The sequence below is a fragment of the Ochlerotatus camptorhynchus genome, unplaced genomic scaffold (assembly GCF_037179485.1).
Source record: "Ochlerotatus camptorhynchus isolate MF236.1 unplaced genomic scaffold, CSIRO-AGI_Acam_v1.1 ptg000428l, whole genome shotgun sequence".
NCBI classification, from domain to species: Eukaryota; Metazoa; Arthropoda; class Insecta; order Diptera; family Culicidae; genus Ochlerotatus; species Ochlerotatus camptorhynchus.
Genome location: NW_027040914.1, coordinates 104,837 through 176,925, shown reverse-complemented (window position 1 = coordinate 176,925; position 72,089 = coordinate 104,837). Strand labels below are relative to the sequence as shown.

The following is a 72,089-nucleotide window of genomic DNA, read 5'->3' as shown; positions in this document are numbered from 1 at the left end:
CCACTATTGATTTGGTCTTAACTGATTCATGTCAACTTTGTAGCCAATTGGTTACTCATGCTGACTTCGGTTCTGATCACCTTCCAGTAACTTTTGAAATATCCCAAGAAATAATTTGTAATCCCAACAGCTCTACTTTCAATTACCATAGAGCTGATTGGGAGCAATATCGAACATTTATGGAATATAACTTCGATCCAAACATTCCTTTGCAAACCAAAGATGAAATTAATTATGCTCTTGAATCTCTGACTACTTCTATAGTTGAAGCAAGAGCTGCCTCAGTACCAAAATGCGAGGTTAAATTCGATTCAATTATAATAGACGATGATCTTCAGCTCTTGATCCGTCTTAAAAATGTCCGTAGGAGACAATATCAAAGAACACGCGATCCTGCCATGAAAGTTATCTGGCGGGATTTGCAAAAACAAATTAAAAAGCGATTCTCTACCCTGAGGAACAAAACTTTTGAAAATAATATTTCTAAATTAGACCCGAGTTCCAAACAGTTTTGGAAACTCACAAAAATTTTGAAAAAACCTCAAAAGCCTATTCCAGCGCTTAAAGAAGGTGGTAAAATTTTGATCACAAATTTGGAAAAAGCTCAGAAACTTGCTAAGCAATTCGAGAGTTCCCATAATTTCAGTTTGGGTCTTACTAGTCCTATTGAGAATCAGGTTGCTCGGGATTTTCTGAATATTTTCTCTCGGGAAAATATTTTTGATGATTCCTGGGGGACTGATTTAGACGAAGTAAGGTCTATAACTAAAAATTTTCAAAATATGAAAGCTCCAGGTGATGATGGAATTTTCTATATCCTCATCAAAAAACTCCCAGAGAGTACCTTGTCTTTCTTGGTAAAAATATTTAACAGATGTTTCCATTTGGCATACTTTCCTGATAAATGGAAAAATGCAAAAGTTGTTCCAATTTTGAAGCCGGATAAAAATCCAGCTGAAGCTTCTAGCTACCGTCCAATAAGTTTGCTTTCTTCAATAAGTAAACTTTTTGAAAAGATAATTTTGAATAGAATGATGCTTCACATCAATACGAACTCAATTTTTGCAGATGAGCAGTTTGGATTTCGCCATGGGCATTCAACTACTCATCAACTCTTAAGAGTTACCAATTTAATTCGTTCAAACAAATCTGAAGGCCACTCAACTGGAGTTGCTCTTCTAGACATAGAAAAAGCATTCGACAGTGTTTGGCATGAAGGTTTGATTGCTAAATTGAAAAAGTTTAATTTTCCACTTTATATTATGAAATTAGTTCAAAATTATTTAACTGACAGAACTCTTCAAGTAAATTATCAAAATTCCAAATCTAATCGACTACCTGTTAGGGCAGGAGTTCCTCAGGGTAGCATTCTTGGGCCTATATTGTATAACATTTTCACTTCGGACCTCCCTGATTTGCCTCAGGGTTGCCACAAATCTTTGTTCGCTGATGACACAGGCATTTCCGCTAAAGGAAGAAGTCTTCGTGTTATTTGCAGCAGACTTCAGAAAAGTTTAGATATTTTCTCTTCTTATTTACAAAAATGGAAGATTTCTCCCAACGCTTCCAAAACTCAACTTATAATATTTCCACATAAGCCTAGAGCTTCGTTTTTGAAACCTAGTAGTAGTCACATAGTCACTATGAACGGAGTTCCAATTTCCTGGTCAAACCAAGTGAAATATCTTGGATTAATACTTGACCAAAAATTAACTTTTAAAGATCACATTGAGGGCATTCAAGCTAAATGTAACAAATATATTAAATGTTTGTATCCTCTTATAAACAGGAAATCCAAACTTTGCCTGACGAATAAACTTCTAATATTTAAACAAGTTTTTAGACCGGCCATGCTTTACGCTGTACCAATATGGTCTAGTTGCTGCACTACCAGGAAAAAAGCACTTCAAAGGATTCAGAACAAAATTCTGAAAATGATTTTGAAGTTGCCTCCCTGGTACAGTACAACCGAAGTACATAGAATTTCGAATGTTGAGACTTTAGCACAAATGTCCAACAAAATAATTAATAATTTCAGGCAAAAATCGTTGCAATCCTCAATTGCAACGATTAATTCCCTTTATACTTAGATAAGATTTAGTTTTAGTTTTTAGTTTTAAGATATCAATTGTTATACTGACATGCAGGTTAAAAAACCTGTTTAAAATACTGAATTGCCAAGACATGAACAATGTAAAAACACTTAGATATATATCCTAACAATTAAGGCTGGTACGTTACTGCAGTAACTGGAGCACCTAGGTTAAAATGAAATGTAATTTATTTTGAATTTGGAACAAATAAAGAGTTAAAAAAAAAAAAAAAAAAAAAAAAAAAAAAAAAAAAAAAAAAAAAAAAGTGTATGGATTTGGGATTTATTTCACGACAATGTGATTTGCTCGATTACGTTTACGGGAACTAAGTCATGAATTCATATGAACTAGCAGTTCAGCTAATCGACGGCACGAAGCTAGATCTGGCCAGAAGATCTTAGGTCCCTCGTGCTGCTTCAACAGGGGTAGCAGACGCTTCTGTTGACACTGCCTTGAGGTAGATCTCCCCGTTTACAGTCCCGGTAGTCACGAACGGCGCACTCCGTTTGATCGCTTGCCAAATCATGTATTTTTTGGTAAACTTTGAAAGTTTTTGCTTTCTTACTTCCTCCGAAACATCAAACTTGTACTGGGCGGTGAAGAACAGTAGCCCCGGAAGCTGCCGGAAGTCTGCCTTGTCGTAAGTCTCATCATCCATGATGAGACAATGAGGCTTCGTCAGAATCTGGGTGTACAGTTTCCGGGCCCGCGACCTTCCCACCGTATTTTGCCGTTCGTCACGATTTGGAGCCTTCGTATGCAGTCCCTCCCGGTCGTTGGCTATCTGAACGGAAGACTTGGACAGATTCAACATTTTGGCCACATCTCTGACCGAAGCATTGGGATTCCGCTTAAACGCTTTCACGACACGCTTGTAATCCTGATCACTAATAGAACATTCATTCTTACCGTATTTCTCCTTCCGTTCGATGCTCAGAGTTTCGTAGTAACGTTTAATCACACGACTCACCGTTGACTGCACGACTTGTTTTCCGATGTCCCGATGAGAGTTGAGGATTTTCCAGATGCTTGCGCAAAATCAATTCGTCTAGAGTTCCAAGTCCAGATTCCGGTGCAGGGTAATAATTTGGTGGTGTTGCTTATAACTAAGTTCGATATACTAGATTCGATTATTCGCAGCAAAATCAAATTAATAAATTCATGCAACAAAAAGCATAAACAATATTTAACCCGGCTTCAAGATAAAGCTGTGAAAGAATTATTGGAAAATCGGGAAAAGGTTGAATAAGCACCTTTGAAATTCACACACAACTTAACAACAGGATAACAGCTGTATTGAAGCGTAAATGTATACACGAAACGAAAATCAATTATTTTATCCATGTGTTTCAATTATACATTTTTGCCAAAACATCAGCCTTATACATTCCATAAGACAAATCACATAGGTCCTATAAGAATGCATAAAAGGTATGTGTAACCGCTTATACATTTCATTTGACACATGATCTTCATTAACTTTTTGCAAGGCGTCTGCTTATTAGTTGACTTATACATTTTATGAATAATCAGCAATAGAAATTTGCCAAAAGGTATAAGGAGATTTCTATCCGTGTATGCAACAAGAGCTTGTCCCAACCGTTCCAACAGCCATAAGGAGCTGTTCAGTAACTACGTAGACAGTGTTTTGGGATTCTTGACCCCCCTCCCCCTGCGTAGACAATTGTCCATACAAAAATTTTAAAATTTGTATGGGCCGTGAATAATTGTCACCCCCCCCCCCCCCTTAAGTAGCTGAGTAAGTTTGCCAGATTTGCTTGTATAGTGGATGAGTAAAGGTTGCCTCATATCGTATAACATTTGAATACAGCATAAGGCTGTATAAATGAAAAGAGCAAAGCGTTTCTCAACCACAATTCTTCCCCGGTTGAAAATCACTGGTCTATCTGGTGGGCATCACTAAACATTTCAATGATCATCAACACGATGTAGGTATCACGACCCTGGTACGGTAGCATACTGAATTATAAAAGTACTCAGAAAAATGAAGTAAGAAGAAGAAAAAACGAACGGAATTTTCGGCAACTGACCCAACGGCAACGAAATAAGGACAATGAATGGAAACTCGGTTCTTGGAATATCAGAACGCTAAATGAACCTGGACGAGTGGGCCTTCTGGCCCGTGAACTGCAAAAGGTGAATGTGAGTGTGGCTGCTATTCAAGAAGTACGGAGGCTTAGATCTGGAGAACGTAAATTCAGGGCGGTAGATCCTATCGCCAACACATCGTTCAAATACCATATCTACTACAGCGGTGGCGATAGAGCAGAACACGGAATCGGTTTCGTAGTGATTGGGAAACAGATGAAGCGGGTTATGCGGTGGAAACCGGTTAGCGAGCGCATCTGCGTTTTGAGGATTCATGGCAAATTCTTCAATTACAGCCTGATTAACATCTACGTACGGACTAACGGTTAAACCGATGACGTGAAGGACGCGTTTTATGAAAGCCTGGACAAAACCAATGATGAGTGTCCTAAACACGACGTGAAGATTGTCATCGGAGATGCAAACGCGCAGATCGGAAGAGAGGAATTCTTTCGCTCAATCATTGGAACAGAGAGCCTTCACTCTGCAATGAATGATAATGGCCTGAAGTTGATAAACTTAGCTGCTGCTCGTGATATGGCCATCTGTAGCACACACTTTGCACGCAAGGATATCCGAAAGCACACCTGGAGACACCCTAATGGCGAAACTTGCTCCCAGATTGACCACGTGTTGGTGGATGATCGGCATTTCTCGGATGTCGTAGATGTCAAGACCTTCAGGGGTCCTAATATCGACTCAGATCACTACCCAACAAACAATTCACAGTCACAAATAAGCATACACATTGAATAAATGCTGTATAACAGTGTACAATGCTGAATAAAACAGGATGTCGAATTATGTGCTGAAAAAAAGTTCATTTAGATCGATAGATGCGCCTTTATTCCGCCGTTTGCTCTGATATGATTAATTTACTTATTAAAAGCTTTATAAACGTTGACTGTCTTCGTGATTCAGAACCAGAAGTTTGATCTAATAACAAACTGAATAAGTGTAACTTGCACATACATTGTCGCTTTAATTTGACTGTTTTCAATTGCTTTAATAAAATGCTTTATTAGACGTCTTATAAATGTTTTCTAGCTCCATTATTAGATTTCATTGCGTTGCTTTACAATATTGCTGTATAAAGGTGAATACAGTCAGCAAAATAGCTCTTATACCACTATGCGTCCATGTTTTAATTTCATGCTTTGTAAATGCTTTACAAACGGCGTATTCATTCATTATTCCACAACACTGCTTCAGGCTAACAACAAAACGAAATTGGTAGCATAGTGGTTACCGTTTCCGCTTTCCAAGTAGACAGTCGCGAGTTCAATCCCAGCCTCAACCCTTTTTTTAATTTATTTTCTACGCCTAATTAATTTAAATCGTAATCATAAATTGTATGTTTGTTGGGTACCTCGTTGTCGCGAAAATTCGAGCGCGTCTATCGACCGCTCCGAGTTCGAGAAACCGGAGATCGATGCGTTTCAACACCCAGCGTTTGACAGTAGATGGTGTTGCTGCAGAGTACCACCAGAAGCTGAATAAGCGGATAGCGTAAATCAACGTGAACGAGAATCTCAACAATCTGTGGGAAGCTGTCCACGGAGCGGTGAGCACAACAGCACGAGAACGGGTGGTTTGACGAAGAGTGCCAGCGAGTGACAGAGGAGAAGAACGTCGCCAGAAGCCGGATGTTGGTGTCTGGTACCCGTCAGAACAGAGAGCGGTACAGAGTAGCAAGGTCAGCCGAGAAACGAACCCATCGCAGGAAAAAAAAAAGACAGTACGAGGAACGCGTTATTGCTGAGGCGCAAGAAAGTATGGAGCAGAATGATATGCGAAGGTTTAACGCAACTGTCAATGACGTGAGGAGTAAGACAGCGCCGTCTTCCGCCATGTGCTATGACCGTGAAGGTAATCTGCTGACAGATAAAACGATGGTGGCTGCCAGGTGGAAGGAGTACTTCGAGACGTTGCTGAACGGAGAGAACGAGAGAGCATCTACAAACAGAACACACATCGACGACGATGGTCAAGCTGTGGAACCTGTGAAGTATCCTGCTATCTGTCAATTGTGTTTCTCATTAAATTATTCAACTTCACTTGTTGATGGTTTATGTTAGATTGATTTTATTGTTCATGTTTAACTTAGCCTAAACTGGAGGTAATTGAAGTCGTTATGTATTTGCTAGCCAATCAGCGATCGATACATAGATCGACCAAGAGAGGGAGAGAAATGATCAAGAGAGAAACCGCGCTGCGGCTTTCCCACGTTTACATGTCGCATGGTTTTTTTTTTTTTTTGTTACTTTATTATAGAGATTTTTAGCCATAGGCTAGTTCATCTCTTAAAAATGTCGCATGGTGACAACGCCGCTTGGAAACAGACGTAGTGCATTGGCTTAGTAATTAGATCCTTTCCTCGGAAATTGATTATGCAGTACCTCGACACTTACTTTAGGGTCGATGACTGGCGACAGCTAGGGAATTTCGACTCAGCAGTGGCGCAACAAATGCGATCTGCTGGAAATGAACAGAATTCGATGGCGTCTGTTATGCAGATGCCACAAACCACCAACGCTAGAAGAGGTGAAAAAGGCGATACGAGAGCTGAAAAACAGTAAGGCTGCGGGGAAGGACGAGCTCCCGGCCGAACTTCTCAAACACGGAAGTGAGCAGCTGCATCAGATGATCCACCGTATACTCGTTTGTCCCCTCTACAAAAAGGGACACAAACTGGAGTGCGCCAATTACAGAGGAATCACGCTTATCAATTCGGCGTTCAAAATATTATCACGCGTTCTGTTCAACAGATTGAGACCGCTTGAGGAATCCTTCGTCGGCGAATACCAGGCTGATTTTCGTGAGGGTCGATCAACGACGGATCAAATGTTTACCCTGCGTCAAACCCTTGAGAAGCTCCGGGAATACAACTTGCAGACTCATCATCTGTTCATAGATTTCAAGGCAGCGTACGATTCAGTAAAGAGATACGAGCTATGGCAGATAATGCAAGAAAACGGTTTTCCGACGAAACTAATTAGGCTGATTCGTGCAACGCTGGATGGTTCGAAATCATGTGTACGGGTTGCAGCAGACGAGATTTCGGCCTCGTTCGTGACCTTAGATGGGTTGAAGCAGGGAGATGCTCTTTCGAACTTGCTATTCAACATCGCCCTCGAAGGAGCGATTAGGAGAGCTGGCGTGCAGAGGAACGGTACCATCATCACAAAGTTGCACATGCTCCTTGGTTTTGCGGACGACATCGACATCATCGGAATCGACCGTAGAGCAGTGGAAGAGGCGTTCGCGCCTTTTAAGAGGGAGACAGCGAGGATTGGTCGCACGATAAATTCTACCAAAATGAAGTACATGGTCGCCGGTAGAAAGCGTGGGAGCAATAGTGGTGTTGGTAGTGAAGTGGTGCTAGATCGCGAAAAATTTGTAGTTGTGGATGAATTTGTTTATCTTGGTACTTTAGTGACGTGCGATAATGAAGTTACCCGCGAGGTGAAAAGGCGTATTGCAGCCACGAACAGGGCTTTCTACGGGTTGCGTAGTCAGCTGAAGTCCAGCAGCTTGCGTACGAAAACGAAATTCGCGCTGTAACAGGACGTTGATTCTGCCGGTAGCCCTTCATGGCCACGAATCGTGGGCATTGAAAGAGGCCGATCGGAGAGCTTTTGGTGTCTTCGAACGTAAAGTGCTGCGAACAATACTCGGCGGTAAACTGGAAAATGGCATCTAACGGCGTCGCATGAATCACGAGTTGTACCAAGTATATAACGGCATGGATATTGTGAAGTTTATAAAACACGGCAGGCTACAGCGGGCTGGGCATGTGGCACGAATGCCGGAAGAGCGTCAAGCGAAGTCAATATTCAGCAGGGAACCCGGAAAAGGACGTCGGCTTCGGGGTAGGCCACGCACACGTTGGCTTTGTGCAGTTGAGGAGGACATTAGGTCCTTGAACGTCCAAGGCGACTGGAAGCAATTGGCTCAGGACCGAGACCAATGGAGACGGTTACTTCGTTCGGCGCATATTTGAATTCAACGAGTCTTCGCCCATCAGGTACTCAGGTAGGAAATGGCAAGGCAAAGATCAGCACGTCAGCTTACCTTTCCGCAAAAATAAAGCTTTCGAGGCAAAACAGTCTATTTACTGTTCATATATCTAGATACAGCTGGAATTGGGGCCTAACAGCTTTTGTAAACAATGAATTTTCCCGATGTTTTCAAGGAATTCAAGGCACGCCAACGCAAACCAACATAACCATCGGCTAGGGGAAGACTTCCTCTGCCTGATAGTGATGTTGATTTGCTTGGGCGAGCCTTGAGTGTCTAGAAATCATCGAGAGAAGTCATTGTTTACAAAAGCTGTTACGCCCTAATTCCAGCTCTATCTAGATATGAACAATATGTCTGAAAAGTATCAAATGAAAATTAAATTATCTGCTTACAATGCAGCGATGAGCTCAAATTGAAGTATCATGAGGCAACCAAAAATAGATAAAACGTTGAGTTTACTGTGTACTGTTTACTGTATACAAACAGTTACCGTTTTTCCCATTTTAAACTGAATCAAGTAGAAGATAGTCTAATACCAGTTTTACTTTCATTTGAACTAGAAATGATCTCTGTGGAACGTGCTTTCCGGAATTCCGAATAATGATTCAAAATGAGCAAAAGCTAAACTCACCGAACGATAAGTCACGCGCGATTGAGGCCATCTGGCCGGGAACAAACGGAAATCCAGAACAATGATGAAGAGTTCACAAAAATGTATTTTAAAACTAATCAGAATGAATGACTAAATTATGCCACATCATCTGGAAAAACCGTCTGTTTGATCTATGAATTCATGGAATCTACAAGGAATGAATGCAGACGGAGCAAATATGGTCTTATCAAGTGGCAGTACAATTCGGTGGTATTATAATAACCACTACAGCAAACCAAATATTTATGTTGCTCTTGAAATCAGATTCCACGTAAAAGCAACGAACAAATTTAAATCTCATTCATCTGAGGGGAAAATGCAAATTCGCCAAAATTTGCTATCCATTTTTTTATCTTATCAGATTCAGTTTTACAACCAACGGATAATAAAACCCTACAAATAGAAGACGCATATCTGAAGCTCCCAAAAGAGTGCTAATTTGCTGAACCATTAGTCTCTTCAGAGAAGCTAGCTTGAGAAGTACAGTTCGGGATCCGGGGTTCATCATGGTAAGTTGTGATTTTGAACTGTGTTGAAGGTGAAATCATCTCATTTAAATTATAGGCCAAAAAGTATGCTCACCTACTGTGGATCGTTCCACTCGTCGGAACGATCCTTGGAGCGCCGATCGAAACGCAAGAACCAGGTACTTAATACTTAGCTATTAGCTGCAGCACTCACGTTGTAATCCTTGCTGGGTAACTTTTTCGCCTTCAGATGAGCAAGTGGCTAGCGAATTGGAACAGGCTGGAGGTCACTTTGAAGGTGACATAATCCTTGACACCACGCAGGAGGATATCTTACAAAGCGGACGCACTGCTCTCATTGGACCGTCCTATCGGTGGCCAAACTATACCGTGTACTACAGCATCCAAACGGGTGATTTCAGTAAGTATAAAGCAACAAACTGATGCTAGTAACATCACGGAACAGGCTGTAATTTCAACCTTCACAGTCTGGTTGAAACAACTTAAAATACAATTGCTTTAAGCATACTTTTCTCTCCGTGAAACAATTATGCAAAGTTTCAAGAAAATCAAAGAACAACTGGAACTATAGTTACTATACTATGGTATACTTTTAGATAATCTTGGCTACACGGTAAGAAAAAAAGTATGAGATTGCTAAAGTATGATTGTGTCAGTGATTTGTTTTCATCGGGAAAATTTTCCGCTATGAAGTTTTTTTTTCACGATGAAAACATTTTGCGTATACGTATACGTGACGTAGTGTGCATACGATAAACGTCAGCAATCTCTATAGTGCCGAGATGAGTGAAAAGAACTTAATTTTGGGAACTTTTTTCTAACCGTGTAGACACGAGGTTGTCATTTATTTTCAACTGTCAAGCTTACCCCTGCCGTTCCGTTTCCACCCACATTGCGTTTGGGGCAGCTCAGTGGCAGTCGAGTAGGCAACATGTTATACCGTGACAGCGGGCCCAGCACAGCATAATAAATTATTTGGAACATGCTGCCTACCACAAACGAAGTGACAGACGACTAACTGGCGAAGAATTCCATTAAAATAATGTGGTTCACTGTAATAGTATTTTCTTGGAAGCTTTTGCCATCATCCACCAGATGGGTTAGTTTTTTTGTTTTGATTTGAACAAAGTTGATTTTGCGTACAATGATTCTTTGACAGTGTGCAAAGGGTGTATCATTTTATCATTTTTTATGCATTTCAGTTTTGAGTAGAGTGAAAGAGATAGAACCAAAACATTCTAGTACATTTGGTGAAAATGCTAGTACAATCCAGTAGTAGTGTTGCCATGTGGTGCAATCCAGTAGTAGTGGTGTTGCCATGTGGTACACTGAAAAATTGAAATAGCAGGTTTGTCACCAAAGTTTTGGAGCCGCTCCGTCTGTCACTTCGTTTGTGCTGCCTACTGTCAAACGCTGCTGTTGGTTGGTATAGGCCTTGTCACTGGCCTGGTTTGGGGCAAAGCTTGCATACATGTTGGTGGCTTATGGTTTGTTGTTGTTGCTAGGTTACCATAGGTTCAATTGGCGTTGACGAGAGCTCTGTAACTCTTTAATCCTATGGAAAAATCTCATATGTAAGTGTCAGTCTACGTGTGAAACATGGCGGACTTTCTCTTATTCTCTCACTCCAACGCAAAACCCCATAAAGAACTGTCAAAATGTGTGTGAAGAAACGTCACTTCGGGACTGGTGTCAAGGCGAATTCACATTCAAAACCCATCTACGCGATCTACTTTGCACTTTCAGCTACCGCACAGCAGAACTCCATCAAGCTAGCTCTGGAAGAGATCATGCTCCTCAGCTGCGTAAAGTTCGTCCAGCGAACTAACCAACCGGATTACGTCAGAGTGACGGGCGAATACAGCGGCTGTTGGTCCTATCTGGGCCGGGTCGGCGGTGCCCAGCAGCTAAACCTACAGCCAAATGGTTGCATGTCCAAGGGAACCATCATGCACGAGTTCCTCCATTCGTTGGGATTCGTGCACATGCAGAGCGCTTCGGATAGGGACTTTTTTGTGAAGATTAACTGGGCGTCGATTCAAGGTGGTAAGGCGGGCAATTTCGACCGCTACGAATCAACGGTCATCAACGATTTTGGCATCCCGTATGACTACGCCAGTGTCATGCACTACCAATCCAATGCATTCAGCGTGAACGGCTCGCCCACGATCATTCCGTACGAGGCGGGAGTCATCATCGGGCAACGGGTGGGCATGAGCTACAAGGACGTCAAGCGCCTAAATTACCTTTACCCGGACTGCCATTGAGTGATGTAGTGCGGGGGGGGTGATTGATTGGGTAGAGTTAAGGCAAACTGTGAGCTGTTTCAATAAAATAAATACGAATAAACTAAGCTTGGTTGTGGGTCACGAAGACATTTCAATCGTTTACAGGGTGTCGACTCAGTGAAAGAACATAAATTCCCTGATATTCCCTGATTTTCCTGTTATTTTTCAAAACAAAAAATCCTGGATAAGAAAACAATCCAACTTTTCAGAAATCTTTCATTTTAAATATGTCAAGTGCCAGGTAAAGAATGGCCCACTAAGTAATGGAACAACATCATTTGGGTCTATTTCAGATTTGAATAAATGGATTTGAAAACGGTTTTCACTCAAGTGCATACTATTCCTTATATTTAAAGAAAAAAAAAATACATTCATTTCTTTATCTAACGTCGGTATCTGCTCCGCAATCTACTGCCAATCACCGACGGACATCGATTGCCATCCATCGGCGGTTTCAAAGGAATTCTCGAACTTTTCCCTTAATGCGACCCATCAAGCAGAGCACGATGGTCTCGTCAACTGTTTTGGCGATTTTATCCCACCAATTTTTCATCTGAGCTGCATTTTTGATGACTGCACCTTTTACTTTCAGTTTCCTCTTCATACCCAGTAGATTTCAATGAGCCTTAACTGGGGACAATTGGGTGGATTGAGGGTTTTCGGAACAAACTAGACTCCGTTGTCATTGTACCATTGTTGTACTTCTCGGCTGTAGTGACAAATTGCAAGATTCGTCCAAAATGACACCGGACCAACATGTGACTGGATGAAGGGCAGAATTCATTTCTGGAGACATTCGGTTTTGTAAACCTCCTAGTTCATTTTTTTCTTAGTGAGGAAAACCTTTGTCTTCTGACCGCAGCTGCAGACTCCCTGCCAGATCATTTATTTGAGTGTGAATTTATCCGAAAAAAAAAACAAATTTGAATGTGCCAGGGACACCTCCTCGAGCCTTCGCCTATTAAAATTTTGGTCCTGAAAGATGTCCGAAGTCGGCCTTTACATAAGTTTCATCATCCATAAGTATGCACTCACCGGACTTGGTCAGCAGGTTGTCATAGAGCTTTCGAGCACGGGTTCTAGCTACGGTATTCTGCTTGAGTGATCGATTTGGTTGCCTACTGGGGCGGTATGCCTGCATGCCTTCGCTGCACTATACTACAGGCGGCATTATACTTTTTACTCAAATCGCGATCGGACATACCTGGGTTGCTTCTCATGCACCTCACGACCTTTCCTTGGAGCTGACGGTTGGCAGTTCCACTCCGGCGTTTACTTTGAGGCTTCCGATTCGTCGTCAAGGTTTCCCAATACGGTGTTTCTAGGAAAATTCAAATTACGTAGGATTAAGTTTTTCGGCAACATATTGGAGGTGCAATTAAAAAAAAAACAAAATCGACCGCGTCACGAAAAGTGGTCAGGTTTTGACCACTTATAACTCTGTCAATAGCGGATGGATTTTAATTCTAAATAAGCCAATCGATTGGAAATTTTTCTAAATTGCCTGAAAAAAAAGCTTTCCCTAACACAGATTTCAAAGTTGAATTCCATTCGCTCCCGCCGAACGGTGCTTATTCAATTACCGCGTGATGCGGTGTCCGGTCGGACGTCATCATCAGCAGGAGCAGCAGTGCTTTCGGCGCGTGGCGTTGTACATTTTTTTTTCCAGTACACAACGAAAGGCTCCCCGCATGCCGGCCGGGTAAAGCAGGTGCATAAGAACGCTCGTCAACGGTTGTCGGGCTCTGCCAGACGATCGGCGACTTGCGATATCTGTGCATCTTACCTCCACGCGGTGCTCGGTGGGGTTGCTGGCTATGATGCGTTGTAGCCAGAAACGCGAACAAGAACGGGGGAGTCCGAAGGTTTTGAGTGTGTACAGGATGGGACCTAGTCATGTCTTAGGCCCATCCGATTACCGTGCTCAGCCTTTCTGGCGGCAGTCAGTTGTCTACCGGACTTTAAACAATTGTAGATAGTGGATTTCGTGTGGCTTAAGTTTGTTCAGGATGAATGCATTCTGTAGGTAGAGTGTATGGACCTACTTCTAGCGTCCACGTTTGAAGCAACGAAGCGATTCGGGCTGGCAGATGGAACCTCCCGTCTTAAGTGTTTCCGTTCAGTGTGATAGGGGTGAGGCACTGCCCTATATTTTTTCCCCTAAGGTTTGCATTGGGAACAGACTCCGGCGGCTTCGGCCCGAGAGGGTCTTTCCCGTACGAAATAGTTGATGATGCAAAACAGAGTCAACTATTTGGAGGGTCGACGGACCCTGGCGAAAAATAAACGCAGCGGGACGATTGTTCTCCTCATGGAGGCAGTCGAAGGAGGTGGAAAAGTAGCGTGGAACCATCTCGACGTGGCTTCAGCGGTTCAGCGTACTGCTGGGCATGCTGTTGAGGCCCACACGGATCGGGGTGGTTCGCGTTACGTGCTAGAGGTTAGTGATCCTGCTGATGCTGAAAAGCTGAAGCAGATCACTGAACTTAGCGGAGGGTTCAAGGTTCGGGTGGGTGCACACCCTACCTTGAACAAAATTCGTTTCGTGGTATCAAGTGTTGATATCATCAACGAATCGGAGCAGATTCTGAAGGAACATTTTGCTACACAAGGTGTAGTAGATGTCCACAGAATCTGCAAGGGTAGTGGCGAGGGGAAGGTTAACACCTCATCCGTGGTGTTAACTTTCGAGGGGACCAGCTTTCCGGAAACGGATAAGCTTGGTCTCCTCAGCATTAGGACCCGAGCGTACTACGCCTTGCCCTTGCAATGTTACAACTGCTATGGGTATGGGCATGGTCGCGCGGGTTGCAAGAACAAGACCAGGTGCAGGGTTTGTTCAGGGGTCCATCCGGTTGCCGAGAAATGTGGAGCAAAGGCCTTCCTTCTTCTTCCGCGCATTTCAAGCTTATTGCGTATGGCATATTAGCTTATTGCGTGCTCTCAACTTAGTGTTCTAGATGCACTTCCACAGTTATTAATTGAAAGCTTTCGATGCCTGTACCATGTTTGCATTAGTATAATTGTGTGGCAAGTACAATCATACTCTATGCCCAGGGAAGTCGAGAAATTTTCCAATCCGAAAAATTCCAAGACCGGACCGGGAATCAAACCCAGCCACCTCCAGCATGGTCTTGCTTTGTAGCTGTGCCTTTACCGACTGAGCTAAGGGAGGCCCCGGAGCAAAGGCCTTCTGCTCCAATTGCCGAGGCAATCATCAGCCGACTAACCGTAGGTGCCCTACCTACGTGAAGGAAGCTGATATTTTAAGGATCAAAACCAACCTTGGTGTCTCCTTTGGGGATGCCAAGAAGGTTTATAGCGACGAGCGAAGCGGTAAGTCCTATGCAGCGGTTGCTGCTAGGACGGCACCTGTTGACTCTGGTAAGGGTCAGCAGGTGCCATTTTTGTCTTCCCAAGGGAAGAAGAAGAAGAAGGCCAAGCAGGGAGCTGCGAAGTCGAACCCTCAGGGCAAGGGAACAGACGGAGCTCCATCTGCAAAGGGTGCGAAGGCCGGCAAAAGGGGCTACCCAGTGCAAGAGTACTGGGGTTGGTGCTAGTCCACCTGCCGGTCTAACGCAAGTTGCTACCAAGAGTGGAAAGACTACTGGTAGGGAGGGCAAAGTGCTAACCCAAGAGGTTGGCACCGACCCCTTGCCTGATGCCGAAACACCAACCGATAAGGACAAACAGCTCCTGGAAAAGTTGGTGGAAAGTCTACGAACAGCTCAAGGAGTCCAAGACTCGCCTTGAGATGGAATGCGCTTCCCTTGTTGGACAACTTGAAAGAGTTGGCGTTAACCTCGACTCTGATGAGAGCGAGGCTACTGCTCCCGTGACCCGTAGGAAACGGAAGCAGACCGCCGGCCTCGAGGACACTCGAGGTAAGAAAAGCCGGAAAAAAGGAGAAAACACAGCACCTTCTCCCCCTATTGACTCGGTATCGGAGGGCGAAAGCGATGCTGTTGCCGGTAAAAAGTAGTTACCATGTCTGATGTCCCACAACAGAATGGTAAAGAGCCATCGAACGTAATACTGCAATGGAATGTCCATGGGTTGCGATCAAAGTTATCTGAGATCCAGCTATTGACAAAGAAACTGAAGCCTTGTGTCGTCGCTCTCCAAGAAACGATGGCCAAGGTAGCAGATCTACCTCCAAACTATCTCGGTGGTAGATATAAGTGGTATATTAAGCCTCACATTAATGCCTACATCCACGGCACTGGATTGGATATTAGAGAAGATATACCACATAAGGTAGAGCAGTTGGATGCTGAACTGGAGGCCACCGCGGTCACCATTCAGTTTCCGTATAAGCTGACTGTTGTTAGCTTATACATGGCTCCGAGGAATAGGGTTGGCAAGGAGGTGAACGTCATCGGCAAACTGCAAGATCTCATCTCGCAGCTGCCTGTCCCTTATGTGATAGTGGGCGATCTGAATGCGCATCACCCCTCCTGGGGATCACATAAGACGGACGTTCGTGGTGAGAGGTTGTATCAGCTACTGGACACGTTGGGTTGTTCAGTGCTGAACGATGGCAGACTGACTCGGTTCGATCCCACCACCGGGGTAGAGTCAGTGATTGATCTGGCCATAGCCTCTTGGGATGTAGCCAGCCAGTTTATCTGGCGGGTTGACGATGACTTACACGGAAGTGATCATTTTCTTATCTCATTGTCACAGGCTGTAGACCTCCCGTCTACTGTGACAAGGCTGAGATGGAACCTTGAGAAGGCAGATTGGGACAGCTTTGGCAAAGAAGTCTGTCGCCAACTGCCTGGTGATGACAGGATATTGAGACCAGGTGACTGGACCCAAATCTTGAGTAAGGCCGTTCATCGTCACATCCCAAAGGCTGGAGGGAGAGGAGGTATGAAAACTGTCCCTTGGTGGGGGACAGAAGTTCATACAGCGATTAAGGCTAGACGTAAATGTCTAAGGGCGCTGCGTAGGTTGCAGCTTGATGATCCTTCTAGGGCCGATAGATTGAGGGAGTTTCAGCTTGCTCGATCTAAATCTAGAAGCGTAATCAAAGCTGCAAAGCGGGACACATGGTCTGCTTTCACCGCAGACATATCGGAAACCACTAGCTATGGTGAGCTATGGCGAAAGGTAAAGTCTGTCGGTGGTAAGAACAGACATGTTGAGAGGGTCATTAAGTTGGATGGCGATTACACGAAAGACCCAGGACTTATCAGTGAGGCCTTTGCTGATCAATTTGCCAAGGTGTCGGCAAACAGCAATCACAGTGATGAGTTCCTGCGTGTAAAGTCATTGGCTGAGGGGGAGTACCGCTACTCCCGTGACAGGCAGTGTAGTCTAGTTAAAGACTACAACAGGGTATTCGTGCTTGAAGAGCTCAACTGGGCCCTGCGCCGCGGCCTTGGTAAGGCTGCGGGCCCTGACGACATCGGGTATCCCCTGCTTAGCAGATTACCCCTTGCTGGCCGATTGGCTCTTCTTGCTACTATGAACGAAGTCTGGCTTTCTGGCCAGATACCGGACGAGTGGAAAGAAGGGTTGGTTATTCCTATTCCCAAACCTGGGAAGGATAAAACCCTAACAGAGTGTTATCGACCGATAACCCTGCTGAGCTGCATGGGAAAAACACTCGAGCGGATGGTTAACCGTGGTCTGTCAACCGAGCTGGAGAGACAAGGACGGATCCACCCACGGCAACACGCATTTCAATGCGGCTATGGGTCGGAGACGTTCTTCTCTGAGCTCGATCATTTATTGGACAAGGCCTCGTCGGAAGATTTGCTTGTAGATGTAGTCTCCCTCGATTTGTCCAAGGCATATGATATGACATGGAAGCTTCCTATCTTGACTTCCCTCAAGAGCTGGGACTTCCAAGGATGTATGTTTAACTACGTAGAAAACTTTCTACAGAACCGTAGGTTCCGAGTATTGAACGCTGGCGCAACCTCTACCTCGAGGTTGCTGGAGAATGGCATCCCGCAAGGGTCTGTCCTTTCGGTTACACTGTTTCGCATTGCGATGAACTCAGTGTTTGAACGCATTCCCAAGGAAGTATACATCATTGTATACGCCGATGATATTACCCTTATCGTGTTAGGTATATACGGTAGGGTGTTTAGGCACAAGATGCAGGATGCAGTTCAGTCTGTCGTTGACTGGGCAGATGGTGTTGGGTTTGTGATTTCCCCCGAGAAGTCCAAACTGCTGCACGTCTGCTTTGGTCACCATCACAGACCGAACCTGCCTTATGTTAGTATCGGTGAGCATGCGGTCAAGGCCGTACGCGAGATGAAACTGCTTGGTGTGACTATTGATAACAAACTCCGATTTGTTAAGCACGCCAAGTTGGTGAAGGATAACGTCAACAACAAGTTGAATATCCTTCGGACCCTAAATGGTCGCTTCTCTGAAGCCTCTCGTAGTACATTGACCAAGGTTGCTAGGGCTCTGGTTGTCCCTAGCATCCTTTACGGGGCGGAACTGTGGAGCAGGGGTGGTGTCTCCCTGCTCAAGATTCTGGAACCTCAGTACAATGAGGCGTACAGAATCTGTAGCGGAGCGCTGAGGTCTTCACCAATAGCTTCTCTGTTGGTGGAGAATGGAAAGGTTCCTTTGGTGAATGTTGTCACCGAAGACCTGGCCACCAAGGCGCTAAGGCTCCTAGAAAGGGATCCCATTCTCAATGACAGACCCACGGTTGCAAGGGCGAGAGAATGGTGGAGCGACTTGACGGGAGTAGATCTTTCCACGTTAGCCCAGCGAGCTAGGCTGTGGCAACGGGCATGGGATGCTACTGCCCCGAAAGTTGATTGGAGGGTTAAAGCTATGTGCGGGGCGGGGGCTAGGTCTAGTGTGGCGAAAGCTGCATTTAGGGAGGTCGCTGCCTCATACAAGGGAAGGCTCAAGCTATTTACGGACGGTTCATTAATCGAAGAGGAGGTTGGTTATGGGGTGTCTGGGGAGGACATAAGCCGCTGCGGCCGGTTACCCGGTCTCTGTGGTATCTTCTCAGCTGAGGCCTATGCTCTCCTGCAAGCTTGTAGGCTAGCAAATGGGTCTCAGGCTGTTGTATTCTCTGACTCTGCGAGTTGTCTCTCTGCCCTTGAGCATGGGCAGGTTGGACACCCGTGGCTGTTAGAGGTGCAACGGTACGCTAACATAACCTTTGCATGGGTACCTGGACACGCAGGTATACCAGGGAATGAGGCTGCTGATAAACTAGCTAACCAGGGTCGTCTTGCTCGACTAGAGGCCACTCCGGTGCCCTATAGTGACGCTACCCGCTGGGTGAAGCAGACCTCGCGATACGCATGGAATGTGTCTTGGCATAACAACCGTGATGCATTCCTGCGTCGTATCAAGAACACTACACAAGAGTGGAAGGATGTACCTAATTCTCGAGATCAGAAAGTTCTGACTCGGCTGAGGATTGGTCATACATGGACCTCGATTTAGCGGCAGTGTGGCCTACTGCCAGGGATGCGGTGCGGTATTAGATGAAAATCATCTATTGGTGGAGTGCCCGGCAAGAGCACAATTAAGGGAAGATATGGGCACAGACAAACAGACGTAACTCTTTGAAAAACTTGTTCTTGAAAACATAGTATCTCAAAACATATAACCTCAGTAACGACATCTCTCTGGCTTCTCGCGGAAAACAAGCTTGCTCGTTAACTCGTAAACAATATTGCATAAAAGTTCTATAGAATATATAGAAACGTCAAAGTGATCCGATGCCAGCGCTGCGGCGAGTAGTTCGCGGAACTGATAATATTCAAATCAACCGTTAAATGCATGAACGAAGATACACAATGAAGAGTTACGTCTGTTTGTCTGTGATATGGGTGTCGTTGGTTCAATCCGTGAGGTATTGTTCAACGACAGGAGTACAGAGCAAACTGTACTCAACTTCCTGAGGGCGTTAGACTTATACGATATGATATAAGCATGAGTAAGTTGAAGTGGCATTGGAAAGAAAATGACTGGTAGTCATGCCACTTCATTCAACAAGAGGCAGTCTTTAAGGTCCTAAAGACCAAGGTGTGTGAGGGAGAACGACCGACCTAACGGGGGACACAATGATGAAACAGCTGATGTTTAAAACCCGTCTCGAATGAACTAAATTCTCCTCTTGTAGGGGAACAGTTTAAAGCACAAACGAAGTGACAGACGACTAACTGGCGAAGAAATCCATTTAAATAATGTGGTTCACTGTAATAGAATTTTCTTGGCTTGTGCCATCATCCACCAGATGGGTTAGTTTTTTTGTTTTGATTTGAACAAAGTTGATTTAGTGTACAATGATTCTTTGACAGTGTGCAAAGAGTGTGTATCATTTTGTCATTTTTTTTATGCATTTCAGTTTTGAGTAGAGTGAAAGAGATAGAACCAAAACATTCTAGTACATTTTGTGAAAATGCTAGTTCAATCTAGTAGTAGTGTTGCCATGTGGTACAATCCAGTAGTAGTGGTGTTACCATGTGGTACACTGAAAAATTGCAATAGCAGGTTAGTCACCAAAGTTTTCGAGCCGCTCCGTCTGTCACTTCGTTTGTGGTTTAAAGAGACGTTAATAGACGTATCCCGCATGCCGGCCGGGTAAAGCAGGTCCATAAGAACGCCTATCAATGGTTGTTGGGTTCTGCCCTGACCGGCGATTTGCGACCTCTGTGCACCTGAACTCTGATTCTTACCTCCACGCGTGGCCCAGTGGTGTTGCTGGCGGTGATATTTTCTGTCAGTAATGCGAACAAGAACGGGGGATCATCGTTGTCACTAATGCACTATTGTTTATAAGTCGCTAGTGTCGGTGATGACGATGACAGAGCAAATAGGTTATAGCCAACTCTAAGTAGCCCGTGATTATCGCTACCTGGGGATGATAATCGGCTTGGTGCTGGTTGCGACTTGGCCGTCCTAAATGAATTTATTCCACCTCTTCAAGGTGGTTTGTTTAAAAGGAGGTTAATAAATGGAAGCACAAAAGCCCGCATGCGGCTAGCTATCAAGGCTGCCCTCAAGAGTCCTCGATTCACCGAGGAAGGAGGAAGAAGCCGCAACGCTACTGATCGGATTCAGTTGCTCGTCGTGAGCCGTTGTGGGCCATCTATGCCAAGCGCGTCACTTTCGTTCCAAACAACCTAACAGCACCAAGTTTGCTTGGATACTTGCATGACTGAGAATCATGAAATAAATGAGCATCCTACGGGTGGGAGGCTGAGGTGGTTATAAGACCCTCGGTAAGACCAGACGAGTTTTGGTTGCCGGCTGGATTTCGGGAGTACTCTGTGAGGGCTTGTCTCGATCTTGCAAGGGAGGTTGTTGGTTGGGAGCGGTATAGGCGGAGTGCCAAAGTTAAGCTTCTACTTCTGCTGCTGATGGGTTGCGAACTGGGGAGTGGTTAGGGTATTTGCGAGGCGTTGTCGTTGATATTTAGGTAGATTAGCACGATCGGAATCTATGAGTCAGAGAATGGGACGGCGGTCATATACCAGAGACAGAGGACGGAGTTGATGAGTATTTAAGCAGATGTGGAGTGCAGATTGGCTAACTTGACACCGGGGGTGGATGGTAGTCCTGTCCTCGATGAGTTTTGTCAGACGTTGGAATCCAATTTGTTGATTGGTCGATTTGACAGTAGCAATCGTGGAATAAAAAGGACAGAGGGATCACATCAATCTGACTGGCAGTGATGCCGGAATCAATGTTGACGTCAATGGCGTTATTAATTGTTTATATTTGCGTAAGGAAAGTTGGAAAATAGGGTCCGGTTGCGGCGTGGTTGTTTTTATTGTGTTTAGCAAAAATGATGTACAAGGCGTACAAGATGGTAAACTGCGGTAGAAACTCCGAATCAAACTAAAATTAAAATAGAAAAAAAAATCATTCTGTAATCCTTGCATCATTGGTCAACCCCGTCAAACATCATGCACTAATTTTCAACGGGCATACATCTAAAACATTAAGAAGAGTGAGAAGCTGGATTGTCAAGTCCCGTCCCGGGGTCGTCGTCGTGATATCGTCTTCTCCGAACCATGGCAGTAACCCGAGCAGGAGAAAATAACTAATGAATACCTAATTCTGATCTGATACCAAAATTTGGTGTTGACCAGCATGACATAAGAGGTAAAAGACCAAATTACAGTCTGGTCTAGGACGCGAATGATGCCAAGGAAGCGTGGGAGAAGCTGCGGAATGCTTTTCAGGACAACGGTCTGACGCGGAAAATCAGGTTGCTGAGGAAGCTAACGTCGATCCGGTTGGACAAATGCGGTAGCGTGGAATCGTACGTCGATGAATTGATGTCCACGGCACACAAACTTGCGGGAAACGGATTCAAGGTCGATGATTCATGGCTCGCTGCGTTGTTGCTGATGGGACTTCCGGAGCATTACGAACCCATGATAATGGGACTTGAGGCATCGGGTACTGCGTTGACGTCTGACGCAGTAAAGGCAAAAATTTTGCAAGACGTGAAGGTGCAGAGCGGACCCAAGAATGACAGCGCAGACGGTGCGCTGTACTCAAACCAAAAATCGAAGCGTCGTGGTGGCAACTGTGGTTCTGCAAAGAAGGACGACACATGCCACAATTGCAAGAAGCGTGGGCATTTTGCAGCGAAATGTCCACAGAAGCAAAATCCTCCAAGGACGTCTGGTAAGGCTTTGCGCAGCGTTTTTGTGATCGGCAATGTAAGCGCCTCGGAGTGGTACTTCGATTCTGGTGCAGCAAGAATTGTCGCGTTCTGTGGGAACGGCAAACAACGATAGCATGAAGTCGGTCGCGAAGGGGTTAGTCAATCTCGAGCTGAGTGAAGGCCTCATCGAAGTTCAAGAAGTGCTGCAGATTCCGGAACTGGCCACTAATCTGCTATCGGTCAGCAAGATGTGTCAAAAAGGATTGACAGTGGTGTTTACTGCAGATAAATGCGAGGTACACGAAAGCGATGGCAACGTGCTCGCATCGGGCACACAGGTAGGCGGCCTGTACATGCTCAACCGAAGGAACGAGGAATCCTTACTTACAACGAGTTCAAGAATCTGACACAGACGACTAGGGCATCTCAACCTTCAAAGTTTACGGAAGCTGATGGCGATGGCCGACGGCATCGAATTGGCAAACGACGTTATCCCGGAGTGCATCGCCTGTATCGAGGGTAAGCATGTACGTAATCCTTTTCCTTCCAGTGTGTCGCGAGCTGAAGGTCTGCTGGACTTAGTTCACTCGGACCTGGTTGGACCCATCGAGGTTCCATCTCTCGGTGGCAGCCGTTATGTGATGACTTTCATCGACGATGCGAGTCGAAAAGTTTTTTTCTACTTCCTGGAACGAAAAAGTGAAGCATTTGAAGCATACGTGAAGTTCAAGTCCATGGCTGAACGGCAGACCGGCCGAAAGCTGAAGGTCAATGGGACCGAATACGTCAATGCGCCGTTCAGAAGCAGCTTAGAGAAGAATGGAGTGCGTCACCAGAAGACTTGTCCGTACACACCACAGCAAAACGGTGTAGCGGAACGAATGAACCGGACGCTCATCGAGAAGGCCCGAAGCATGCTGAACGATTCACGTCTCCCGAAGGAATTTTGGGCCGAGGCGGTGTCAACGGCAGCGTATCTCGTTAACAGGAGTCCAACGAGGTCCCTTGAGATGACACCGGAGGAAGCATGGACCGGTAAGAAGCCAGATCTGAGCCATTTGCGTATTTTCGGATCGCTAGTACTGGTCCACGTACCGAAGCACAGAAGGAAGAAGTTCGACGCAAAATCCCAGAAAGCAGTTTTCGTGGGATACGCCGCCGATGTCAAGGGATATCGGGTATACGATCCGGTCAAGCGTGACATCCAGATCAGCCGTGACGTGATTGTGGTTCAGGAAGGCAAACCGCAGGACTTGGTCGAGCTCGTCGAAAGTGTGCAACAGGTGCAGTTCATGGAGCTGTACACGATCGAACAACCAAGCATGGATAACAACGACACCATTGAAGCATCAGATGATACGGACGGTACATCGGGAAGCGACTCAAGCAATGCTGAATACGAAGACGCCGGCAGCGAGGATGTCGAAAACGAGCCTGCGCTCCCACCGCAATCTGATAGACCAGCTGAAGAGCAGCAAGGGTTTAGGCGCAGCGGCCGGGAGCGCCGATTTCCAGGCAAGTATTCTGATTTCGTTACTTATAGTTCGTTTACTGGTGAAGCTGTTTCCCCCCAGCCGTCACCGATACAATCTGAGATGCCGTCTGATGACCCCGAAAGCTACGAGGAAGCGATCAATGGACCGGACCGCGAGCAGTGGATTGCGGCAATGCGTGAGGAGATCGCCGCTCTGGAAGAAAACGAGACGTGGGAGTTGACGAACCTTCCAAGTGACCGGAAGCCCATTCAAAACAAGTGGATCTTCAAGACGAAGCGAGGACCAACCGGTGCGATCGAGCGGTACAAGGCTCGTCTAGTCGTCAAAGGGTGCTCGCAGCGGCCAGGCATCGATTTCGATGAAGTGTATTCCCTAGTGGTACGATATTCTACCATCCGATACCTTCTGGCGCTGGCAGTGAAGCACGACTTGGATGTAGAGCAGATGGATGCTGTCACCGCGTTCCTTCAAGGGAAACTAACGGATGAAGTCATTTACATGAACCTGCCGGAAGGGTTTGCCGGGAACTCGAAGTAAGTCTGTCTTTTGCGGAAAGCATTATATGGCTTGAAGCAGTCCAGCCGTGTGTGGAACAACCAGCTGGACGAAGCGCTGAAAGAGTTTGGTCTGGAGCGGTCCAAAGTTGATCCATGCCTGTACTTTCGGATCGTCGGTGAAAAAATGATTTTCGTCACCATCTATGTCGACGATTTCTTAATCTTCACCAACGATGCCAAGTCAAAGCGGAAGCTGAAGATGTTCCTTCATAAGGACCTGGTTTCAAAATGAAGGACCTTGGCGAAGCGACTTTCTGTCTCGGATTGAAGATCACGCGGGATAGGAAGAAAGGGAAGCTGTGGGTAGATCAGGAGCACTACATCGACAGCATTTTGCGACGGTTCAACCTGGCGAACTGTAATCCCGTCTCCACACCAGCGGAGGCTAGTATCAGACTGGATAAGTCGATGGCACCGGCGACCCAAGAAGAGATCCTTGAAATGAAGCAAGTTCCTTACCAGGAGGCAGTTGGCTGTGTCACCTATCTGGCGCAAGCGACGCGGCCAGACATCAGTTTTGCGGTCAACCAAGTTAGCCAATTCAACAGCAATCCCGGCCGTAGTTACTGCAACGCTGTTAAGCGAATCATCCGGTACCTGCGAGGTACTAAATAGTACAGTACGGCTGACATACTCGAAGGAGCACTGCGCGGATTTGGTTGGTTACACAGATGCCGATTGGGGCGGAGATCCGGATTCCGGGAAATCCACCACCGGATATGTTTTCACGTTCATGGGAGGAGCAGTGTCTTGGAACGTTAAGCGACAACCAACAGTGGCGCTATCCTCGTGCGAAGCGGAATATATCGCGCTTTCCCGCACCATCCAGGAAGCATTATGGTGGCATCATTTCCAGTCGCAGATTTTTGGCATCCAAGGGATTCCGCTCCGGTGCGACAATCAATCAGCCATCTGTATCGCACGCAATCAAGGCTGCAATCCCAGGACCAAGCATCTGGACATCAGGTACCATTTCGTCAAAGATGTGCTAGAAAGAGGAGTCGTCGAGCTGGGATATGTTAGCACGAAGCAGCAACCAGCAGACGGTTTCACCAAACCGCTGATGAATCAGAAGCTGGAAGAATTTAAGACATTATTAGGATTCGTAGCTTAGGAGGGAGTGTTAGAAGAGATCGAAGCAACCTACGATTTCCTATACTTTGTACATAATGCCTTATATACTACTGTAGCTTAGCAACCAACATAGCAACAGTGGTTGTTGATTAGAAATAAATTTTCACTAGTCTTTAGTCACTCGAACCGAGCGGACTTACTTTTTTTTACTCTGCAAAAGGAACGGTATTGTGGGAACGTTTTTTTGGTATTATTTTTTGAGCTTGAGCTTGAGCTTGATTGACCGCCCACGGTTGCTACTCTGTTACGGCCAGATCAGCTGTAATTACACAGAGAACCAATAGACGATGCTTGGGACTAGCAATCATCCTCAATGTGTACAAACTGGTGATCTTAAATTAGGCAATACCAGCGCCGGCCGCGCCCGAACACAGGTCAAGAAAGGAATGGGAAGGACTGTGTTGACATGACACTCGCTTTGATGGAAGCCGAGAACACCTCTGCACTTCCACGAGGAATCACTGGGATGTTGGATAAGAGGGTTGGGTTTGCAGCAGGGTTCGTTTTGGTAAACGATAAGCTGAATTGATGTCCTAACGATCATATAACGCGAAGGAGCTTGGGACTAAACCCACGGTCTTCTGCTCAGTAAGCAAAAACGTTTGCCACTAGGCAGACGAGCACCTTTTTAATCACCGAGTTGCTGTTATTACCATGTAGTCACATTAACAAATAAAACGATTGACGAATCTTGAATGTGGATGGGCCTGAGATTAGATTCATGATGTTCTGCTCAGTAAGCAAAAACGGTTGCTCTAAGGCCACCGAGCCCCTCATATCACATAATACCGTTGCTCAAATTTGTGTATCCATTCAAACCCGGAACCAACGACAACAACGAATTTCGCAAAATACACGATACACAAGCGATTTTACCATAAATCTCTTTGATATGTAAGGACCTGGGACCGCGTTTTTCTGCTCAGTAAGCAGGCCACGGTAACCGACGATCTTTCAAATCCGAAAACTAAAAACTACGAAAAAGTACTTAGGCCTTCATTAAGTTCCACTTTCACGCGACGTTCAATGACAGGGTCCTATCCAGGATTACATCTGAAAAATCCAAATCTGGCCAACGCCCACCTAAACCTGTTCTAATCCACCTGAAATGACTAACGAATGGAAGACTTTGACTACCCAGCCATGCAATAGTCTCATTCCGTGCCTTATGGCAACTTGATGATTCTATTGCGCTCATCTTTTGGAACCACCCAGGGGAGACTTGGTCCTGTACCCAATGCTTAACTTATCTCCATTCCACTCAGCTACTCGCAATTTCTTGTGATATAGTGGGCGGAATATTATTATATGAGACAATTCAATGCAGACGTCTTTCCAAATTTGGCAGATCGACAGGTAATCGGTGAGTTACCACGATAGTTGCTATTCAACAACTCGACAACGTCCCATCGTCAACGCCTGCTATGAGAATTTCCCATTGCAGACGCCAACGAAATGACGTCATCGAGCTATCGATCAACTACCCTGGTTATCGCCTGGTACCTTATAGCACGATGCTAGGAGGCGAACCGGAAGAATCGATGAGCTACCTCTCCCCCCGTTTTTTTTTTGGTATTATTTTTTGGTATTTTAACTCTTATGTCAGACTCATCCATACCAATTTAAGGTATCGAGATATTCGTTCCTGCTCGGGAAGAGTGAGTTGGAGGCTCCGGCGAAATTATCTCTTGTGGATATCAACAATTCGACAGTCAGTATGCATAAGGGCCAAAAAAAAACTGAAAAAGCATCGCTGACCTTAAGTTATCTATTTATTTTCTGATTCTTTGTAATTACATTTTACATTATATCCTAAAATACGTCAATGTTGATGAAACACATTCAGTTTTGTCATTACATGTTATCTCTAAGATGATTTACTGTGCTTAAATAGCTAAATCGGTTTTAACACGTCTACATCTATTTACTGTCTAAAAAACACACTGACCAGTGCCAGCATCAGCAATGTCAACGAGCTGAAGAACTTGCCAGCACTGCTGAAGCAGCCCAGATTGTCAACCACCACGGCGAATCGTGCATTGTCCGGGAAGCGACATTCCCTCTCCGTGCACCGCAAATTGGTCACCTCGGTTTGCTGGGTATGCTCGACGGAGAAGAACACTGGTGGGCAGGTATGGATCACTGAATGACCATCGCAAGCGTTGGACAGATCGATGTCGACCATTTCGGCATTGACCACACGGCAGTTGACCGCATCGTTGTTCTGGGTGGTGTTGATTCTGCGGGAATTTAGATTTGATCGATCACAGCTCGTCAAAGCAATATCAAATTCATCTTACCTTGGCAGTTGAACCCAGCGGGAGTGACAGATGGTAATTGTGGCGAAGCCATGTCCCTGAATCCGCAGCCGTCGGTTCTCAGCCTGGTGGAAAAAGTAGTTCGGTTGCAACCGGTAAAATACGATTCCCCTCGGTTCCACGTACTGATTGAACGAGTTCGAACCCCAAGTGGTTTGGATCCAATCGTGTCCACAGCGAGGATTGACAATCCGTCTCGGTTCCTGTTGGATGCGTCGAATAACCGGAGTCGTCTGAACGTTGACAGCATCGATAATGGCTCCCGTTCCCACTTCACGCATTTGAAAGATGTCACGGCTTTCTTCACGAACGAATCGATTGAACCGGGTAGGAGTGCCACCGGCGAAGAACAGCAACCGCAGGTCCGGTACTTCCTCACGTAGGATATGCAGACGTTCCACGGCAAAGTTGGAGTCCCCTTCGCTGACGGCTGCCGTATTTGGGATGATGAGACCGATCTTCGATCGACCGCTCATGCTGTTGTTCTGCCGTTCGGCCATCATAATTGGAGTTATCTGCTCGCGGAGGCTCCTCAGCACGGTTGGCAGATTCAGCCCAATCGGTTCTGTGTGTCATTTAGATTGAAAAACTTGGGAGCTTGAAAACTATAGAACATTTTATACTTACGAGCAACATGAAGATCCACGGTGTACGTCGAATGGAAGTCAGCTAGGAATTGTGTGGAGTTGACCAGCACTTCTCCGTTGAATGCGTTCAGGATGGTGTAAGTGGTACCAAAACGACCGACATCTAAATTGTCCAAAAGATGGCTGCCAAGAGAATTACGGTATAGTTGAAAAACGTTGATCTGAAACCGATTGAATAAAAAAAAATACTCACGCAACTACCGAGTGAATGTCTCTGAACGACCAAGCTGTGTCGACAAAAATGAATAGATCAGCTGCGGATCTCCAGATCGTTGGGTCTGTTGGTGTGATGGCAGTGGCTGCGCAAGACAAGTCATTCAGAGAGGTCGCTGCAAGATTAACAAAAGAAACGGGATAATTGGGTCGAGAAATCAAATGGAATGGCGTATCAACAAATGTACTTACGGACATAGTTCGCCAGTGCATCGGCAGCTCCTCCCGAAAATTGTACAATTGCCTGTTGGGTCACGGTGAACGCCATCTGCATCTCCTTGTCCAGAATGTTGCTGAACGCCACGGCTTGATCCCGCATCGCCTGGATCGGAGCCACCGTAGTGAACAGATCCCTCCTGTTGCACGATCGCATCTGCTGGTTGAACACTCCACGCTGGGAGTAGTACATGTCCAGCACCTGACTGAGTCGGAGCATGTTGGCACGATTTCTCCACTCAATGATATTTGTGGCCAGGGCAAGACCATCGATTCCAGCACGAATCTCTGCATCGGTCATCTCCAGGGATGTTCGTTGGCTTAGGAAGAACCACCGTGGTGCCACGGTTTGATTCCATGCTCCGGCTGCTCCGACCTGGATGTTTGCCGGTTGAGAAGGAGCATGCAAAAGGGTGACTTCGGCCAGATCACCGGATAAGGTGGCAGCCCATCGGTTATCCACACGCATTGGTTGAACCTGCTGACGAGCTCGGAACTGAGCGCTTCTTGGTGGCATTAGGTCACGTAGCTGAACTGTCTGCGGTTCCAGACCAGCAGCGATACCGGCGATCACTGTACCAGCGGAAAGCGTTCCCCACTGTGTATAGACGACTCCATTTTCGACCGGACAGGCACTGATCGCATTCGTAGCAATGTCCACTAAGCTAGCATCATCTACGAACTCCTGTTCAGCGGGGTCTCCCTCTACTTCATCTTGACTTTCGACGGGAGCTTCTTCTTCTTCGGCGGCGGCAGCTGCCGCTTCCGGCTCGTCTTCTTCCATTTGTTCCTCGTCCGGATCCATCTCCAGTCTAGCCGACTGCTTCATCTTCTTTATCTGCTTCTTTATCTGATTCATCTCCGGTTGGTTGAGCACTTCGATATCGCCGAGATAGTTGGAAAGGAGCTTGTTCCTATCCTTGAAGTCGATTTCCCGTGGCACCCGAGCAGCACGGTATTGAGAAAGCTGAGTGCAGCGGATGTTCTCATCACCACGCACCATCGTATCGATCGAGCTGGACAACATAAAGTGAAGAGAGCACTGCGAAAGAAAGAGGACAATTTTAGTTTCACACCAAGTTCATAGTATTATACAGAACTCACCCTTTCCTGCGGGGTCAATGTGGCATTCGGGAAGGTTTGAGCATTGCCCGGCAGAAGCCGGGAAAACAGAATCCTATGCTTGGTAAAGTGGAAGCCAACGGGACTGAACGGTAGCACCCCGGGAATGTTCTGAACTCCGGAAGCCCTTACAATACCGTCCTGACGGAACCGGTGCAACAGTGCGATGGACAACTGGCGCATGTCCTGGTTGAATTCGGGGGAATCTTCCACCTTCCGGATCAACTCGATCAGCATGTTCATCGTCATCGGAAGGCGATTGTCGCGTTCGAAGAGTTCCGGATTTTGGTAGCACTCCAGCAGCGCAGGGGCCACCCGGGTTTGGACATTGTCCTGCCCTTGGGTTTGAAGCAGAGCTCCCAGGATAATGGCAGTGATGAGCACAAGCGTTGTCGCTGGTGTAGATCTCATGATTTTTCTGATTGGCCTAGAATGGTTCGTGTGGGTTAGTCATCGAATTCGTAGAAATGGGTGTCGATTTCGAGGAAATACAAGTGCAATTGTTTGCTCGCATGTATCACTGGTAAAGTGCTGGGTTGTTATTAGTCAAGGGTATTGCATAAAGTCGAGTACGCGAGGCGATATGCGTGGTTGGTGTGGGTTAGTGTTTCGGATTGATAAGATAATAAACGGTTTTATGTAGACGGTAGATAACGATGTGCTGGCTTGATATTCGGTAGAATCGGTAGTAGCCGTGGAGTTGAAACTGGTATGAGGTCATGAGTTTCATAGAGCAAAAACAGTAAAGATAGCATTTAGCTCAACATTGAATTGTTATGGATCGGAAAATATATCTCGCTGAAATGTGACTCACTCCCGAATATAACTTGGGTTGTATTGTAAAGCCGCTCCTAGCGTATCCGCTTGTCTTTATCAAATTATCGAAGGCATGCTTTATTTCACCCGGGCTCGGAAAACAGTTTTTCATGATTCATCAAATGAGTGAAGTCTGATCCACTTAGAATTCGGACACATGAGACCAGGTGTTTCTCGGGATTGATTTGACGTAAGAAAAATGTAATTTAGTCAAAATAAAGGCATTTTCATGTACTTTCAAAATTTGCAAAAATTACTTTGACGGCGTTCGGATGAAATCGCAGACTTTCATCATCTACCGCACACTGGACTAGTCAACCTCAGCGGCCATTTTTTTTTGCAACGCCGAGCCATCTGTGCAGCGTTCAAAGTCGTTTTTCCCAGCTGGCTGATATGCCATCATGTTATTGAAACCAACATCTGAAACGTCACAATTCAAGTGTGAACTGCAAAAATGGCGTGACTGGATTGTCTTATTTATATTAAATGGAATTATTTTCCCTTTTATGCCATATAAATGGTTGACTTCGTGGTAGAAAATCAGAAAATTATGCTCTATGAGTTCTAAGTTTATCTTTCACAAAATGAATGAAAAAATAGTAAGAATATCGAAAATATTAGTTACGCCTTTTTTGAAATTCTGGCTTGAAGCTTCTATTTGTTTACAAATTATGAGCTGTCAGCGGGGCCCACAATTCGTGGGCCCGCAGTGATGTTAGCTCTTGTCAAGGCAAGGCAAACAAGATAGGGTTGCCACCTAGCTGGTTTTTCCAGTTTTGTGAGCCTTAAGGTGTTTCGCTGTGAGATCCTTATTCTCTTATCCACTTCTAAACTTTAAGTGCACAAATATCAGCTTCTACGATACGTACCACAATGAAATTGTTACTTCACGTTTGCTGTACTGCAGCATACATGAAGTAGCAATTTTAGGTGAAATGGGGCATTAATTTCCGAGCTGTGTGTAATTGAAAATTCGAAGTGGATGTGCATGTATAGCCTACGTGGCGGCCATTTGTAGACTCTACATACAAGGAATCACCTTAATGAAAGGTAGTATACATTTCTCCAGGCACTCTTGCTTGTACAGCTTCGAGTTCATAGTTTTGTTGATGATGAAAAGCTTGGTTTTGAGTTCGCAGCTGCAAATTTCTTTCCAGGTCATCAGTTTTCGGGAGAATTTATCGAGGAAAAAAAACTTGAATTTGCTGGGGACATCACCCCGTGCTGTGGCCAGATCAGGGATGGAAAATCATTTACATTCATTTCGTGCATTCATTTACATTCATTAGCCTCTAACTTTTTTCATCAACAGAATCCAATGGCTGAAAGTCTCTATAATAAAGAAATTAATCAATCAATCATCAACAGAATACCGTTAAATGATGTATGAAGCTTTTGTAGCTTTTGATATTAACTACAACTTTTGTTAACAACTAAAATCTGAATCTCTTATGCATGATGCAATAGAGCTGGCAGAACATGTTATTGTTTTTCAGTGAATGCAATTAACATTCACTGAAAAACAATGGTGGGTTCCTATCGCTCTGATTCATCACGCATAAGAAATACAGATTTGAGTTGTTTACAAAAGATGTAGCTAATATCAAAGCCTGCAACAGCTTCAAACACTATTTTACGAAATTCTGTTGATGAAAAAAGTTAGAGGCAAATGAATTATCCCTGGGCCAGATAAAACTTTTTTCCGGGAAACTGCCTGAAATTGGAAATTTTCAACTTTTTCGCGATAGTTCGAGTTTACCACGACGGGTTTTCGACGTGCACACTTAGAAATAACTAATTTTACACGTGACGGAATCCGTCTTTGACATAAAAGATGAGACGTAAACAAACATGTCATGTAATATTAAGTGCTCCGAGACTGAAAAGTTCGTTGCTCGACGAAAAGTACGTTTGATTGAGCTATATTTCGCGTCTGTTATGACTCAAATTTATGTCAAAAATGGCGCTCGTATATGTCACTCTCAGAGCACCTAAATTTACATGATTTTTTCTAAGTGTGTGGTTGTGCAGGATCAATTTTCTTTTCTCGTCTTCCATCTAGTACAACTTTTTTAATACTGCACGTATCGAGACTGAAACACGTGTACTTTCAAAACAAATCGCTGTAAAAATATTCGAAATCCGACCACTAGAGGCGCTGCTATAGAATAAATCAAACTGAACAATGCATTAGGTCCTAAGTAGCATTGATCGATTCTCTTTTCACAATGAATTGGGTACAGAACCGTCGTGTAAAAATAGCTGATAATGTCTTAACATTGCCGTGAGGATGCAAAGAAAAAGTCGACGAAGAGAATCTGTCATTGTTACTTAGGACCTAATGCATTGTTCAGCTTGAATTAATGTGTCAGGATTGTACGTGGACCAGACTGTATCAAAACCGGATTCGAATAACATAAGGCAAGGAAGACACTCCAACTACACGGTAAGAAAAAAAGTACCCAACTCAGTTCACTTTTACCTACTTTTGACTAGTTTGTCTCCTTTTCTCCTTCTAAAGTTGTCAAAAACGGAGGAGCCAAACGTTGCGTATAATCAACCGGTGGAAACTAACGATTTTAAATTGGCTCACTACTTGACAAGCCTATTGGTTCCAAGCAAATCGATTAACGTATCATATTCTAGTCGAAATTCTGGTACTACACTATGTTTGTTTTGATTTGCTATGAATGTTTGATTGATAAAATGAGGGGTTCGTGGATTTTCCTATGTTTCGAGGGGTACACCGATTAGCTTGGGACCGAAGATAGTACCAGAGCTGAACCAAAAAGTTGAGCACGTTTCTTCGGCACCTTATGGTCTTAGAGTTACCTCTATGGTATAATCATAGAGGTAACTCTAAGACCACTGGGTCCCGAAGAAAATCATTATTATTTTTGGCTCACTCAGTACCAGAACAACGGTCCCAAGCAGTCCCAAGCTATTTAACTCACCCCTGCATGTTCTGCATGAATCCACACACCCCTGATGTTATCTGTCAAACTTTCATAGCGAATCAAAACAAACATAGTGTAGTAATAGAATTTCAACTAGAATAGGGTACGTTAATCGTTTGCTTGGGACCAATAGGCTACTAAAGTGGTGAGCCAATTTAAAATCGTTAGTTTCGTATTGATTGTTGGTATAATCATGTTTACCTACTTTTGGGTAGAACTAACTTACTTTTGGGTAGAAAGCTAGTGGAAAATTCCATGTGAATTGCACACAAGTAAATGAAAACTACTTTGACCCGCTTTACCTACTTTTGGGTTCCTGCACTACACTGTACACAAACATCATCCTCTGATCGAATGAAACCTCAGACCATTCAAAACAAATCACCGAAATCGCTTTTTCGAATGATACCTGCAACGGATGACGGTTGTTTTGAAATCAGATGATTTTCCTCTAGAATACAGGATGAAAATTGTTATGAGAAGGGATAGGGCCTTCAGTTGAAATTCGTAATGCTCTCTGCAGAATGACTGTCATACTAAATGGAAATGCTTATGGTATTGGTTCAGCCCCATAACGCAAATAATTCAAAACGATGATGTTAATAATTCTATCGAATGTCATTTGCTGATCTGAGCTGACCGAGGTGGAAGCATATGCATCGCTATCAGAGCTGATTCGAACATAGCTAAAGGATGAAAACCAATGTTTGGCTAATTCGTGGTAGAGGTTTCCTTCACCACGAAAAAAAATTGTATTCATAATGGAATGGCTTATTATGGCTATTCAGTACAGAAATGTAGATAATCAAATTATAAGTCTAATTAAAAGCACTTGCATGTCACACTATTCTTAAATGTTTATCCTCTGAGTGCCGTATGTTTTATAGCTAATTTTCAAACGAAAATCATCCTGTATTTGGATGACAGTCATATGGATGTTCATCATCTGACGACAAATTCAACCATAAGAAAATCATCCGAAATTCGAATGCATATTGTTAAAGGGCTCGAGCAAGGCAATAATCATTCGAAGTATTGCGGATGTTTTGGTTCAGTGTATATAATGCTCAGATGAGTGAAAAGAACTTAATTTTGGGTACTTTTTCTTACCGTGTACTGTTTCAATGATTAAACTGTGATCGATATGACAGCCAACTTGGCTGACATTTTGCCGAGGTTTTAACAGAACTATGCTGTGGCTACCACACTATTTTACATTTGATCGTCCATATACAGTAGCGCCAAAAGCAAGCTGGGGTGGGTTCAAAACTAGACCATCTAAATTAATCAATTTTTCAAAGCCTTTGAAGTTGTTTTTTTTTAAGATCTTGATGACGGAGGGAGCTTATAGGGTGTCCCAGAAAATATAAGCACACTTTTAATTGGCCACCATTTTTACCCCAATGAAGTTTATCAGCTGTGTTTATCGATGTGTGTTGTTGTTTACTTATTGCTCTACAAGTTTGTGCACGCAAAGTGCATTTTTTTTCCAAAAACATCAAAATCATAGAGGTAAATCTAAGACTAGAAGGTCCCGAAATAACGTGCTCAACTTTTTGGCTCAGCTCTGGTACTCTCTTCGGTCCCAAGCTAATCGATTCACCCCTCGAAACATAGGTAAAACCAATAACCCCTCATTTTATCTGTCAAACTTTCATAGCGAATCAAAACAAACATTGCGTAGTACTAGAATTTCGACTAGAATAGGGTACGTTAATCGTTTGCTTGGGACCAATAGGCTACTAAAGTGGTGAGCCAATTTAAAATCGTTAGTTTCATATTGATTGTTGTCAAAATGCGGAAAAGCGCAAACAGGTGCACCAGTATGTAAGGAAATTTACGAGCAGTCCAAACCGCCATCGGTGAAGAAGTTACTTTCGAGGATATATCGAAATCTGGACGTAAACCGGGATCGGTGGACCGAAAAGTGAACCAGAAAATCACCCAATTTTCGTCAATGAGAAAAGTGCCACTGTTTGAGATTTGGCAAAAAAAAAGAGAACATCGAAGAGTATCGTCCAACGTGCCAAGGCAAGAAACGGGCAGAAAACGTTCAAGAAGCAGAAAAAGCCGAAACGGAGTAAGAAACAAACCGTATCCGTCAAACCGAGGACTTGCTAAATGATAGAATGATGTGTGGACAATTGGCGTGTTTCATGATAGACGATTAAACATACGTCAAATTTGACTACAAAACGCTTCCAGGAAACCAATAAAGGCTAACTAAAAGTAAATTGGTACGCCGCTTGTTCGCGGCTAGCACGCCTCTAGTGGGAATAAAAAGTATTTGACAGTGGTTTGTTTACACTTCTCTATAGACTGGTGCAACTGGTGGATTGATCAAAGTAGACGATCGCGTTCAGAAATAACGTCAAATGGAACTCGAAAAAAGAAAAAATATTGTGCAAAACACCTGGAAAATCCTGAGTGGTCCAGTTCCAAGCTGGCTAAAGTGCTGAAGATGCCGAAAACAACAGTTTGTCGAGTGCCATAGGCACGTTATTTCGCCTTTTTAGCTATATACAGCTGAACACCGGCTATACCAGTGTTTGCAAGTTCTTATGAGGCCCGTATATAGCCAAAAAGGCGAAATAACGTGCCTATGGTTACTTGGGCAGTCAAGGACATCCAGCAAATGCGGGAAACATGGAAGAAATGCGCTGATTCCGTGTCCGTTTCCACTGTGCGGGCGCTGATGGGCTCCATCAAGAGAAAGGTTCAAGATTTCGTTGGAAGTGGAGAAATATAACCATCTAACGCTGTAACTTTGAAGTTTTAATAAAAGTACTGTAAAGCAAACATTAATGGACTTTTTAAACTTATTGAATCACGAATTACAGGCGTTTTTGTGCGTACCAATTTATTTTTAGTCAGCCTTTTTTTTACCGAAAAAAATTGTAAGAAGGCCATGATTTGGCAAGTGATACGAGAGTGTGGCAAGTTGTCAAGGCCATTTGTGATGAAGGAGACGATGAACACCCAAACCATAATTTCGTTTGTGGTATAAAACATATGAAGAGGATGTAATAAATCCATCCTTACATTTGATGCAAGAGAAATTTGTTTTACGTGTAAAAACGAAAACCGGAATCCTTACGGTAGTGGCTTTACTTGCCCTTTACCGAAAATAAAAGAGCGGTTCCACGAACAAGTTAGAAATTTTTCCAGTTTTTATTTTTTGTATTTTTTGATTTGCATGAAACCTTGCATACAAGTTTTTGGGGAAGAAAAACGCCGTTTTGCATACTTGGTTCGCCATTTTGAATCTAGCCTTACTTATGAGAAGGGCCTATGAAAAATGCACATGATATCTTCAAAAAATTGTATCTCGGAAACGGTTTGTCCGATTGGTTTGGTGTCTTGGGCGAAGTTTTAGACAATTGTTGGTGTTATATGGAAAAAATATGCACGGTAAAAATTTTTTTTAGTATTTGTGTTTTGAACTAAAATATAAATTTTCTCTTTAAAGTGACATGTCAATAATTTTTGTATTATCCTTATGTTATAGCTGACTAAAAATGCTATCTAGTGCACAGTAGGTTGTTCTGGAGAAAAATAGGTTACAATGAAAAAAATTGTTTTTTAAAAAAATACAATTTTCAAAAAAGCTATTAAGAAAAGTCAAAACAGTTTGTCACCCTAATTTTATGAAAGTACATCAAATTTGCAAACAAAAAGTACTCCGATAACATTTTTCTAAGATGCACCGTTTAGAAGATATTACTGATTTAATATTGTTTTTTTTTTATAACTTAATAAGTTTTGGCCCTTTTCGGATGTACTCCGTGTTTTTCCAGTTTCAAAAGTATTTTTTTCGGAAAGATTGGAAAATTTTGAGTTAAAATGACACTGACAGCTTAAAGATTCGAGTGAAATTCTCTGCCTTGAAAAACAAGTTACAAAATCCCACTATCAGGAACAATGATTTCTTCAAATAATTTTTGGTGCGTTATGCAGAAAACGTGCTAACAAGTATTAGATACAGGTAATCAGATACCAGTTAGCTGTACTACGTACAGTTGGTGGTAAACATGGTCTTTGTTGGAACTAGTCCACCATGGCCACGCTGGCCATAACGAGGCTAGCTCCGTCGTTGACCGTTCCTTAATAATAAATAAAAAGAACGCAGTAGTCACCTTCCATCAAACTAGAGGGCTGCCGACTGATACCTCAATCAACAACCGCCACACTCTTTATTCATTCCAGGTATATACAATTTACAATCTTCTTCAATAACAATATACCTACGCCAGCAAATCTACCTCGCTCCAACTCTCCAAACTCGTACCTGAAGGTTCGACAATACCTGAGCGTTCAACTCTACCTATCTTCCAACTCAGTCTTTACCCAGCATTCTATGATTTCTACCCATGAGCTGTATAATAATGTCTGACTCGGTTCTGAATTCATCCAGTATCTACTAGGGAAAACCAAACAGTAAATGCAGAAAGGTTGCTAGTAGCATAGTGATTATAGTAATTTCAGCTCATAATCCTGTGTTTTTGAACGAGATCCAGTGTTGTTTGATAACATAATAATTGTAAAGGAAAGTGTAACACGTTTTGGTGCAAAGGTAAGTTTTAAATACACATTTTAATTATATGTTTTGTGATATTTTCGTACAAAACTAACAATTGGAAAATATTTTCTATGTTACAGATTACAAAATGAGTAAAATAAGATGTATTCGCCCATTCAAAGACATTCAGTGTTCGAAAGAGCTGCGATATCTCACGGATGGTATCATCCAAAAACTAAAATCAATTGGATTTTCCAAGGTATCCACACTGAACACCAAGGATTTTCGTGTTTGTTCGTCTTGCCGTCTACATATTGATTCAAGAGCTCACCTCACCCAAAACGAGGAACAAAGCGTAGCCGGCGGCTCAAGGATGCCAACTGTTCAGACCATACCTGATGTACCTGATTCGCAAAGCTATGAAAGTTTGGTCACGATACCATCAGAGTCAACGCTAAGCACAATTAAATCAAATGAAGACTTCACGATGCCTGTAGACGTCGAAATATTCAACCGAGGAATAGCAGCTATTCGTGTTTCGCCTATAGATTTAGGTAAGGTTAAAAATGTTCGCTATCCTGAAAAAAAGTGCGCTGAAATCGTCGAAGGTGTACGAAGAAATCTTTTTAAATTAGACGCTAAAACAGAAAAAAGCAAACGAGTTTGATGAAGTCATAGAAATTATGAAAATTAAATTTTTAAATTCAGCCACAAGGCAAGAAAAACTATCAATTTTATCATTGTTGCCAAAATCATGGTCAGTACAAAAAATTGTAGACGAATTTAAAACCAGTAGAAATATGGCATCAGATGCAAGAAAGGAAAGAGATAATGTATTTGATTCATCTCAAGGTTCAAGCTCTGCTAAATAATCAATATAATAATGCAAAAACAATTCAAGGAACTCTAAAATTCCACTCATTTCTTCCTCTATCAGAAAATACAATAAAGGCAAAGCTTTATTCAAACTGTCCTGACAATGATGCCAAAATATTCAATATTGTTAAGAAAGTTGTGTAAACAATAATTTTATAAAAATACAGGAATAAAAATAAACTGATGATATCCAACATATAATGTTATTTTTTATTGCGCACAATCACCATCCCTGAAAAATAAGCTTAATTCGCTCTTTTGAATCTTGTTAATTAAGGAGCTTACATTTGCAGTTCTCAAAAAGGTGTACCTCGAAATCGAGTTGTCTCATCGGTTTGATGTCTGTGGCGATGTTCGGCAATAGAGAGAAAATATGCACAGTATAAACACATCCAGTTTAAATGGATTAAACTGTTAGGCGATATGCAAGAGTTGAATGCACATTTTCAGCACAACACACCAAAAATCACTTGAAGAAATCATTGTTCCTGATAGTGGGATTTTGTAACTTGTTTTTCAAAATACTTTTAAGGCAGAGAATTTCACTCGAATCTTTAAGCTGTCAGTGTCATTTTAACTCAAAATTGTCCAATCTTTCCGAAAAAAATACTTTTGAAACTGGAAAAACACGGAGTACATCCGAAAAGGGCCAAAAATTATTAAGTTATCAAAAAAAAAAAAACAATATTAAATCAGTAATATCTTCTAAACGGTGCATCTTAGAAAAATGTTACCTATATACTTTTTGTTTGAAAATTTGATGTACTTTCATAAAATTAGGGTGACAAACTGTTTTGACTTTTCTTAATAGCTTTTTTGAAAATTGTATTTTTTTAAAAAACAATTTTTTTCATCGTAACCTATTTTTCTCCAGAATAACCTACTGTGCACTAGATAGAATTTTTAGTCAGCTATAACATAAGGATAATAAAAAAATTATTGACATGTCACTTTAAAGAGAAAATTTATATTTTAGTTCAAAACACAAATACCAAACTTTTTTTTACCGTGCATATTTTCTCCATATAACACCAACAATTGTCTAAAACTTCGCCCAAGACACCAAACCAATCGGACAAACCGTTTCCGAGATACAATTTTTTGAAGATATCATGTGCATTTTTCATAGGCCCTTCTCATAAGTAAGGCTAGATTCAAAATGGCGAACCAAGTATGCAAAACGGCGTTTTTCTTCCCCAAAAACTTGTATGCAAGGTTTCATGCAAATCATAAAAGATGAAAATTACTCGTTGCTTTAATGATATGGAACCGCTCAAAATGCTAATGCATTACGAAGCAACAAAACGAAAGGGTAAGATTTTAAGCTTCTTGTATATTCTAGGCAACATGTTTCTTTCAAATTAGAGGAGTGCGGTTAGGTGAAATTTTTAAATCCAATTAAAGTGGGAGTATAAATACCCTAAGTGGCGTCTAGCAGATGCGAGTTCCATTTTGGTGTTCAACCGTGTACTGTGTATACAAATCTGAAGTAGTTCGTCTCCTAAAAAAGCGATTTTCTTCAGATCAGAGAGAAAGAAGAGTACAGTAAATTAATTATGGCAGCCTTCGTGAAACCACATTACGAGGCCTGGCAGGCGGGTGGCGGCAACATAACCGTTGTCGACAAAGTGCTGCCGGAAATCTTGCACATGGTTCATCCACACTGGAACCAGTTCTCACCGATGAACCCACTGTGGCACTTACTGTAAGGATTCGCCATCTTTGTGCTGGCAGTAGTGTCCATGGCTGGAAACGGTTGCGTGATGTACATTTTCTCGAGCACCAACCCCATCCAACCTGCTAGTGGTTAATCTAACCTTCTCGGATTTCTTTATGATGTTTACGATGGGACCGCCAATGGTTGTGAACTGCTATCACGGGACCTGGTACTTCAGTGCACTCAGCTGTGAGATTTATGCCTGTCTGGGATCACTGTTCGGCTGTGTCTCGATTTGGACCATGACTATGATTGCATTCGACCGATACAATGTCATCGTGAAAGGTCTGTCTGGGAAACCTATGACCAACAACGGTGCCCTGCTCCGCATCGTGGCGATCTGGGCCTTCTCTCTTTTCTGGACTTTGGCTCCATTCTTCGGATGGAACCGATAGATCCCAGAAGGCAACATGATCGCTTGTGGAACTGACTATCTAACCAAGGACTGGGTCAGCCGCTCGTACATCCTGGTCTACGCCGTCTTCGTGTACTTCCTGCCTCTGTTGACCATCATCTATTCGTACTACTTCATTCTGAAGGCAGTATCCGAACACGAGAAGAACATGCGTGAGCAGGCCAAGAAGATGAACGTCGCTTCCCTGCGATCCTCGGAGGCTAATCAGAACAGCGCTGAAATCAAGCAGGCCAAGGTTGCCCTGGTCACGATCTCACTGTGGTTCATGGCATGGACTCCGTACCTGGTGATCAGCTTCACCGGTGTCTTCGAATCCCACACCCATGATCCGTCACCATGATGGCCCAGTACTATTTTGGTCAGATTTGATGTCAATGCACTACTCGAAAGATACGGTAGCTTGGTACAAACAAAGTGCAATATGTGAATTTTCTGGAGGGGAGGCCTGGTCAATCCAAACTGTGAGGGCCCTTTCCAAGGGATATCTACGGAAACACTTTAAGGCAGCGAATTCAATCGAAGAATTGGAAAAAAGACTGGACAAAAGTGGCCAAAATTATCGCCAAGGAATCTGTGCTGAAGCTCATGGGCAGCGTCAGATCAAAAGTTTCCTCCTTGGCATACGATTAAAGGAACAGGGGATTATTTTCACCCAATTGAAAGAGAATGCTACACGAAACAAAAATCAATTATTTAATTCATGTGTTTCACTTATATATTTTTGCCAAAGCATCAGCCTTATACATTCCATAAGACAAACCACATAGGTCCTATTAGAATGCATAAAAGGTATGTGTGACCGCTTATACATTTCATTTGACACATGATCTTTATTAACTTTTTGCAAGGCGTCTGCTCATTAGTTGACTTATACATTTTATGAATAATCAGCAATGGAAATTTGCCAAAAGGTATAAGGAGATTTCTATCCGTGTATAGAGTACATATGTATGGAATTACAATTTGACTTCATTGACATAACGTTGTTTTGATGATGATGATGATAATTGTCTACCACTCATTGCAGCACGGAAACTACGTCCGATAGCAGTGGGCGCTCCTCACTGTTTGATTTGATCAAGCTTAATAACCTCTGATTGTCCTCAACATGTCACCGTATGAATGGCCAAAAACGGTTTTGGTGGATCGATAGGTAAGTTCACCTATACGCCTCCACAGGATGGTAAAGAATCTCCTTCCAGCCACATGATTATACAATTGGTCAAAAACGAGCCGTCCGACAGAAGGATATCTCAATGAGTGAGGAGAAGAGCCCGCCCTTTTTCCACGAGATGTTAACAACAGGTAGTTGACAATTTCACTCTCCCCATCCAAATCGCTTCAATCGCTACTAGTCTCCCGAAAGTCTCTCATCTTATTTCTTATTTCAGAATGGTTCAATGGTTGTGAAATGAGGGAACATTTAAATTTAACACTATTTAAAGTATTGCGATGCAACATTACATTTGTTCACTGACAATAAACACATTTTTCAATATATTATCCTAACTAATTTCTGCAAGAATTTACTTGCGTTTTATACAAAATTAGTATCAATATATTGTCATATTGTATCTTCAAGTGATCTTCGCAAGCGCCACATTTCGTTCAGGCTCTTTGGAACTACATGAGATGAAATATGAAACGCACCTTTTAAAGTGAATTGCACATAACAATGTTCATCATGTAATCATCTCAGTGTTCACTCGGCTGTCGACAAAAGTAGGCCACTCTCGATGTGTGCCACGTGATCGTCTGTTTTCTCGGCAGCAACCATTGTGTGGTCCTCCTCATTGTTCTTCATCAGCAGTTCTTTCGGTCGATGCGTCGTCGACTTTGGAAAGCAACCGTTTCGTGATGAGTGTGTGAGTGTTGACCACGTTTTGCGTCCATTGCTGCGAAACTGCCATACAATGAAACCAATGGAAGCGACTCCAGATCTGATGGAGGAAGCTTTTTGGAAAGCGGAAGATAAAGTGTTTATTGTGTTGTACCTTTTGACTATAGTTTTAAGATGTATTGTATAGTGACCAAGAATCCTCGGCTCTGTAAAGTTAATTCGTTTGAGCCTTATCAAATAAATTAATAAACAACAAATAACAATGTTCATCACTTACTCACACATGAAATCTGCCTCGACCAACTTGGCAGTACGCGACTTATCCCTCACTAATCCAAAGGGCAGGATTCATTGACATAACGTCGTTTTATTCCAATACTAAACTGTGCTTATACTTTCTGGGACACCCTATAGAAGAGTTTCAAGGCAACTCCTGTATTCCAATGTTATTTCGGTGATATTTTTTAGAGCATCCAAAGGAGAATACTGAGGTTATGTTGAGGGGAATGTCATGACATTTATGGAATCAGTACAAAATAATTCGAAGCAAAATTCAGAGAGTCGATAATTCGACAACTTTCCCTTGGGTAAGCCAGCGCTAGGTTTGGGGGGATGAGGGCAGATGGTATTCCTAATCACTATGATTGTTTGTGCTGTAAAAAAAATCAGCATTGAAGTGTCTCAGCCTAAGGACACCGATTAGAGCAAATTTTGCAACGGTTTCAAAATCATTTTGATCAAAATCTGAACAACAACAACGCAAATTATGTTCTTCCGTTTCAAATTCGATCACCATGTACACGGAAACATTCATATACTCATCGATGCTTAGAATTTAACCACTTTCGCGACAACCCGCACATATTCAGTATAATGAGAAGTATGTATGGGTTTCTTAAAAGAGGTTTAATATTCACGGCAGAAGAAAAGAGATAGATATGAAAACTGGTTTAATTTAGTCATCGATGAGTATATGAAAGTTTCCGTGTAAACACAATCTGTGGAACTGTAAAAAAGTAAGTTCAGATCTTTCCTTGCAATTAAAGTGACCCCTCATCAGGCCATTTTCCACATAGATGGCGCTGTTCCGCTGGTAGGAAGTGATAAAAATCTCCATATAGAAATTGAGATAAGTGAGAATAAATGGTGTCCCACATCCATTTGCATCAGGCCAGTGGCAAGGCCTATACCAACAGCAGCGTTTGACAGTAGGCGGGCTCAAATAATTTATTTTGCTGTGCTGGGCCCGCTGTCACTGTATAACATGTTGCCTACGTGCCTGCCACTGGGCTGATTTGCATCACGGAGAAAATGCTGTGGAAAATTACCCATTGGGTATTGTCTCTTGAAACTTTGGGTAGAAGAAGTTCAGAGTGTATTGTTGACCCTGTATTTTTATCGCTGTCAGTTTTTCGAAAGTTGGAAAAAATGGCGTCAACCGAAAAGCAACGTCGCGAATTGATTTTGCGCAAGCAACTGGAAAATCCTCAACTCTTTCATCGGGACACCGGAAAACAACTCGGAATCGTGCAGTCAACGGTGAGTCGTGTGATTAAACGTTACTAGGACGGAGAAATGCGGTCAGAATGGATGTTCTATTAGTGATCTAGATCACAAGTGTGTCGTGAAAGCGTTCAAGCGTAATCCCAATGCTTCGGTCAGGGATGTGGCCAAAAAGTTGAATCTGGTTCAGTCTTTCGATCAGAGTCTCATCATCATGGATGATGAGACTTACTGCCCAGCACTAGTTTGATGTTCCGGAGGAAGTACGGATGCAGAAACTTTCAAAGTTTGCCAAAAAATACATGATTTGGCAAGCGATCTGCTCATGTGTCAAACGGAGTGCGCCGTTCGTGACTACCAGGACTGTAAACGGGGAGATCTACCTCAAGGACAGTTTTGTGATTTTCCTACGATTTCCTGAAGTGCGATGCGAGGACAGGAATTTCCCGAATAGCAATTTCTTGGTTGTCCTCCATCCAATTAAGCAGATTGTTTGTATGTGATTAGGTTGAACCATAAACTTGTCACCTACATAATATCAGCTCAATTGGTATGTTGACCGAGGGGGGCGACTCTATGTACCATGCAAGGAAATTGTTGTTTTGCTGTGGTTAGCACGCTGAGGAGATAGAATGAAGATTGATGACTATTCTGATGATTTCCTGATGACTATTCTGATGATGCGCGATGCAAGTAGATGCGAGAAATGAAAGAAAGTTTTTCGAAGGTTGATTCGCTAGTGCGAGATTTGTTGAGCATCTAGAATTGAGATTTAGATGTGTCGCCCCTCTCAGGGTTGACAGCACAGTTCGATTGACGGTGATGAAATCGAGGTGGTAGTTAAGTTCGTGTACATACCCGAGCAAAGTCGGTTAACAAAATGAAAGCAAATCGATATTAAAGTGTGCAGTTCCTATCATAATGAAAACTCATTTTGATTTCAAATGTTGCGACATAAGTCTGATATCATATTGTGCTTTCATTATGCAGTCAAGTTTGCTTCAACAGTGTAAAATTTTGCTCTCATTTTTGCTGTGTTAACCGTTAAGTCAACCAAAATGAGATCAACTGGAGTATTCAAAATTAGTTACATCATAACAGCATATTTTGATTTCAATTTGATCTTCAGCTTTGCTCGGGTAGGCTCCCTGGTGACCGCCGATAATGAAACCAGCAGGGAATTCCAAAGACGCATTATGACAGGGAATCGTGCTCTCTTTAAATTCCGAAGGACGCTCCGGTCGAATAAAGATCGCCGTACCACGAAGTTGACTATCAGTGATTTGTCCGACAGGCTTCCTCGGCCACCTTGGTGTTGCGGACCATCTACGGTAAAGTGCAGATGGAAGATGAAACGTGGAGGAGGCGACTGAACCACGGATTGTACCGGCTGATGGGAGAAACACTCATCGTCCAAATTCGGGCAAATACGGTGTGATGAGCGCATTGTAAAAATGTCGGATGACAACCCGGTGAAAATATAGTCGCTTTATTCATAGTCTGGCGGATAGAATCTCGGGAACCAATTGAGCTATCAAATAGCGGAATCAATCTAGCAAATCACGACCAACAACAGAAAAGAGCACATCAGCTATTGCGAACAAAACTTCGAAAAGCCTTTTCTCGTGACTCAAGGCTCGCTTACGCAAACTAACACCATCTTTGGGTTGGGGAAAGTTTCCCCTATCCGATGATGCCGGTAATTTGCCTTCGATTGGCGAGGAAAGATTAATCAACGTTTTGTTTAGAAAATTTCATAGTACCTTTTCAATTGTTAGTCTAAAATATATTGAATTGGTTCCGCTTTATGATAGATTGAAGTTCTATCCGCCAGACTATGAATATAGCGACTATAGGTGAAAATGGTTCTCGAAAGCGACCCTACTGGGACAGGAAGAAGAGGCGCGCAGCGGGCAAGGTGGTTCAACCAAGCACCATGGATCGAGCAGAATGGAGACGACTTCTTAGAACAGCAGAGGACATCAAGGCCTTATTGTTATCCAGCTTGTTACGCTCGAGTGCCATAAAATTTAAATCACCCCTTTCTGATTAAAGAAAATTTTCTTCAATCGATTTTTTGGACCACCCTAACATGGTAATGATTACTCTAATGACTAAATATAGATCTAATATTTTGCGATAAGGAACAAAACTATCATTTTTTATGAAACTCTGAGAACCACTACATCGTTTTGCTATGGAATGGCTGCATAAGGCAATCATCCGAAATTCGAAAGTATATTTTTAAAGGGATCGAGCAATTCAATAGTCATTCGAAGTATTGCGAATGTTTTCGTTCAGTGCAGGCTACTATGCCATAAGTTCAAGATGTAGTGTTGCCCTGAAATCAGTTGATTATCCATACCAGAAAGATGTTGGCTTCGGAATCAATTAATAACTAAGGTAAGTCTAACCTAGAAATCAGCAAAGTTGTAGCTGATAAAATTTCCCAAAAGAGCAGATACCAAGCATTCAAATAAACTCAAATTTTGAGAGAATGATCAGGATCTGATTAAGAATCGAATGAGCTTGGTGGGTTAAAATTATTATTTTCAACCACCCATGCATCTCAAAACCCTTTGAGTAGCAATCTTCCTACCGAATAAATTGCAAAGAATTTGACCAAATATTCAACAGAATTCTCACTGAAAATGAATCTTACTCAGAAAGTGAGTCACTTTTACACGTTCGTATGGAGAAACTTCTAAAAACGAATGAGATTGACCCAAATTTGAGTTTAGTTTACTCATATATCACATAAAGTGCAGGAACTCAACGATGAGTAAATTTGCCTCGTATTTTTCCAGGTTTGTCCAGGAACAAATTTTTGAATATGAGAAAAGTAAAGATTAGATTTCCATATGAGGCAAATTAACTCAACGCTGAATTCCTGCACTATGAGTAAACTAATTTCTAGTTTGAATCGTTCTCATTCGCCGTGTATGTCATTCAGCGCATAATGTCTACATCATAGTGACTCAATCTCTGGAGTAAGATTCGTTTTCAGTGCTGTTACAAGCATCTTTAAAGGCCTTACAAAATAGACATCAGATGCACGGCGAATGAGAACGACCCAAATTTGAGTTTAGTTCACTCATAATTGCCAAAAGTGCAGGAACTCAGCGATGAGTAAAATTTGTCTCATGGTTTCCTGTGGAAAACCTAAAAAATCTGCCGGAAAATGAGGAAATTGACGAACATTTTATTCAGTCTCGGAGTAGTACCAATAGACTAAGTGAATCCAATCTTTACTTTTCTCAAATTCGTGAATTTTTCCCTGGAAAATCCTGGAAAAACCTGGGAAAACATGAGGCAAATTTACGCATCGCTGAGTTCCCGCACTTTTGGCGATTATGAGTGAACTAAACTCAAATTTGGGTCGTTCTCATTCACCGTGTGAAGTTCTATTGATGCGATGAATTATGAAATGGTTAGCCCACGGTTGTCACAATGCAGTTCTTATCTCTTCATTCGAGCATTCGTTAGAATAAAATCTATTTCCAATCACTCGATCGGCAATCAGGGCTCACTTGCTGGTGCTGCAACTAACAATGTTATCACTCTACAAACTTCCCTCACTTCAATATTCTTCAATCAATTTTCCAACACGATGTAAGTAAACCGCTTTCACCTTCTGCAAATCCTCTATTGCTAAAGTTGTTTGCCCATCGGTGTGCTATCTTATCTGCCCAGTGGGAATTGAAGTTAGCTGCGCAAGGCACGGTTCCCCTTTCGTTGTTCGTTGTTCGCAAGATATAGGCTTTGCTTCCCCGAATTCACTGTTCGACTGAAGTTGTATGGGTGCAACATTCCTTCGACTAGAATCAACATTACTCATAATTCATTATCTCAGTTTCCCCACCCCGGAAAGCCATGATGAAATCAATTTTCGTCTGAACACTATGCCGTAAATCCTAACTTATCACATTTGTCGAATGCAAAGATTCAGAATGATCACATGTCCCACGCAACAACAGTTCAAAGTGTTTTTTTTCGAAAATTTGATTCACGTTCAGGGCGCAGTCATTTGCAGAACTTTTATGATCGTCCGCCATATTTGATTTCACCTCACCTTTTTTTCGCTTCTTAGAATTTCATAATCCTTCAACTGCAACGACTTGCTATTTACTTCCGAAACAGTCACTTAAACCACTAAATTCGTCAAATATTCTATCAAAACACTACAATTCCTAAAATAACTATTTAAATGAATCACAACCTGTCTGCTGTTATAGAGTCTTAACAGACGACCGTTTTGCACCTGCTGCCAAAACTCGACTAAACGCTTATCGTACCACGCCTTTCGCCTTTAGACAAGTGGAATATTCGCATTTTATCTCAACTCGGCGCTGATAAGATAAGGCTCTCAATTCGCCTAAATGTAGTCTTCTTTAACCGTTTCAGTCCCAATGATTTTAGAAAATGAAAATTTCAAGCATAGCTTGTTGAAATGACGTAAGTCGCAAAAATAAACAAATCGATGTTTTGCTTCTAACCGATTATAAAATACATGCTTTTCCTACGAGTTAATGAAAATCAATGTTTGAAATTTTAATGAATTATGGAAAATATTTTTGATGAACGCCCTATGTGGTCTTCTTTCATTGGTTTCAAAATGGTTTTGATACACCCTTTTCATGTCAACGTGACTTAACTGTCAAAATTTGATGATAACACAAAAACCACAGATGCGCTTCAGTGAAACATCATATATGAAAAAACAAAGCAATCATTTTCAATTAGCAGATGCGTCAAGTTGATTATAAGTAGATACAAAATTGATTTTAATGGGGGTCAGCTACTAATAGGTATGTTTAAAAAACAAAAACATTATAAACATTTTTTAGATGCAGCCACCCAGCTTGATGAGTCACAGCAGTTTGCTTCTGCACATATTCCCAGCGCAACAGACAGTATACTCATTTCTTTCTGAGTTACCGACGTATCTTCTCTTCAACACAAAAACCGATGTACCTGATCTGACGCATGTGAAAATCGATCTGTCAAATCAATGAACCATGAAGGGTGTATGTAACAATCAAGATGTGATACCGATGAATCAATCAAGGTGTATGTGAGTAGCACGCAAGGAAAAGGTGTATCATTTGTTTATCAAAAGTCTTATCCGTGTTTGCGAAAGCTCAACATTTTCATGATTCCCTTAAACGTCATCCCTTTATCCAACTAATAGCAGAAATAGATAAGAAAAAAGCATTAACTTTTAAATAGCTTTTAATAATAATAACTTTTCCGAAGACAGTCATATTCTATATGTCCAGGATCACAAGGTTTTCCATATTGGAGGCAGATCAGTTTAGTAAACCCGGCACCATACAGCCCTTCAGGGCGTTCCAGACAACAATGCATACATTCAGGCGTGAATGAACGTACCGCTGTAAAAATGCAGTATTTTGCAGATTAAAGCGCAAAAAATCCTGCGAAATATCCAAATGCACACACCTTTAGTTTGAACTCAGTATCCCATTCTTCATTTCATTTCATTTCATCTAAAGACTGGAACGCGCAAAAATTGGTCGACAAAAAAATCGTTCTTTCAGTCAAAATTGATATTACAAAAATCTTCTTATTTTTCTTTTTCAATTCATATATTTAAAGGAAAAAATGTTCGTTTATTCTTTTGGTTTGCCAAATCCAAAATGCCGTGCCTTCCGCTTAAAACCCTTCCATTAAATTTGGCACATTGGTCTCATCGACCTTATTCGCCGCCGAACGCCAGTTAGATTTAAACAGCTGCTTTTCTATAATGAGAGAGAGAAGGATTAGTATTTTCCATTTAATTCCACTACTTTATTTGCTTATCCTTGACAGATACGCGTATTTCGTCTACAATGTGCAGACTTCTTCAGTGTCTTGTACTAATACTCGAGTCGAGTATTAGTACAAGACACTGAAGAAGTCTGCATATTGTAGACGAAATACGCGTATCTGTCAAGGATAAGCAAATAAAGTAATGGAATTAAATGGAAAATACTAATCCTTCTCTCTCTCATTATACAGGTATTCCACTAAGACGCCCACATTCATCAGGAGCTGGTTTTTGTTTTCCATGGATTTTTTAGTTTTTTTTTTTTGTGATTCCGTTTGACCAAGGCCCAATACCGTTCGATAGGGCGAAGTTCTGGACTGTTCAAATAAAATATTCCAATGGACTTAATGATGACAATCATAGTCATAGGATGCTTCAAAACTACTTTTCCTCCACCCCCCTTGCGTTTCAGTCGAAAGAAATGGAATTTTCTTAAGAATTTAACTTTTCATATTTTCTATCTCTCATACTTCTTCTTCCCTTTATTTAACGTCGGTCTCTGTTCCGCAATCTAGTGCCAATCACCGACGGACATCGATTTCCATCCATTGACGGCACTCGAATGTGCAGGAAGGCAGCTTCCACATCTGCGTAGGATATCGCACCCATTCAAACACACATGGGCATTACTTCCCTTCCGAAGGAAGACGTGACCAGAGATTTTTATGCCTCAGAAAAATCCCACCGACCTCGGTTGAGATTGAACGCAGATCCTTTGGGTTGAGAAAGCAGTCACGCTTACCACTACACCACCGTCGCCGGCCCTCCATCTCTCATAGTCAGTTTTTAATATTCATGGCATCACTTTCATGTTCCAGGAATTGTCAAATGATACTGAATGATAATCAGGTCAAAGGAGGAATATTTTATATTATTATAACTTGAAGGTAGCATTATACCCCGTTCACATTACAGAGTATATCACGTGATATACGCTGTCTTGCATTGAGCACTCATACATCTAGTTTTCACTGGAAATCCTATGTATGAGTGATCATCCATTAACCACTCATTTTATCTGTCAAACTTCCATAGCGAATCAAAACAAACATTGCGTAGTACTTGAATTTCGACTAGAATGGGCTACGTTAATCGTTTGCTTGGGACCAATAGGCTAGTCAAGTAGTGAACCAATTTAAAATCGTTAGTTTCGTATTGATTGTTGGTATTAGTGTCTTCCTTGTTTAGATAAAATGAAATGAAATGAAGAATGGGATACTGAGTGCAAACTAAATGTGATTAAGGGAGAACAGCCCATAATGCACCCCAGGGGTAAAATGCCCACTTATTGAAAAACAGCGATAACTTTTCCTCAGATGCATTTTCCGGGTAACGGTTTGTGATTGTTTTCAACTGGAGGTTTAACAAATAATTCTTGATCATAAAATCATGTATTGACCTAATGATTCCTTAAAAAAATTGCATTTTGTGCAAAACAGGACACAGTTGTTAAAATCTTCGATTGTAAATTAAGCTTTTATCATCATGTATCACAAAAAAAAATTAAAAAATTTACGTTTCGTATATTTTTTAGATATTTTACTTGATGAATCACAGTTTAACATTCTATTGAGATTTTGAGACCTTATTTCTGATGTAACATAAAGAAATAATCATTTGAATTACCGCATCCCTTTGCATTATCTACTTGCAGGGGTTATGGTTTGTTTACCATGGGGTGCATTTTACCCCAATGTTGTGGTGCGTTTTGGCCATTGTTGTCGTGCGTCTTGTCCCAATGTTGTGGTGCATATTGCATCATGAATCAGGCGTTTTGCCCCGCTATCATTTTGGAAGCAATTTAAAAAATACCTTGAAAGTCATGGAAAATCATCCTTTTGTAGTTTTAAATCACTTGATCTTTGTAGAAAACATGGTAATGAACCAAACGCCATTACTTTCTTCTTGATTTTAGCTTCCATTGACGATTTTGCTTAAACGGTGCGTTTTGCACCATCCTACCCTACCATAAATTTGTGTGCATTTTAATATTTGGAATGATTTTTTGCGCTCTAATCTGCAAAATAGTGCATTTTTACAGCAGTACGTTTCTTCACGCCTGAATGTATGCATTGTTGCCTAAAACGCCCTGAAGGGTGTTATGGCGCCGGGTAACTAAACCGATCTGAATGTTACTGTCTTCGGAAAAGTTGTTCAGTGGATCAAGGCCTTATGTTCTCACTACGCGGCGCTTATGCTATATACCAAACGATTGGGAAAAGCCACAATTTTCTATAGATAGGAGAGAAAGGAGCATAATGAGCATACGGGGTGAGTTGAGCTACTACAAACACGCTGTAAAGTACATAAGATTGATGCAAGATATTTTTTATTGGGGGTGTCCTCCAAATTGGAGATCAAATGGGTGCTTAAATTACCCCATATGATCGTTATACCCCTTCCTCCCAAGCCAACACTATCATCGGCCCTTTTCAGAGACACCAATTATTAAAAAGGGTTTAGTTTTCTATTAACTGACACTTTATTTTATAATCATCAATTGTAATTTTAGATGGGGAACTTGTTTGTATTTGGACATATGTTCCTATATTTATATTCATATCTCATTGTAATTAAGAAACCAAATGTTATAGACTATGTATTTGCATTTTTATGAAATCCTGAATTTGACCAAGTTTTACTAATTATGAAATAACAAAAATGTACATAGGACCGAAATAATAGTACATACTACACTAATAAAACTGCAAAGATTTTATTTATGTGATTTCACACATAACTTTCATAGAACGCCCTACACATAAATTTGATAAACAACATATAAACGTAATGTATTTCACAGATACCAAGTATGTGTTTCTCAATTTTTTTTTTTTTTTGTTTAACTTTATTAGAGAGATTTTTAGCCGTTGGCTAGTTCATCTCTATAAAATGGGAGGCCCCAGAGGGGGGTTCCACCAGCAAATTTTGTTACGGAGTTGGCTTACAATTCACATGTACTCAAATAGAACCAATTAAAACAGATTCCAGTAAAAAGACTAACAATACAGGCAACGCGAAGAAAAAAAAACAATCTGTTACATCAAAGTTAGGTAGGGTTTTGAAAGAGATCGGAGCTCCACCGTAGGAGGGGTAATCCCCCGTCCGGTAGAGATGTACCGTCAGCCAAAACAAAGTTAAAAGGACCTAAATGTTGTTGTATAACCCAGCGTCCTTGAGGAAATAAATAACTGTCGCTAAAGTGGAAGGTTCGTCGCCCAGTATGTCCCTAATGCTGTTGGGAAGTGCGTACTGCTCCCTTAGTTGTTGGTATTGCGGACACATGCATAGGATGTGTTCCACCGATGCAGTGGTTGCGCAAACGTAGCCCATTCTGTGGAACTGCGTCCCACCAAAACTATGTGAGATCCTTGTATGGCCTGTCCTAAGACGAGAAACCACCTTCTGGTCCCATAGTTTCGACATATCTGTCCACTTGCTTGTCGTTCCTTTGATTCTTCGGATGAAGAGGGATTGGGATTGGCACCACTCTGCTTCCCAGGCTTCCCACATTTTGCTGACTATCCATCGCTTTATGTCCTGTAGTGGCACTTCGTCGGTGTAACGGGGGCCAGCTGGTCCAGACCCTGCCAGGCTGTCGGCTTCGCTGTTGCCTGGGATACCGCAGTGCCCAGGGATCCAGGAAAACACCGTGTTGGGAGGTGTGGCCTCCACAATACCCTGTATTCAGGGGTGAGTCATCCCAGACAACCAGTAGTCGTATAACAATGTGCAGGCAGTATCGTAAATTGCTACAGTTTAAGTCAAAATCGCATATAAGAATGGCATACATCGCATTATGTTTAAGTTTAATCGTATAGAATGCAAATTTCCGACCTATATGCGATGATTCATTTTTCTGTCGTACTGTATCACAAATCAAATCGGGTTACATCGTAAGACTTTTCAAAGTGAATTTGTTATTACAGATTAAATCATATATGATGTTAAATCAACTCGTTTAAAATTAAATTTAAATTTGCACGTATATGGCCTCTACTTTTGTACGTATAAGCCATTTCTTTGCATTCTATACGATTTTTCGGTTTGTATATATGTTTGTATATCAAGAAAACAACATTGAATATACGTGCATTCTGGTTGTCTGGGATGGTCTCCGATGTAAGGGCTTGTATCACGCTGTACGAATCAGATAGCACCAGTATGGGCCGGTCCGAGGGTGTTGTAACGGCAACAAAGATGGCCGCAGCTTCAGCGGAGAAAACCGAGCATTGTGGTGGTAGGCTGCTACTCATCGGTGCTGAAATTCCGGCTACTCCAATTCCGACCCCGGCTCGGGAAAGCGATCCGTATGTGTATATGTGGGCATGGGTTGGATAGTCCGAGCCTAGCAGTTCGGCTATTGTTCTCTTCAGCGCTGCAGAGTTATCTCCAGCCTTGAACCTGCTTTTTATCCGACTATCGATTTTTGGTGGAGGTATGCGCCAACTTTTGTCTCCGTACCAGTGGACCTTGGCCACTGGGGGGAGCTCCGAATTGGCAGTCATGCGGAGGAGTCTGTTCCCCTCATCGAGGAGAAAGATCCTGTCATTTCCGGAGGTCATTGCGGTAAAGGCAGCGGCTTTCGTTGCAATTGCTGCGGTTATACGATGGCGGAAGGGCAGAATACCCGCTTCGATGCATGCGGCATCGGCGGGCGTTGACGGAAGAAGACCGGAGACAATCCGAACGTAGGTGTTAAAAGTTGGTGCTAGTATCTGCACGAGCTTTTCGGTGGCGATGCACGTCATCTTAAGACCGTACAAGGCGACTATCGATGACGGCTCTTGCAACCCGGAGACGTCTGTCGCGATTGTTAGACCGGTGGGGGCGAGAGATAGTGCGGATCAAGTTGATCCTACTGCGGCAGTTGTTCTTGATCGCCTTAAAGTGCTGCTCGAAGTTGAGGGACCGGTCAACAAGTACCCCCAGAATACGGACCGTCTTCTTCAGTGGTATTGGTTCATTTCTCAAATGAACACCATGTTTTGTGGCATATATCATAAAAAAAATGTGTGGATACACATAACAAAAATGTAAACCGACTGTCCGACCACGGAAGCGGTGAATTTTAAAATGAAGACCTTCAATCAATTGTTAAAAATGTAATCGAAAATTTCATGATGAGCTACTGAATGTGTAGCAAGGAAAAATCATTGAAAAGTTTTCACCTATTATTCAATTATTATAATTATGTTTTTCTCGAGGAAACAACTCAGCAGAGTTTTTGTTTCGGTAGGTTCAATTTCTGATACTACACAGCATTAGCAACACTATGAAAAACTTCAATGAGTAACGGGAAGCAAGTGGATTCATTTGCTGACAAACATGCTTTGAAATGAATTTAAAGTTTAAAGCTTCGATCTAATTTCGAATTGTTTTTTTTTTTAATTTCAGATGCCGTCGAACACTCATCTCATACTATGTAACTGTAACTGACGATACACACAGTGACTTAACTGTGTTATCAGAGCTTCGATCATGATTAGGAGTATCTTTCGCACCAGGATATCACTAATCACAATCAAACGGTGCTTTAAAACTCATCCCAAGAGCAGATCTATGTCTGGTAAAAGAAGGCAGCACACTGAATCGTCTTCAAAACTCCTCCTCCACGGCTGGACCAGTTGCTGAAACTTGATTGAAAAGGAAATTTGTGCCAGTGTTAGACCTAAAGAAAATATATTTTAGCATTAGCATTAGCATCGAACAAGTTGCACAATATCGTAGGTGGTACGAATTCAAAACTATTAAAAGCAAGACGGATATCTGTAACTGGACAGATAGTAAGTAGGAAATAATTACTCTCTTCCAGATAAAGACATATCCCGTTCCAACAGTTAAGGATTGTCCTGACCACGTCCTTACATCTGGTAGGGATAGGAAAGGTATGTTAGTCCAACATATACTTAAGAGAGATGCAGACAACTCTACGACCCCTCATAAATGTCTCGGGAATTTAGGAATTATGTTAGAAGGAAAGGTAAGCCATAGGATAAACACAGTCAGTGTTGCTGGCATATGTAGATTTTTTTTATAAATGTTGAAATTGCTGTCTGCTGGAATAAAATGAACATATAATATGGTGAACTCACCATCGTTGTCACATCCGTAGCTGAATAATAGGAAAGAATTATGATGTGTTGTAAATATTTTTTTTATTGATAGAGGGAAAAACCCGCGGGAGTGACAATAATTTAACTACCTCTTCTCTCGTAGGCACAAAACCTCTATGTCTTTTAAACTTAAATCATAATCAATTACAAATTTCAACAATAAATCATTTTTCAAGTGGAAGCAATAAAGTTAACAGATTCAAGATGATAGATGGCATGGCAGAACTCCCGCTGAGGTGTCTTCAAGGTTCCATCGCGATCGGCAGTAATCTGAAAGATACAAATTATACTGCAACAAATTTGCTAATATTTGCATACTTCTACAATAGTGTAACTTTCAAGCCAACAAAACCAAGTAGACAAATAGACTTGAAGGGTTGAGACCTCGATCGCTGTCCTAAAATAAGGGTGTTAATTAAACTGTAATGTTCTGTAAAAATAAAATAAAATGGTCAACCGATTTCAAATTCAATTTGGTCGATGTAGTGTTGAATGGTAGATGATATTGAGGAGAAATTATTTAGTTATACTGCATAAAAAATAATAAAAATAATTCCAAAAGATAACATTAGTATTAGCATTAATCAATATCATAATAAACATAATTAAAAAGTAGAAGGGTCTGTGCCTAGGGGCACGAACGGAAGCTTGACGTAGGACCGCTAGTGGACGGAATAAATGTGAAGAGCATTAAGTTTTTTAATTGATCAATTATCTATTATCTCAACTCTTTCCGTTTTTTGAATTGTAGGCGTACCAAATTTGTAGTAATCTTTTTCAAAGTGAAAGTTGATTACGAGAATCAATCAAAATCACTTGCACCCCTGCTTCCAAGTTTGTGTGGTCCAGTACCCAGCTCTCCAGCACCGCTTCCGCTCAACAACCAACAAGCCAATCCTGCGAGTATCCAAATGGTTCCTAACAGTCGGACAGTTCAGCATCGTCTTGCTGCTGCTGCGGCCCAGCCAATTCCAAGTTCATCCACCACCCCTGGTTTGTCATACGCTGGTGCTGTCTCAGGTGAATCTGTCGACGATTCTCCGTTCACCTCGGAGGAACTTGTGACGCTCGTGACCGAGGTCATCATCATCATGCGCACCTGCAAGACTCGATCTGAACAGCTTCATGGTGCCTTGTCACTCGTCACCAAGTATGGACCGTGAAGCTATAAAAATTGCAAATTGGAACGCTTGCTCACTGATGAACAAGCATAGAGAGCTACTCGATTTCCTCGACATTGCTGTCATCACCGAGACACATTTGAAACCCGAACTGAACATATTCCTTCCCGACTTTCGGCTTGTCAGACTTGATCGCATCTGCTCTGGAGGTGGAGGAGTGGCCATCGCTGCAAGACGGAACATCAGTTGCCGGCTGCTACCAAACTTCCAGCTGAAAACAATTGAAGTCATCGGAGTGGAGGTGAGCACATCACTTGGCCCAATCACCATCTTCGTGGCCAGGGACGGGTCGTCAGTGGCCCTCCGGAAAGACATCATCAAACTCACCCGGAGGAGCGGGAACTTCATTATCGCTGGCGATCTGAACGCAAAACACCAAGCTTGGGGCAACGGTCGGAGCAATAGAAACGGCATCATCCTCAATGAAGACCTGCAAGAGGGCCACTATACCATCTTGGCCCCGGACTCTCCCACCCGGTTGAGTCGATCTGGGGTTCATGCGACCATCGACATCTTCGTAAGCAACATGGGACACAACATCTCACAACCTGTGGCATTCCAGGAGCTGAGCTCGGACCACTACCCTGTGGTGGCCGAAGTTGGATCCTCGGTTAACCGATTCGAAGCTTCCCGGCACAACTACCATCGAGTAAACTGGGCGCAATATCAACACTGCGTCGACACAACCATCAACTACGATGTCCAACCGGGGACGTCCGAAGATGTTGACCGGTGTCTACAAACCATCGAGGTGGCGATTTTCCGGGCCAGGGAACAACACGTGCCAGTATCCAGACAGGTGAGTAACACTCTGAACCTTGACAGCCCTACCAAAGATCTCATGAGACTCCGTAACACCATTCGTAGGCAGTACCAGCGTACTGGCCTGCCTAACTTGAAGACCAATTGTCATCGATTAACAAAGATCATTCAGGCCAGGATGGTGGATCTCAGAAATAACGATTTTGCTAGTAAGATCCGCTCTCTCCCAGATTGTGCTTAGCCCTTCTGGAAACTTACAAAAATTCTTAAAAACAAGCCTAGGCCCATTCAACCACTGACTCCACTGGATCGTCCCGGCGACCCAGTAGTTCATCTCCTATAACTCCTGAAGAGAAGGCTGCCGCGATAGGTCAACACTTCGTCAGCTCCCATAATCTCGGACAAAACATCGTCAGCCCTCATGAATCTGAGGTTGCTGAAAATGCAACCAATCTTCTTCAGATTCCTAACATTTTTCCAGAGGAATCCGAGATTACGGCTGACGAACTGTTGGCCTATATCAAATCATCTAAAAACATGAAGGCCCCAGGTTTCGACAACATCCTGAATCTGGAACTCAAACACTTGAATTCCAGATTCTACAACCATCTGGCACTGATTTTTAATCAGTGCCTCAGACTTGGCTACTTCCCCTCGTGTTGGAAGTCAGCTAAAGTCATACCCATCCGGAAACCTGGGAAGGATCCGTCCTCTCCTTCAAGTTATCGACTCTCAGGGCTATCAAAACTGTTCGAAAGGCTCCTAACATCTGCCGATGAAAACAACTTGTTACTCGAGGAACAGTTTGGTTTTCGGAAAGGTCGTTCGACCGTCCACCAGCTGACTCGAGTAACAAACATTCTCAGACGGAACAAGTCTGTTTCGAAAACATCTGCCATGGCGTTGTTGGACGTTGAAAAAGCATTCGACAATGTCTGGCATGATGGCCTGGTGTTCAAATTGCAGCAGTACGGTCTTCCAATCTTCCTAGTGAGGATCATAAACAACTATCTATCAGACAGGACGTTCCGAGTCTCTCTGAATGGCTGCTTTCAACATCGGTGCCGGGGTTCCACAAGGAAGCAATCTTGGCCCCATCCTATTCAACATGTTCATCTCCGATATGCCGGCTCTCCCTGATGGTGGATCGTTGTCTCTGTTCGCAGATGACACATCCATCGTCTACAAGGGTAGGGTCATCGGAGCTCTGACTGCCAAACTTCAGAGAGGCCTGGACGTCCTGTCTGAATACTTCAACAGCTGGAAGATCCGTATCAACGCGGCAAAGACCCAGGTCATTATCTTTCCACACTTTAAATCTCCCAGACTTGTTCCGTCGGAGAATAACAAGATCTGCCTGAACGGCACAGTGGTGGAATGGTCCAAAGAGGTCGCTTCTTTTCAGGGAGCACGTTGACAAAACGAAAACCAAGTGCAACATCTTGATAAGATCGTTGTATCCACTTATCAACAGGAAGTCAACCCTGTCCCTGAAAAATAAGCTTGCTGTCTACAAACAAATCATCCTTCCTGTAATCGAGTACGGTATGCCAATCTGGGAGAGTTGCGCAAAATGCCATCACCTTAAACTCCAAAGGATCCAGAACAAGATCCTTACGATGGTCCTAAACAGTCCCCCGAGGACTAGAAATTCTTAGATCCACCTCCTGGCTGGAATTCAAACATTAGAAGAACGGCGAGTATTCATCCTGGAAAGGTTCAGAGACACCTGTCTGAGATCAAATCATCAGATCATACGTGATCTAGCACGTTAGGTTAAGTTATACTCGTAGTTAGGTAGGTTACCACTTTTTTCAATTCAAATAAAATACAGAATACCCCTTTGGGGGTAAAACGCAAATATTAAATTAGAATATCAAATTAAACAAAGATGAAGAGCCAGATAGGCTAATCAATTAATATGATAAATCAATGTACTACCATAATCAACAGAAATAAACATAATTTTACTACTACTGTGAAAACTTTTCGTAGTTGGGCTACATCAGCCACTCGACTGTAATTTATTATAATTAGGTTTGAACAACAATCGTAAAAAGAAACATCAAATTAACTTACAAATTGGTTTTCAACCAGCTATCGGGATCGCACTAACGGATCGTGTTTTTAGCTTCAGTATGACTGTTTCCGACGAAGTAGCCCGAATACGCCTATGATTAAAGCTGTGGATCTGTGTGCGATGCAGTATATAGGCCGATTGATCGAGAGATGAGAGGAGCGATAAAGGCATCATCCGAAATTAACGGAGAGTTCGGAACGATGACGTCACGAAGCAAGCGTATACTGATCGGGTCTGGATTTGGATTAGGGTTAGGAAATAAGGAATGCATTTTCAGTTGCTACATGTTAACCACGGTGTCCGGTCGACGGTCTATTTTTGTATATCTATTAAGTAGATTCGAAATATTAGTTTAAGTCCATTGTGTAATAAATGTTAAAAGTAGTATTTTGTTTGCCCTAAAATAAATTGTGTATTGCTTGTACGTCGCGTCGTTATTATATTAAAAACGAAGAATTGTGGAACTTGGCAGTGTCGGGATTGTGTGTCACAATCTACAGTCCACTTGGATTCATCCTACACCTTCAACCCACTTTAGGAACGAGCGGTTGGGATTACTGCAACTAGAAATCGATTGGTAGGAAGGAATTGATTACACCCCGACAATGACTTTCGCTAGTTTTTCTCTTTACGCAAGATATTGTTCGTCACAGGGTTCTCCTACTGTACTCCTAGCTAGATTGTATCAAATTTTAGGTTATAAAATCAAATTTCAGTTTAGAATAACAGATTTACCTGTTCTTAGGAATTTAAACGATGAATAATATAAGAACTAGGAGATGAATCAACTTATCTTAGTTTTGAAAGAATTAATAAACGAAATATAGTTAAATGTAATTAGAACTTATCAATCGATTGCACGCTTTTAACTTTTTGCTTTTGTTTTGATCTTGCATGACAGTAAAAGTGTAGCATTCTTGGCTGCGTCGCGCCAGCCGAGGCGTCGGCTTTTATTATCGAAAGGGCCTATAGCTTGCACGGCGCAACACCCCACCCCGTAATACCTAATGTTGAATTGGTCTTGCTATTCTCCTGCACGTCCAGCAAAGCCACCTTGATCGCCGGTCGGCTAAGTATCCCTGAATCTGTTTTAACGTCTACCTTCCTAACCTGCCCATCTGCGCCTGAATATGCTTTAATCACACGTCCCCGTAGCCAGCCGTTGCGGACAGTTTCATCAACTATGATGACCAGGTCACCTTCCTGAAGAGGACGTACTTCAGTGAACCATTTAGTCCTTCGGGCGATAGTCGGCAGGTATGCTTGGATCCAACGCTTCCAAAACTGGTCCAACAGGTGCTGCATCAGTTTCCAATTAGTCCTCAATGATACTTCACCGTCGATCGGAATTCTGGCAGAGTTGTTGACCCCACTGGAATCCATCAACAAAAAGTTTTTGGGCGTCAAGACCTCTTGGTTCGGCTCATCGAGGGGAACGAATGTTAATGGATGGGAATTAACGATCATCTCAGCTTCCATCAGGAACGTCGCCAACTCTTCATCATCAAGTTTGTCGCGATGGGACAATACCTTGAAAGCGTCCTTTACAGAACGAACCTTTCGTTCCCATACTCCTCCCATGTGGGGAGCTGATGGTGGATTAAAATTCCACTTTGTGTCAGCGTTAGTAAAAGTGTTTGCTACTTTACGGTTGATGCTTCTGATTTCCTGTGCCAGCTCTCGCGCAGCACCTCGGAAATTTGTACCATTGTCGCTGAAGATCTCTTGAGGTGACCCCCTTCGTGCAATGAAACGACGTATGGCCATCTTACAAGACCCGGTCGACAATGAATGCACGACCTCTAAGTGAACTGCTCTTACTGTTAGGCACGTAAACAGTGCCACCCAGCGTTTCACGTTTGTCCGGCCCCTTTTTATAATGATCGGCCCAAAATAATCAAGTCCTACGAATGTGAAAGGTCGCACGTATGGTTGTACTCTGGGTTGCGGAAGAGCTGCCATCTTTTTGCGCGCGGAGTTGCATAGTAAACACGACACCACATACATCGCTTGATCACCTGTTTCACGACGGAACGAAGTTTCGGAATATAGTATCGCTGTCGCAACTCATTTACAATGGTTTCCACATTGGCATGTGCGTATCTTTGGTGATACCGCATAGCTAGCAGCTCTGTGAAGTGGCCTTGTTTCGGAAGCACAATGGGATTCCGAAAGTTGAAAGCATAATACGCTGCCTCGGGGTCGATACGGCTTTGCATGCGAAGGATTCCATCGGCATCAATGAATGGCGATAACTTAGCCAAGCAGCTTGATTTTTCCAACCGAATACGTTCGTCCGGAGGTAAAGTATAGCATTCCTTCTAAATGTAGCAAGTTCCTTAGGAAATTCTTGTGCCTGGACCATTTTCCACATACTCTTTTCCGCAGCATCATAATCTTCTTGCGTCAGGATTACCTCACCATTTTCAGAAGAACTCCTCTCCTTGAGACGACAGCATCTTCCAAAGTGATGAAGGTAGGCCAACATCTTCAGCAACGGATCTAGATTCGAGAACTTCGTGAGATCCACTATTAGGTCGCTTGATACTGCCTGATGTACATTAGGGTGCTTCATTCTGAAAAAAGTGATGAATTTCTGATGGGCCACCCTCCAGTTCGATTCATAGCCCCAAAATATGAACCTGTGCAAAAATTGGTAAAGATTGATGAAGGTTTAGAGGTCGCGCCAATGATTTGAAATTTGTATGGGAATTACTATGGAAGAATTTAAAAAATCGCTTATATCGCTATAACTTTGCTTCTACTTGTCCAAATGTCGAAAAAATTTAGTATGTTATTGCTATGGCAATAAACAAAAAGCCTACAGTTGCTACGCTCAGTTTTGCAGCGTATCAAGAATTATAAAAATGTGAAAAAATGGCAAAATAGGGTAAATTGACAGATGAATATGTACAAGGCAACAACGCCAATTTCATCGCAACAACAACAGGCTTGTCCAGTTAAACCCCTTTCGAGCAGCAGACGGGCCGAGACTCTTGCGAGTGCCCAATCATTGTACCGGAGAAATGGGATTGTCCGGTCCGATGTGCTGATACAGCTGCCTACACGTCATCATCATCTTTCAAAGAATCTTTTCAGGGCAATCATAGTCATACTAAAGAGTGTTCACTCGGCTGTCGACAAAAGCAGACCACTCTCGATGTGTGCCACGCGATCGTCTGTATACTCGGCAGCAACCATTATGTGGTCCTCCTCATTGTTCTTCATCAGCAGTTCTTTCGGTCGATGCGTCGTCGACTTTGGAAAGCAACCGTTTCGTGATGAGTGTGTGAGTGCTGACCACGTTTTGCGTCCATTGCTGCAATGGACGCGCTCTGACCCTCGTTGGCGTACAACAATTTGCCATACAATGAAACCACTGGAAGCGGCTCCAGTTCTGATGGAGGAGGCTTTTTGGATAGCGGAAGATAAAGTGTTTATTGTGTTGTACCTTTTGACTATAGTTTTAAGATGTATTGTATAGTGACCAAGAATCCTCGGCTCTGTTAAGTTAATTCGGTTGAGCCTTATCAAATAAATTAATGAACAAAAAAAAAAAAAAAAACAACAGGCTTGTTGATCATTGTCATGACAACCACATATTTTTTTTTCAACGTTTGGACAACTACAACCAAAGTTAGAGCAATGTAAACGAAAATCAATAATTTCCCATACTAATTCACCAAAATCTCCATACAAAATCCAAATCATTGGCGCGACCTCTAAACCTTCATCAATCTTTACCATTTTTTGCACAGGTTCATATTTTGGGGCTATGAATCGAACTGGAGGGTGGCCTATCAAAAATTCATCACTTTTTTCAAAATGAAACACCCTAATGTACATTGACCAACTTAAGTTCCTCTGGCGGCTCAATTATCTCCGGTTCTTCGTGGTCCCACTCGTTTTCCGGCAGATATAGAAAATCTGGTCCCATGTACCACTCGCTTTTCGGTGCGAAATCAGGTCCGTGGCCCCACTTGGTCGCCTTGTCAGCTACGTTCATTGATGACCTTACCCAGTGCCACTCGTTTAGCTCGCTCTCGGATAGTATTTCTACAACCCTTAGTGCCACATATTGTCGATACTTGCGTGGATCTGCATGTAGCCACGAAAGAACAGTTGTTGAATCCGTCCACAAGAAGCGCTTGTAAATAGGGAGGGTATGATTCTTTTCAACCATCTTCATGAGCCTTACCCCTATCACAGCGGCATTCAACTCACTGCGTGGCGTAGATAGTGGTTTTAATGGTACAACTTTCGCTTTGGCAGTAACCAGTGCGCATCTCGGTATTCCTTGATCTACAATGCGAAAATAGGCCACACCTCCGTACGCTATGTTTCCAGCGTCCACAAAAACGTGGAGCTGAAGGGAATCGTAGCTCCCCGGATCATAGTTGGGAAAGTAGCAGCGTGGTACTGAAACGCTTTTTAGCTGCGGAGCCAACAGCACCCACCGTCGCCAATTTGCAAAATCCTTGTCGATGATTGGATCATCCCACTTGACACCAGATCGCCAAATATCCTGTAGCAGTGCCCGACCGTGAACTGTGTAGTTTGAAATTATGCCGAGCGGATCGAAATAGCTCATCACCACGCGCAAAACTTGGCGTTTGGTTGGAACAACATTACCCGTCATAAGAGGGAGTAGGTCCTCACGAAATTGTGCCGAAAATACGAACACATCTTCTTCAGTCATCCACGTCATGCCTAGAACTCGTTCCGTAGGTGTTGACTTCTCTGCAGTAAAGTTCTTCACTCCGTCGTGGCATTCTTCTCCAACTCTTCGCAAAATTTCTTCAGAATTTGACTGCCAATTCCTGAGTTCGAAACCAGCTTTCAGGTTGATCTTGCGAACGTCAAACGCCAATTTCACTGCTTCGTCGATGGTATCTTTGCTATCCAGGTAATCATCTACATACACATTGTTGACGATAGCCTCAGCCGCTTCTGGATGAGAGTCTTTGAACTCGGAGGCATTTAGATTTTTAATATATTGCGTCGAACACGGCGAACACGTAGCCCCGAAAGTGGCCACGTGTAGTATGTACGCAGTGGGTACTGAGTGAGGATCAAAACGATATAAGAATCGTTGCACTTGACGATCGGCCAGCATGATCAGAAACTGGTGAAACATCTGGCGAATATCACCAGACACAGCGTACTGTCGCTGGCGGAATTGGCATAGAACTGCTAGAAGTGGTTTTAGTAGGTCAGGACCAGCCAAAAGAAGTGAGTTTAGTGATATTCCATTCACAGTGGCCGCAGCGTCCCACACTACGCGTACTTTGCCGGGCTTGCGACGATTCCGCACCACTCCCAATGGCAAATACCAGATACGCTTAGGATCAGAGTTTCGTAATTCCTCCTCGGTCACTTTGTGGGCATACCCAAGCTCCAGGTATTCCAGAATCAAGTTGTCAACTTTCTCCTTCAGTTCGGGTTCTTTCAACAATTTCTTCTCGAGACATATGAGCCGCTTTTCCGCCATCTTATAATTATCTGGGAATTCAATGTCGTCGTTTTTCCAGAGTAAGCCAGTCTCAAATCTTCCGGATGGTGTGCGCTTAGTTGTGTCTTGTAGAATTTTCCTAGCGCGACAGTCATCTGCTGACTCCAAAGCAGGCAAGCCCTCTACTCCAAGATTTTCCACAGCGAAGTAATCTTTCACCAATTCATCAAAAAAATCGTCCTGTGAACAGCTGCACGTGTGGACCATTAGACAGGTCGGTCCGTTCAGCTCACGCATTCCACCGAATTTGGTCCAGCCAAGTCGAGTTTTGGTAGCGACTGGCTCTCCTGTTCGTCTTTCACGTCGTGCCAAGGTTAATTTCAATTTGGCATTGTCCAGGCCAATTAGTATACGAGGTACTGCGTTGGTGTAACTTTCGATTGGCAAATTTTGCAAGTGTGGAAATTGGTGACACAACTGCTCGTAGTCCAAACTCTGCCGAGGGAGATCGAGATTCCCGACAGTCCGCACATCGGACATCTCATACTGGGATCCATTACAAACGTTGGAGATGTTTAACTTTACCCGACGTGAGTCAGTTTCCTTTCTGGTTACATTTCCTGTCCATTGTAGGCACAAGGGACTCTTCTCACCTTCCAGATTTAATTCGTCAGCCAAACCTTTTTCCAGCAGCGTAAGGCTCGATCCGTCATCCAAAAAGGCGAACGTCGTAACAGTTTTCCCAGCGCCATACAATGTTACCGGAAGAATTCTGAACAAAGTGGATCCATGAGTGTTACGGTGAGTTGATACTAACCCGGATGATACTGGTTCGTTCTCCTTTCGTACTGTGATGTCAGAATGCAACAATTTATTATGCATTTCCTCGCATCCATTTACTCCACATGATTCCTTTGTTCTGCACGGCCACTTACCATGGCCTACTAAGCATCGCTTGCACAACTTATGCTGATCCACCAACGTATGCCTTTCATCCACAGTAGATCCCCTGAACTTATCGCAATCACGGAGTTTATGCTGCGTCCGATTACACGCTGGGCAGGGCTTCGGCTCGTATTTTGGCTTTGGCTCGTCTGTTGATGGTTTCATCCTGGATTCTTCCTCAGTAGTATGAGCGTAGACATAGCTCGATATGTCTTTCTTCTTCCCCTTCTTATCTTCCAACTGGACCAACTCGGACGATAGCGAAACATGACATGCAGCGGTTCTAATCGAAGACACGTACTTGCTGAATGCTTTTAATGAAACGTCACCGGTTCGTTGGGTGTGGAGTCCCCACTCGAGTCGGAGGTTCGGTGGAAGTTTGGCTACCAGCTCTGATAGCAACATCGGGTTAGATAGATGACTTTCCATCTGTGCGGCTTCGACATACGTAACAAGGTTACAGACCTCACGCCCAAATGTGACTAAGGTATCCAGTTTGTTTATGTTTGGGTGGGGGGCATTCCTTACTTTTAACAAAATGCAATGCACTAACTGTTCGGGGCGTCCACACTCGTCACGTAATGTTTCGATAATATTTGGAACTGCTGCTGGCAAAGTGAGGATGCTTTGAACCTTTTCTCTAGCATTTTCGACCAGACATTTTTGCAGCCTAGCCAGGTTCTCATCCGGCTGGATCCCACACAGTTGCGTCGTCGTCTCAAAGGCTTGCATAAACATCGGCCATTCGAGTGGATCGCCGGAAAATTTTGGCAGTTCTCTAGGCACCACCTGTCGTGCGGCGAGTTGTTGTGCACTGATTACTCCTACTGGCTCGTACGTAGACTGTTGTTGCATTGGGTAGAACTGTTGAGCAACTGGTTGCTGCCAAGAACTTGGTCTGTACTGTGCTTGAGGCAAGGCTTGAGGTGGATGCGGTGGCTGGTTATAATACTATATTGGAGGTTTGACGTTTTGTTTTTGTTTGTTCGTTCGTGACTCGAAGATGGCCTGTGGTGGAATAGTCGATGGGGAAACATTCCATGGCTGTTTGATTGCTTGTTGTTGGTCGTAAATTTGTCGATGCAGAACTGGTTGAGAATCATCTTGGTGCTGATAACGTGCTCCATGGCTTGCTGGTGGAATCAGCGGCCGAGAATAGTCCCAGGTTCGATTGTCTATTTCCCATTCATCAGCGTGTCGGGGTGGGATAATCGGGGGAACAGTCGACCGAGTAACGACTGGTTGAGCAACGTTTCGACGACGATCAATTTCACCCTCGATTGTATGTCGAGGTAACGGAACAGGTAGGTGAACATTCCGGCGGTCTTGTGCAGCTTCATGTTCCACGGTGCGCAGTGGCTGAACTGGTAGCATAAACCCTACGCGATGTTCGTTAAAGGTTTGTCGCTGCGCTTCACGCACTGATCGTAGGTTCCTCGGCGGCGCAGGATTTGATATTTCCTCATTCTCCGAACGGTTTTCTGGACCGGTTGGTTTCCATATGCGGGAATACAACGGGTTATATTGACCATGAATGGGAGTTGGTGGAAAACAATGCTGCTGGCTTCGGAAAGAATGAATTGACGGTGGATAGGCCAAATGCGACAGGCCGGTTTTCTCTTGTTCCTGTTGCTCTTGAATCTGGTCAAAGTGCTCAATTGTTTCCACGTGACGATTTCGCTGGTCAGTTGCTTGTGACGGTATGGGTGTGGAGGTTCTAATACGTTCCACATTCGCTCCTCCAGCCGCTACTTCCAATGACTGATTCTGCTCATTAATCCAGTCCTGCAGTGAGGTTTGTCGACTAGAACAACTCCCATAACTCACGACGGTGGATGTTTCTACCCTCTCCGACTCAATTTCTGCGTCGAGTTTGTGTTTCAGAGCCAGGTATGCACGCTCTCTCTCTGCTTGCGCCATCTGAATGCGATCTTCCAATGATTTTGCTTCCTCTAGTTGTCTGAGACGTAGTCGAACGTTAGAGTCAGCTGATCGGCACGATCTGACAGATGTGCGGCACTCGTTGCAACTTCTGCAGACCCATGATCTTTCATTGATAGAAGCCTGCACTCCGGCACACTCAAAGTGCCACCAATTGTTGCATTGGTCACAAGCAACCATATTGTCGTAATGATCGGATCGATCGCATCCTTTACAACCCTGTGACGATGCCATTACGCTTGAAAAGAATTCACGCCGTACGTTACGGTGCAATTTTCGAGTTTGTGAAAACTTTTCGTAGTTGGGCTACATCAGCCACTCGACTGTAATTTATTATAATTAGGTTTGAACAACAATCGTAAAAAGAAACATCAAATTAACTTACAAATTGGTTTTCAACCAGCTACCGGGATCGCACTAACGAATCGTGTTTTTAGCTTCAGTATGACTTTCGCTAGTTTTTCTCTTTACGCAAGATATTGTTCGTCACAGGGTTCTCCTACTGTACTCCTAGCTAGATTGTATCAAATTTTAGGTTATAAAATCAAATTTCAGTTTAGAATAACAGATTTACCTGTTCTTAAGAATTTAAACGATGAATAATATAAGAACTAGGAGATGAATCAACTTATCTTAGTTTTGAAAGAATTAATAAACGAAATATAGTTAAATGTAATTAGAACTTATCAATCGATTGCACGCTTTTAACTTTTTGCTTTTGTTTTGATCTTGCATGACAGTAAAAGTGTAGCATTATTGGCTGCGTCGCGCCAGCCGAGGCGTCGGCTTTTATTATCGAAAGGGCCTATAGCTTGCACGGCGCAACAACTACTAAGCTAATATGTCCTTTCGAAAAAGTAATCGAGAATTGTAGTTATCGGAACGCCGCGCAAAGTTCGAGGTGCAAAACTCGAACGCTGCGCGCTTGAAAGGAACCGCCTTCATACTGCTGCTACTGCTGCTACTGCTGCTGCTGCTGCTACCTGTTTACCCGCCGTCCGAAGCGAAAATAAGTTGATTTTCAGATTTTAGCAGCACGATGTGGTACTCAATTATCACGACTGGGTTTGGGGAGAACGTTTATTTCATGAAAACAATGAAAAAATTATCACTTTTTATTTGTACATTTTCAAAACAGTTTTTTATGAAAAACTTAAAAAGCATGTATTGTAACAGCTTACGAGAGTTATTTCCTATCGATTGGTGTAATTGGATTTTAATTTCATCTATAAATGACAAAGTTATAAGCGTTCGTGACGGTCGCAATTTTAGATTTTCGATTTACCGTCCAAAAGGCCTTGACCTCCTGAACAACTTTGTCCAAGACAGTAACATTCTATCTGGTCAGGATCTCAAGATATTCCATGTTGTAACCAATTAAGTCAAATCCCACTTAATCTGGACACCGTTTACGCGGTTTCCATTTAAATTTTTCCTATTATCCGCATTTTTGGGGGTTTACTGTAATCAAAGTTTAGCTTATTTAGAGCAAAACAAGTTTTTTGAGGAATACCCCCGTTGGGTTTAGATCAATTGCTCGGCAGCAAAATGGCAATGAAAAACTCACACTGCTGTACAAAGTACAACGCGTGAGGACTCGTGTTACAAAAGTTGGCGCGAGTATCGAAAGGTTAAATAAAATTGAAATTTATGCAGTAGAATCTACTTTTCTGTTACGGGTTTCTCCGTCTAACATTTGAGTTTTATGATGAAATGCTATCAAGATTTCTCTAGATATCACAAAACTTTCTACGCGGCATCTATAAACGCAACCCATAATGATCAATTTGCCCCAGATTACGGTATATCAAAATATGTAATTTTTTAAATCATACCCCGAGATGTTCCAGCTCATTATTTGGAATTACAATAGCACGCACGCAGTGAAAATGCAGTTACTCTGAAATTGAATTTCCCGCCACAACACTCGTCGATTGAGCGCCATTTCACACAGTAGCGGACAATCCACGAAACCACCACCCAAAATGTTTACTTTTTTCCTTCCATGCGCGCCTGTTTGAGGGGGACCGGAGAAGTTGTACCTACATATGAAGACGCGCGCTTTGTGTCGTGCAGTGTCTCGCTCGCAACGCAAAACACCCCGGCGCGGCAATCCCTCACCCATACAACCCCACACCACCCCTCGTGTGTCTGTATAGGTTAAAGGTAGGCGATTGACTGCGTCTTTGTGTTGTGCAGCGCATCCGAGACCGAGTCGAAGGAAAATGAGGGGTGGATTTTCCACACTCACACTCCACCACCCCTCTCGCTCACTCTCTCTCTCTCCCTCTCCTTGTTGCCGAGAGGAGCCGACAAAGTGCACACACAGCCCAACTTCTCATCCTTTTTTTCCGACACTCGCACCAGAACTCGGAAGGAAGGCTCGTAAGCCGCGTATTTCTGAGTGACTGGTCGAATCGTGCGGTTGTGTCCGGTTGTGAACTCCGTAGAATGTGAAAAATTGATGTGAAAATCTGGAAAATTTTCTAGTGAACAAAAGTGACTTTCAACCGACTGGAGAATGGATAATTTTCAAAATGGATAGAACCGGTCCCCAGCAGGAGGTAAGTTTTTCGCGCCTTGTAAACATATGCCCCGTTTCTGAAAGTGGGCGACGAAATGAGGGTAGATTTTTTCTTCCACCCCCAGCGGCGGGCGTTTTTTGGGTGGTGGCTTTTCCCGTTTTGTGCGTCGCAGTGGGAAAATGGATGCCGTCATCTTCTTGCCACCGTCCACAGGCCACAGTAGGTGGATTATCGATTTTTCCGCCGGTGCCCCCGAGCGATGTCGATGATGATGGCTGCTCCTCAGCAGCTCTTCGGCTGCTCCATCGATGCGTAACATAAAGCGATGGAGGTGCCATTTCCTTTGCCTGGCGACTTTTCCCAACAGGCTGCAGCCTAGCGGGTGGGTGTTGGTTATTTATGGATCAAAACAACGAAAAAATGTGTGGGCGACGAAAATAGATCCGGATTTTTTTTTATGCGGAAGGAAGAGATTCATTCATTCATAAAAATGCTGGTTGAAGGAAATTTTGCTCTGCTGACGTTGGGTGTAGCGCTCGATGTATAAGCTTCGGGAGGTTATAGTAAGAATAGCACCGTGACATATCAATCAAAACTAACGGCTGGACGCTGTTAGTCAGAGTGGACAGTGATAAAGTTG

General features: G+C 43.0%; 2 protein-coding genes and 1 pseudogene across 2 annotated transcripts; 2 read left to right on the top strand and 1 right to left on the bottom strand.

Moving 5' to 3' along the window:
• The first annotated feature begins 9,333 nt into the window (after nucleotides 1-9,333).
• Nucleotides 9,334-11,736, top strand: LOC135711251 (zinc metalloproteinase nas-14-like). Its single transcript, XM_065234045.1, has 4 exons — nucleotides 9,334-9,386; nucleotides 9,442-9,523; nucleotides 9,595-9,765; nucleotides 11,112-11,736. Exons 1-4 carry the CDS (start codon nucleotides 9,384-9,386, stop codon nucleotides 11,630-11,632), a joined length of 777 nt encoding a protein of 258 aa, XP_065090117.1. The 5' UTR covers nucleotides 9,334-9,383; the 3' UTR covers nucleotides 11,633-11,736.
• Nucleotides 11,737-27,215: 15,479 nt separating this feature from the next.
• On the bottom strand, nucleotides 27,216-30,400 carry LOC135711212 (uncharacterized). Its single transcript, XM_065233994.1, has 6 exons — nucleotides 29,960-30,400; nucleotides 28,832-29,897; nucleotides 28,620-28,755; nucleotides 28,407-28,549; nucleotides 27,762-28,344; nucleotides 27,216-27,701 (listed from the first exon to the last, which is right to left on the bottom strand). The coding sequence occupies exons 1-6, from the start codon at nucleotides 30,386-30,388 to the stop codon at nucleotides 27,386-27,388; spliced, it is 2,673 nt and encodes an 890-aa protein (XP_065090066.1). The 5' UTR covers nucleotides 30,389-30,400; the 3' UTR covers nucleotides 27,216-27,385.
• A 10,263-nt stretch (nucleotides 30,401-40,663) lies between these two features.
• LOC135711233 (opsin-1-like) lies at nucleotides 40,664-41,617 on the top strand (annotated as a pseudogene).
• The last annotated feature ends 30,472 nt before the right edge of the window (nucleotides 41,618-72,089 follow it).

What these genes read in the sequence shown, in the direction of transcription:
- LOC135711251 (XM_065234045.1), top strand. An exon ending in GATCGAAACGCAAGAACCAG is followed by an intron (nt 9,524 to 9,594) that starts GTACTTAATACT and finishes TTTCGCCTTCAG; the next exon opens with ATGAGCAAGTGGCTAGCGAA. An exon ending in CATCCAAACGGGTGATTTCA is followed by an intron (nt 9,766 to 11,111) that starts GTAAGTATAAAG and finishes TTGCACTTTCAG; the next exon opens with CTACCGCACAGCAGAACTCC.
- LOC135711212 (XM_065233994.1), bottom strand. Translation starts at nt 30,388, where the DNA reads ATGAGATCTACACCAGCGACAACGCTTGTGCTCATCACTGCCATTATC. An exon ending in CATTGACCCCGCAGGAAAGG is followed by an intron (nt 29,898 to 29,959) that starts GTGAGTTCTGTA and finishes TTTCTTTCGCAG; the next exon opens with TGCTCTCTTCACTTTATGTT. An exon ending in CGTGGATCTTCATGTTGCTC is followed by an intron (nt 28,345 to 28,406) that starts GTAAGTATAAAA and finishes AATGACACACAG; the next exon opens with AACCGATTGGGCTGAATCTG.